General features: G+C 37.7%; 2 protein-coding genes across 2 annotated transcripts; both read right to left on the reverse strand.

The window, feature by feature from the left end:
* Positions 1 to 22,310: 22,310 nt before the first annotated feature.
* LOC131223997 (LOB domain-containing protein 13-like) lies at positions 22,311 to 23,978 on the reverse strand. The gene is made up of 3 exons (XM_058219587.1): positions 23,093 to 23,978; positions 22,783 to 22,943; positions 22,311 to 22,440 (listed from the first exon to the last, which is right to left on the reverse strand). Exons 1-3 carry the CDS (start codon positions 23,789 to 23,791, stop codon positions 22,311 to 22,313), a joined length of 990 nt encoding a protein of 329 aa, XP_058075570.1. The 5' UTR covers positions 23,792 to 23,978.
* Positions 23,979 to 35,151: 11,173 nt separating this feature from the next.
* Positions 35,152 to 50,861, reverse strand: LOC131222759 (chaperonin CPN60-like 2, mitochondrial). Its single transcript, XM_058217945.1, has 18 exons — positions 50,717 to 50,861; positions 50,540 to 50,561; positions 50,250 to 50,381; positions 47,200 to 47,359; positions 46,167 to 46,342; positions 45,839 to 45,934; positions 45,637 to 45,741; positions 43,117 to 43,203; positions 42,892 to 42,981; positions 39,667 to 39,747; positions 39,521 to 39,589; positions 39,378 to 39,455; positions 38,597 to 38,692; positions 38,422 to 38,521; positions 36,762 to 36,865; positions 36,566 to 36,671; positions 35,640 to 35,718; positions 35,152 to 35,570 (listed from the first exon to the last, which is right to left on the reverse strand). The coding sequence occupies exons 1-18, from the start codon at positions 50,752 to 50,754 to the stop codon at positions 35,462 to 35,464; spliced, it is 1,728 nt and encodes a 575-aa protein (XP_058073928.1). The 5' UTR covers positions 50,755 to 50,861; the 3' UTR covers positions 35,152 to 35,461.
* Positions 50,862 to 59,304: the final 8,443 nt, after the last annotated feature.

Genomic DNA, 59,304 nt, shown 5'->3' on the forward strand with positions numbered 1-59,304 from the left:
GAATCAAATAAGATCGTTCATCAACCAAGCATACATCCCACTCAAACATCAAATGAGAATCAAATAAGATTGTTTATCAACCAAGTATACATCCCACCCAAACATTAAATAAGAATTAAATAAGATCGTTCATCAACCAAGCATACATCCTACCCAAACATCAAATAAGATCATTCATCGACCAAGCATACATTCCACCCAAACATCAAATAAGAATTAAATAAGACCATTCATCAACCAAACATACATACCACCCAAACATCAAACAAGAATCAAATAAGATCCTTCATCAACCAAGCATATATTCCATTGTATCATCCATCATATGCATATGCATAGACTCGAATAAATGCATCAACATGCTGCTCACAATCTAAAGTAGTTTGCCTAATTTGTACCGTTTGTAAATCCTTGTGTATCATCCATCACACTACTAAAGTATCAAAGTTCTTGGTATGAATATGTATATAAGCATACGGACTTATAATCCTCGTTACAAATACTTGTCTACTATATAGTATACAGTAGGGAAACAAGCCAGGCTGGGCTATTCATCATTGGCCCTAGCTCAGCCAGCCCAAACGTTGGGCCTGGATTTTAATCCATGGCCCAGCCATCATGACAAGTTGAGCAATCCAAGCCCTAGTCCTTCAAGGCCTAGGCACTTGGGATGAACTGGGCAGCCCTCCCTATTGCCACACTTATATAGGACACAATTCAGATAGGCTGGGTTTGGGGGCCAGGATAAAAACTGATTGGCCCATACAGAGTAGGCCCAAACCCGTCCACTGAAAAGCTAATAGGTCCAAGCCCTGTCCCAACCGAGCCAGGGGTCTAGGCCGAGTGCCCGTGCCATTCCTAGTCAATCTTGAACCTATATAGCCCAATAAACGAATTTCTACTTGTATCCTAGTGATATCACTGGTACGCAATACATATATAAAACTCAAATACACGACTATTATCAGGGAAAAATACTGGCCAGACCCTTGCCGCTGGCTGATTACTTGCCTGGCCTGAGCTTTAAGTCCCAACATGGTCTGATGGGCCTAGAATCTGGGCCCGTATGTGACGGGCCAGGCCCAAAAGCCTGAAGCTGGCCCAACCTATTGAAATACTAATGCATGCATTTTCTTAACAATTTTTGTGATCGAAAAGAATTCCATGATCTGTACAAAACTATCTTAGCCGTCCATTTCTTTCGTACATTGACCTGAGGGGTGAAACGGCCTGATTTTAAGGTCAGAAGATCTAAAGCTCGGATCTCGCGCACGTGTGTGTGAGCTTTTGCAAACTTTAGCTAGCTACTCTTCTTCGTGGATGCGGGCAAGGCTAGGCTGCCAATGATCCAAGGGTGGTGGTGTAGTATTATTTTTCAAAGGCTGTTGTGGTGAATTGATAGTTTCAGGTGGACCATCTCCTTCTTTGATCTTCTTCCCTGGAATCAGGCACATGAGGCAGCTATCCTCCGTTAGATTTCCTTCTTTCTGCATCTCCTCCGTCGTTCTCGATCCATTCATATCATCATCCGATTTCTTCAAACAGCCGTGAAATAACTTGGGAGTGTTCTTGCTTGTGAAGAACCTAGCGAACACGCCGTCCACTTCGTCGTTATCATGCTTCATCTGTTGATATCCAGGAGTCTGGCTGGCATGAACTTTCCATGGAGCCGATGAAGATCGTAGCCTGTGACCCCGTTGAAGCTTCCTAAGGGTACTGATGGGGACCACATAGAATTTCTGGCCCAACAAGAGAACAGTGTCTGGGGTAACGACGGCCCATGGCTGTCGGAACACATTTGGGTGTGTCACACAACATCTGGGGTACTGCAACATGATCTCTGCGGCCAAGATGGGCCGATCATGCAGCTCGACACGGCCCCCTGGATGGACGATCTTGAGGAGCATGTTCTTGGTGTTGTTGGCGCATAGCCAGTTAGATAAGGCCATGCTCCTGACGAAGTGGTTCTTGAAGGAGAAATGGGAAGACCTACTTATTCTTCCATCACAAGGTGTATTGCACCAATCTTCTTCTAGTTTCGTCTCTTTCTCATCTTCATCATAGATAATATCTTCATGTTGCTCTCATACAATGCAAACAAACAGTAAGACTTGTGGTTTGAACATCGATGTTCGCTATGCAGTCATCCAACCCGGACGTGAATTCCCTATAAAAACGTTTGTAGGGAGACCATGCAACAACAAAAATCTGTAGGGTCCACCCTGATTCTTGCGTGTGAAATCCGCTCCATCTATCATTTGTGGCAACTCATGCTAAGGCGTGAGGTGAAAAATCACATCGATCCGAAACTCAAGTGGGCCACACCGCAGGTAAAAGTGGGGATGGGGTGAGTTCTACAGGATGGAGTGAAGAACCAAATATCAGCTTGATCCAAAACTTGGGTGGGCCCAGGAGGCTTCAATGGTACGCATCCCAATTCACACTGTCGTGGCCCACTCGCCATAACATGAGACGGTGAAATGATGGGAGAAGTGCATGACACATACACATCACGGTGGGCCCTACAAAACTTTTTGATACACGGGCTTAATATATAAATTCGTGTCCACTCCATCCTACGTACGCTCTTTAACGGGCCAATGTGACACGTGGGTGAGATCCGGGTTCTCCATTTATGGGCCCACCTGTAGCGCTTATATGTCATGGCCAAAAATATCAGCCAAGTCTGGTTGTCGGGTGGGACGCAGCATGCGTGAAAATGTACGGATGAAATATTGACTGATGTGGCATGCAATCTGGCACTCACACGTAGGCATCACGCGAATGTAGTGGGGCCCACATCGATGTATATTTTTTTTATCCACTCCGTTCATCAGTTTTTTCAGATCATTTTAGGCCATTATTCCAAAAAAGAACTGGATCCAATTATCAAGTGGACCATACCATAGGAAGCAGTGGTGATTGACCATTAATGGGTCACAAAAGTTTTGGATTTGTTGTTTTCCCTTAATCCAGGTTCATGTGACCTTATCAACAGATTGGATGGCTAATAAATACTGCGGAAACATTAATGTCCATCCTAAGAAGTTTTTAATGGTTGGGCGTTGAATCATCATTGTTTCTTAGACTATGGTGTGCCTGAGATTTAGATCTTCTATTTTGCAAAAATGCCCTAAAATGATCCGGAAAAACCTATGAACGGCATAGATACAAAACACATACACTAAGGTGAGCCACACCGTCTTGGATGAGCCCAGGGTCTCACGTAATCCGCTCACCAGGCAAATGCCATTGCACTCCCACCTAAGGGTGTTCATGGAGCTGAACCGAGTCAAGTTGGCCTCAGCTCGCCTCGGCTTGGCCACTAGCTGACCTCAACTCGAACTCGGCTCGGCTTGGTTAGCAACTCGAGCCAGCTCGAGCCGAGTTCAAGCCGAGTTCGTCATTGAGGCATTTTCACAAACACCTGGACTGCACCTTCAAAATGTCATTGTATTTGAGATAGCGGCAATGGTTTTACAAGTATCTTTTCAAACACCTTCTAAGCAACATAAAAATTAAGAAAAAAAGAGTGTTGGTTTCATATACATACTTTCCTTGCCACAAGCCACACTTCTTTGAGTCATTTCATCAAACACTTGGTAAGCGACATCAATATCAAAGTAACCGAGTGAGCGAAATGGTTCGATCCGAGTTCGATTCGAGCTAGGTTCGATCCGAGTCGAGTCAAGCTGGGGCTAGCTCAAACTCGGCTCAAACTCATTTTCGAGCTAAAAAAATCGCTCGACTCGGCTTGAACTCAACTTCAAAACCGAGTCGAATCGAGCTTTTTCGAGTCGAGCCGAGTGAGCTAACCGAGCTAGCTCAGTTTATGTACACCCCTACTCCCACCCCAAGGGGAGGGAACAGGATTAGGTGCAGCCTCACCCAGGAAGGTGAGGCTCTTATTATGGCCTACCTTGATGTATGCATTCTAAGTCCACGCATCCATCCATTTAATTAGATCATTTTATGGCATGAGTCTAAGAACAAAGCAGATCCAAATCTCACGTAAACAATTCTATAGAAAAAATGGTGATTGAATGCTACACTATTAAAAACTTCCAAAGCCCACTACAATGTTTATCTAACGTTTATTTTCCATCCAACCTGTTGATAAGGTCACACAAACACGGATGAAGGGTAAAAACAAATATAAGCTTGATCTAAAACTTTTGTAACCCAATCACCAATGTTTCTTACGTTAATTTCCACCCGAGATTTGGATCTGCTTCATTTTTTGGAATAATGATCGCCTAAAATGATATGAAAAAACGGATGGACGGTGGGGATATGTAATAAATACATCAATGTGGGTCCCTCTCCAAAACTTAAAAGTTCCTATCAGGGATAGATTGCACCGTATTTTTCTATGCAATTAGTTGGTTTGCTTTTACAGTCAACTTCAATCTTCCGTGGCAGCCCCACCGGGGTGACAAAACACGTGGGCAACGAGTCAGCGCGTGCCTGCACGTGAGAGAGGGTTGGGAGTGTTGCTGCATGTGTGCGAACATGGAACACGTGTATAAGCGCGCACTCTGAGCCTGCCCTTGTAAAATAATAATAATAATCAGAGGGTCCACCTATCAGGGAGGCCACAAATGTACGTTGGGGATGAGCCCTTGATCATTTTCGCACATGCATGCCAGTGATTTGACGTATCTGACTTCATGCTTATATTTGAGATGAGTTGTTTAGATATCTCGCACATTCGCCTAGTGTACACGTGTGCCCCAAAGCCTCTCAAGAGTGAACAGAATTCATTGCAAAAACTCACCCAGTCGACTCAGTTTATGGCAGCACAAAAACACAAGAGTTGGTATGTTTGTCTTATTAACCCAGATAATCTGTTTGTCTTCTTAGGGTCTTTTGAAATTTAGTACTTTCATAATTTATTTAGCTGGTAGATTCAAGGTAGAGAATATTTTAAATCTCTACCGTTGAATCATACTATGAGGAGTTGCAAGAGACAAAAAAAAAAAAAAAAATAGCTGCAATTAGCTATTTGAGGTTATTAAACTATGCATATATATATATATATATATATATATATCTATATATATATATATGTGTGTGTGTGTGTGTGTGTGTGTGTGTGTGTGTGTGCGCGCGCGCGCGCGTGCTCACACACAATTAGTTGGACCTTTTAAAGGTCGAGCTGTAGGGGCCCCACCATGATGGGTGTCAAACATCAACACCGTGCATTTGATGAGTCCCCTTTAAATTATGGGATATCCCACAAATCAGCCGTATATGGAACTCAGGTGAGCCATACCATCTAAAATCATGTGAAGACACGCCTAAAACATATAAAATCACTTGGTGGGGCCCACCTGAAATTTGGATGCATCTGAAACTTGGTCTGACTCCTCATCCAAGTGGGACACACATAATGGATGGACTGGATTTGTGAAGCACATCTCGGTGGGCCCAACAAATGATCCCCTCTCAACTTTTGTATGTGGTGTGGCTCACACAAGTCAGGGATTGACTTGATTTTTTAGCTTTAGCTCTAAGCCCACCATGGAATTGTACACCTGATTGATGGGGTAGATGTTAGACATGCATCACATTGGGCCCACACAACTCGACCTCATTGGAAGTTCCCATGAGCTCCACTACATAGAACCTTTTCCATATATATATATATATATATATATATATATATATATATATATATATATAGTCATGCTCCCCTGCGCACCTACGCACATGTGCACCTTTGTACACGTGTCATGGGTGTCTAATCTGAGTGGTCCATGTGATGCAGAATCCAATGAAACCTCATGTGACAAATTTTCTCCCTGATCTAAAATTCTGGTGGGCCATAGAAAAGAGAAATACAAATCAAGGGAGGAAACTGTTTTCATTTTTCATGGGCCATCAAAGTTTTAGATCAAAGTAAAACTTGGTTTCAGAGGTTTCACGAGGTTCTAGGTCAACCTCACAGTACCATTTCCAATATATATATATATATATATATATATATATATATATATATATATATATATATATATATATATATATATATATATATAATTTCTTATAGAAAAGGTAACTTATTTGGTGGTATCCAAACATGCCCTTAATACATGACTAAAAAATATTGGTTAACAAAATGGTCCATATTTAAAGAAAAAGATTTACATGATTAAAGTGTTGAAATATTCCTATTTAAGTTTCTTTTTTTTTCATCCCCGTCGACCACCACAAGAACTTCATGAACCCAAATCCAATGACCATAGCCCTAACATATACGGCAATAATAGGCAAAGGGATGTACCCCTCCAAGAATGGGTACATACAATTGATTACAATGTAACGTGTCATGTTGTATCATTTAGGAGCATTTGGATCTTAAGTTATTTAGGATAAGTTACTTATGACTTAAGTACCTTATCTTGATTTCTACTAATTAAACTGAAGTGATTAAGTAACTTTAAATTACACACACACACACACACACACACACTTTAATTGATCATAAACCGAACCTACTTATCTCAAATAAGTTACTTATGCACTCTTGTAAGTAGAAAAAACTAACTTATTTAGTGGTATCCAAACCGGTCCTTAATTTTACATGTTGTGTTCTTTAGATAAATATTAGAAATACCCTTTTATTTTCAAGAAGCTCTTAAGAAAATGAATATTGCTTAGGTTTATCTTGTTACCTATTTGATTAGGTTTATCTTAACTAATATATTTGCTTAGTTTTCTAAATCATTATTCCTTCCTACTCTTTTATTTGCAAGAAGTTTCATTCTTCCTTCCCACTCTTTTATTTGCAAGAAGTTATGATGATCATCCTAAAGATAAAACTAATCAAATATCTTAATATATATATCATTGAAATCTAATTAACGCCATCCCTTCCTAATCAGCCATATCTCTTATTGTAATCTAAGTAACACCATGTCCTTCCTAATCAGCCATATCTCTTAAAGATTTGCTTGATCTTAAGAGGCACTTTTAAAATGGGGAAAAGGTGAAAAAGGGGATTTTTACAGCAAAACTCATACTTTACCAAATAAGCCTCAATGCTTAGAAAGTATCAAAGGGACTTTAAGGGGGTGAAATTAATTACAAAAATGCCCCCATTTAATTGGTTTCTTTAAAAAGTAGAAAAACTAAAGATTTATGGAACACATAGCATGTGTATAACATCCAACCGATTAAACTTATGCACCACACCATGGTGACAACACAAACAAATCATAAGATCAATCAAACCATCAAATGGCTCCACTTGAATTAGGATATTTTGAATGGTGCCATTTTTTTTAATGGATTAGCCCATCTTATGATTGAATCATCGTATTTTTGGTTTGTCAGATATTAATGTTAGTGTGCATTTGTTAGATGGGTTGAATGTGAGACACATGCCACGTAGGCCTGGCTACACAACTTTCTGCTTTCACTTTGTTTCTACTTTTCACTTTGTTGTAAACAAAAAGCAAACAGGATAGTAAATTAATTTTCATCTTATCTTCGAATCAATTTATGCCCATCTTAAAAATAAAAATTTAAATTTAAATTTAAAATAAAATTATATATATATATAAAGCCATAACTTCTCTTAAGAAGCCAGCCTAGAAATGTGAGATAGAGGCACTATTTGGTAAAATCCAATTCCTTTGGAATTTTGTGGTAAAAATCCCGTAAAAAAGCTGAAAAGTGATTTTATAAGCCGGTTGCCCCTCTAATTGGATGCATACGATGTAGCATTATATATAGGATCATTTCTCTCTTGCAATAAGAGGCCTTGCTAGTATTAGGATTACTTTTAGCCAGCTGTTGACATGAGATTTGGACCGTTCAAATGCACAAGATGAACGGTTCTGATAGTTGACATGTGTGCCACACGGCTGCTTGTAAAGGATCCACAAGATCACAATCATCTAAGCTTGGTTTTTCTGCCTGTAAGGAGAAATTTCCCCTTTTTAGGCATATTTTTTGTTAACCTCTAATAACATTGGCAATTGTGTTGCAGTGCCATTTGAAAAATAAAAAATGAATCAAACGTTTTTAATCTTAAATTAGTCAAACTCTTCATTTTTACTACTGAGCATCCAAATGGGGCTTTTAATACTTTCTGTGGTATAGGGCAGATGTGGGTCCCACGTCATGTATACATGACATCCTACCCATTCATCAGCCGAGTAAGATCATGTTAGCTGTAGCTATAGAAAATAAAAACCATCTGGATCCAACAGAGCTCAACCTTGATTTGCACTGAGGCCACTTGAGCTGCGAAACAGCTTGATTTTGGGACAGATCCCTTCATCCAGGCCAGATGAACGGTCTGAATGGCCTGGATTGAACCAGAACGCACTCCCTCTCTTCTTCAGTTCTCTCCCACCTCTGAAAGCTCTTCTTCTCTTCATCCCATATATTTTCTTCAAGGATTTTACTATATTTCATAATTTTAAAGCATTTTTTAAAACTTTATTCAGTAGACCCCTAAATATTGGTTTATCTAATTTTAGTTAACAGTAATTATATATTGGAAATCTTGGAGATCTTCACTCATAAAATGAAGATCTCTCTCTCTCTCTCTCTCTCTCTCTCTCATGAGTTGTATTGCACACGCGCTTGAGCTTAGCAAATCATCTATAGAGATGTGGGTCAGACACGACTTTCCTATAATCCCCTACCTACAGTGCTGTGGGCCCCACTGTAATGACATCAAGACATCCACCTTATTCATCTGCTTTGCCATATCATGTTAGTGTATGACTTTAAAAGTAAGGTGGATCCAAGACTTAATAGGTGGGCCACACCACTGGAAACACAATGATCACCATTGAAACTTTCGTGAGAATGAATTCATGTTAAGAGTAATTGTATCAAGATTTTTGAAATACATAATTACTTTTAATTCAAATGAGATTATCTAATTTTAGGCATCTACCAAACCTGGCCTAAAAGAAGGGAAGAATGCTTAGGATTTAAGTTTTTACAACTGGGTCCATGGTTTCTGTTCTAAACCTTGTTCTGTGGGCCCTACCGTGTGAATGGACCATACCCCAAAATATTCCAGAACATAAGATTCTTGCCACAAATCACGTCTCTTTCTTCATTCAAAAGTGGACCTTTCATGTAATTTTCTTGATAACGCATTATTTGCAACAAATCACAAGGTTAAGATCGATGATGAGAATTTCCGGGACCGTCAACGGTGGGACCCAGCAGAGCAATGAACTAGATCATCCAACTATGGGCCCACTTGTACAAAATCAAACACGACCATAGTGAGTATGGCCCGTCTACTCAACACAACTGTCCAAGATCCAGACCATTCAAACAGTGGGCCCACCGTTGGTTAACCATGGTAAAAGATCCAATTAATTGGTGGTGATCTTAACAAGCTAATCAGTTACTTACAAATGGACCACGCAAAACAAAATTAGCAACAGCCGGCATTGGAAGAGATGATACGATAGAGCGAAAGAAACCCAAATATGCTAGAGCCATATTCGAAATGGTCATCCATTGGATTTGCATCTATATTTAAGTACTTTTGAGAGTGATTTAAAGACAAGTTGGCCATCATCTCCATTGATTGAGTAGATAGACTAGAATGGAAGGTGAAAAATTTTAACGAAAAGAGATCAATTTATAAAGAGATTATTTGAAAATGATTGATGATTGTTTTTACCCACTATTTGATTATCTATGTGCATTTTTACTCATGCATATAGAAATTATAACTGGTACTATTGTGCATATATAGCCATTTTTATGTATATCTATGCCTTCAACATGGGCGTATCTTATTTAGTGTGCTTGTGTACACACACACATGTGCATGCGCATGCACATACATACATAGAGAGAGAGAGATATTGTTGCCTGGGTAACCTTAGGACCTCCTAATTTGCTGCTTGATGTTTATTTGTTTAGTCACACGATAGGGGGGCCTTTTCCTTTTGTTATCGGCCCACCCCGAATCATTGTGCATAAAGCCGTCCATGGCATCTTCTTCATTCAATACAATTTTCTCTTTAAAATTAAAATTAAAATTAAAGAGAGAGAGAGAGAGAGAGAGAGAGAGAGAGAGAGATTTTGTTAGGAAAAAATTATCATGAGAACCATTCGAAAACTCATCTCATGTGATGTGTGCACAAAATCTACACTGTCCACTAAATGAGTCTCCTTATGAAACCCTAGGGCCAAAAAGTCAACTTGATCTAAAATTAGGTGGACCGTAGCAAAGTGGGAGGGAATTCCCACTGTCGATTTTCACCAAGGCCCACCTAAGTTGCAAAATAATGTGATTCTTTGCTCAACCCTTTATCCAAGCCCAATATCACCTGGATTGCATATACACGTCACGTAAACTGAGTTCAGAGAGGGTTCTCATGAGTTCTCATGAAATATGGTTCCTGTGAGAAAATCCCTCTCTCCCTACAACCAAACAAACAAACAAAAAGAAAAAAATAATAATAATAATTCTACTAAGAATGGTTCTCATAGGAACTTCATAAAAACTTTTGACACATGATGTGAGCACAAAATATGAATGAGTTACATCATTAAATCCCCAAGGGCTAACTTTTTTGGCCTGATCCAAAAATCCAATGGGCCATGGCAAAGTGAAAATTCCTGACCCTTGATTTCCCTTTCACTCTGCTATAACCCACCAGATTCTTAGACATTGCCAAAAGGTTAGCATTAGAGTTTCATGAGGTGAGGAGAGAATCTCTCTCTATATATACATGTATGTGTGTGTGCGCATGTCATATATATATATATATATATATATATGTATGTATATATATATATATAGGGAAAAGGTACTATGCACTTGACATCACGTGTCCGTCCCATGAGGTCGAGCTATGTGGGCCCCACCGTGATGCGTTTCAAACATCTACCCCATCAGTCAGATGCACCATTCCATCATTGGCCTAGGTCTTAAAAATCAAGTCAATCCGTGACTTGTGTGGGCCACACCACATACAGAAGTGGAGAGGGGCCGTGCACCATTAAAACATTCATAATCATTTTTTGGGCCCACCAAGATGTGGTTTGCAAATCCAGCCCATCCATTATGTGTGTCCCACTTGGATGAGGGTTCAGACCAAGTTTTAGCAGCATTCAAAACTCAGGTGGGCCCCACCAAGTGCTTTTATATGTTTTAACGGTGTCTTCACATGATTTTAGATGGTATGGCCCACCTGAGTTCCGTATACGGCTGATTTTTGGGATATACCATAATTTAGAGGGGACCCATCAAATGCACGGTGTTGATGGTAGACATGCATCACGGTGGGACCCACATAGCTCGACCTCACGGTAGCTTATCACATAGTACCTTTTCCCTATATATATATATATATATGACATTTACATTTCTTTAACCTAAATTCAACCCTTTTTGAAGGACTAAAATTGTATTAAATGCAAACATTTTCCATACCATATTCTCGTCGGATTGTGCTTTGCTTACTCTATTTGTAACTTCATGAATGTTATTACAGGCATTGTTTATCCTTTACGTCATCCCCATCTAGTGCTCTTCTTATGTGCATGATATGTAGAACGGGTCAATAGACGCGCATGAGACCCACATGGAAGTTTAAGTAGTTTGGGGTACCCATGGATTAGATGAATCCTTGGTGTGGAATTAGAAATCTCAATCATTATGTAATAATCATTTCAAAGGCATTATGTACGCATGAATTTCATTTCTATGGGTCGAATTTAGAGAAAAAATATAAAAATTGTATATTCTTTTCATAATGATCACCTTGTATCTTCTACCAAAAAATTGAAAACTATGAAAAAGGTTAACGATTGATTGGTGAAATTCACCACTTTCTTTTCTATCCAAACAACAACAAAAATCACATTAATGGAAAAAAAATCCAGTTCCCTAGATTTTCATGGTTCTTCTCATATCCAAACACAATAGGAGTGAGACAGGTTCTTCTCATATCTTGTGCCTAGAAAAGGGAAGGGATCGTTATCTTTTTCCTCAACAAGTATTCCTTGAATCCACATGGGTAGAAAATCCTCTAAACGAAAAATAAAAGTAGATGTTTTGTATCAAACAGAATGCATTTTGCAAAGTACATAAGACATTCTTAAATAGTCATCGCCATGCCTAAAATCCTAATGCAACCAGATTGGACAATTTTTCTTTTAAAAGAAAATCCTTAAAAGAGTAAAAATTACAAGGATTCTAAAATCTCAGTCATAATCCCAAAATCAATACGTGACCATCCACGCTAAACACCATAAAATGTGCAAGGAAATGACAAATGTAAACTTACTAAAAATAATAAATTTTAAATTTGGATGCAAATTTAATCTAATAGGACTTTTTTTCATAAAATCAGTCAAGGGCATGTCAAGGCCCCTTTCAAACAATATATTATGGGAAAAAAATAAATATCAAAGCTAAAAGTTACCCTCGTTGGAACTACTAGACAAATTTTCCTTCAAATTTTTCGAACATCCTCCTTTTGATTTAGACTGTCCATTAAGTCCTCCGCTATCTGTTCTACATCAATCCTAAAGTATTGCAATAGATTGCATATGGACTTCAGCCTATTTAGAGTCTTTTTCAATGACCCAAATCTTTTATATGATACACCATATGGTGGACGATGGATGAAGAAAACTCTCATATTAAAATATTTCAACCTTCGATTATTCAAAGTCCATATATGAATGAAAATGTCAAATGAACAAGGGGTAGAAATATTCCAATCTAAGAGCTTTATTTATTTATTATCTCCTATCTAAGGTAAGGTACATCATAAATACTATCGTCATTGAAACACGAGGCCAATGTCTTGGTGTATCCAACAACATTATATAAGGATGTATCCTAGCAAGCCTAGCTAGGAGTTAGTTTCTATTTTACTCGGTACGAGGATTTTGTTTCTATTTTTCTTTGTATGAACTTGGGAGAATAAGTATGGTGAGTGAGACCCTAGTTTCTGGGGATTTTCATTGTGAGTAGGGGCAATTCCAGCAATTGCAATTGAGGCAACATCTTTGAAACTCATATGCAAAGAACCAAGGAGGTTCTTTTTTTTTGGTGGAAACTGTTTTTGTTCTTTTTATGTGATTATTTTCTATATATACAGGAACAGAAGCATTCAAATCCCAAGTATTTAGGAGTACAAATGGATCGGGTTGAGACGACAAGTGATTGGACTTCACCAATCAATAAGTGGGTCTGGGTCCAAATTTTAGACCCACAGAGTAGATCTGGTTTAAAAGTTTGACCTGCATCACTAGATGGGTCAAGTCTGTAACCCCTCAAAATCAACTGATTTCACTTTACCTGAATGCAACCCTGAGCCATAGAAAGTATTTCATTAATAAAAGTATTATTAGCATAAAGGTTTCGTTAATTAATTAATATTGCCCGGGCCAAGTGAAAGATAAGGCACCCTTCGATGAGATCTGAGGGCCAAAAATAAACGTAGCATCATTTAAAAGATCAAATAAGCATTTCGAGCTTTGGACGAAATTACATTGGAACATTATTTGTTTGAAACACACTTGTAATTTTTATACCTGACCTAGACCCCGCCTGTGAGATAAATAAGTTGGATTAGGTCCTACAATACCCTAACCTAACCTATTAAATAAATGGATTGTTTTTTCTAATTGGACCTGACCAGAATTTTAATGAGTTGGTTTTAGGGCCAAAATTCTGACCCAATCACTAGAAAATGAATCGAATCGGAGAACTCCCTTAATCCGATTCATGCCAATGCATTTGCAATATCCCTATTAGTATTAAGTAGAAACTCCTTGTCGCATTAAATGTCATACTATTTATCGCTCTGTTCCAACCTTAAAAAGAACCATATTGATTGGGGAAAAGAAGCATCCCGTCGGCGGACTTTTTTGGGGCATCCAAATGCAGCCTTTAAAATCATTTGTATTTAATGATCCAATAATTGTATGATTCACAACTTTAAGGACTTGTTTAGAATTCTAGAGTCTTGCCTATAAAAGTGGAACCCATGGATCAATAATCTAGGTCGTTTATGTGATTGGCCCCAACATGGGTTGGAGTGGGGTGGGTGGGTTAATTCCTAATACACTGGCTGTTACCTCCTGCAACCTTACAAAATGCCTCCTTTTCACATCCTCTTTTTGGGCATTTGGAAATCCTTATGACATTTCTAACCAATGTTTCTCTTTTTAATTTTTCGTTTTACCTTCTACGACATAGTAAGCTTTTTTACATGACAAGGCCTTTTCTTTTCATAGCATTTTTAGAAAATTTTGAGCAATTAAATTTTGAACTTTTTTTCTTCCCCGCTACACAAAATTACCTAAAACCCGTTTTAAGGATATAGCATAAACAAAATGAATGAAAATATATTAAAGCCATAATTTTTTGTCCAGGTGGTAAATTTGTTTATCAATTAGGTTCATTCATTATTAATTTATTGATCTTTGGCATGGGATGGCATACTTATAAAGGACTACCCCTAAAACCTCATTTACATCACTCTAGTCCCTACTAAGCATGATCATTCAATACCTACCTTGTGACGTCATTAAATTCCATCAAAATTATACAAATTTAAAGCAACAATGGACACAGTCTCTCACTAATCAAGTTTCTAAACAAATAACCTTTTTTTCCCATGACCACTATGAAAGTTTCCAAGCTTCCCTTCCCTTTCTAAGATTTTGAAAGAAATATTATTTATTGTCAACAACATCCTAAATAAATATTGGTTTGACCTTCTTTTGTCTCATCGATTGACCATTCAAATGGCCCACTGACATAGGCCCACAAAATCTTATACATCCCACTACCAGTTTCAAAGCCGTTGCACGAGTTGGTGCTTACATTTTTTAGCTGCTTTATCCTGAGAAAACATTTCTCAAGATTAGTATAGTTCAAATTCCTCGTGTGAAGGGGGGAGTGACTTATTTAGCTGACCCTTGTGTACCATTATATGAGCCACATCACATTAGCTTAAGCTTCATTTCTAATAATTGTTATCTTGAGAATTTTGGTATTAATTATAAGAAATATACTATGGTCTAGGTGTTACCGCTTGCATGCAATTTTGTCCTTGATTTCATTTCTATAGAATCTCATTTTATTAAAAAGAATATCGAATAGAAAAGAAGTAACTTACTAAGGACCAGGAAAAAAATGTGACATAAATTAAGGTTAAGAACATGTTTGGTTGCACCAATGTCTTAAATAGCTACACTAACGTAGCTTAACATTAATGCTATGTAACTCATGAAAATAGTTTAAGCCACTTAAGTCTACACTACATGATAATTCGCTACGTTATATGATTACGCTATACTACATAGCTCACTTACAAGTTATTTTTCACTACAACATCAAAACAATTAATGTTTTTGACGATTTATTATATTTTTATATTTTCAATAAAATTAGTAAATTTTTCAATGCTTTTACTAAAATAATCTCGGTAACAATATTAAATCAACTTCATTACTCTTTCTTACCTCTATACTTAATCATTCAAAAATTTTATTGCTTTAATTTGTGTATGGTTTGCACTGAATATTATGAAAATTAGCATCATGAAATTTTGTTAAATTTCATTATTAATCGGTCTAATTTGGTGTAGAAGTTCACACACTATGTAGCTTACGTCTCACACTTTGGAGGGGTGAACGCTACGCTACATGTTATTTGCTATTTAAAACACTATGTTGCACCAAATATCATAAAATTTCATAATATTTTTCATCAAATTAGACTGTTTAATCATAAATATCACCGAATTTCAACGTATTTGGTGCAACCAAATGTAGGCAGTAATGTAATCAATAGAAGGTGGAAAATTGAAGAAATAGATATTCAAATTTCCTTTAAAAAATAAGAGAGAAGGATCAAGTTGGCACTCTGACATGGTTTAATTCATTGGAATTGCTTCACGATAAGGGTAGAGTTTGAGCAAAAAATGGATAACCGAGCATGAAGGTACCCTTAAAAAGAGCAACAACTTTCAAGCAAGCATTTTTTTCCCTAATAGCATTTACTTAGGTCTCAACCTCTTAAAAATACAATATAGAACCAATAAAATTGATAAGTCTAGAACCTTTAATGGTAGTAGGTTCCAAATTCTAATGCTCCAGTCATTTAGGTGGTTTTAATCCAATCCAAAAAATATGGATCTAGAAATTTTTATAATGGTGTTTGGATGGGTTGATTTTGAAAATTTTTGGTGCCTTTGATTGATTAGAAAATCTCGAAAACCAAAATCTATATAGCGAATGATCTCAATGAGTGCAACTTCAAATATATCAGTCTTCACATTCGCAGCAACCCATAGTTTGTTGACGATGAAACATGTTTTATGATTAAACAAGTTTTTAGGAAGAAAAAAAAAAAAATTTAAAAATATAATATAAAAAAAAAAAACTAGTCATCCTTGAATGCGATTTTCATGGAACCGAAAAAGGCATTTTTTAACGCCGTCTTGGAATTTTGTACCTGTGTATACAGGCATCCTCGAAAGCTTTATAAAAATAGAAAATGTGTTTAAATTCCATGTTTCTCGCTTTATCCAAAGGCTACCTAAAATGTAGATATTTATGCTAATATTGGAGTAAATCATTAAATATGAGAGTTGGAAACATATCCATTTTTAACTTAGCAAAGGCTAAAACTACAAAGCCAATTCATGGTATTATTCACTTTTATTTGAAAATTAGCTCAAACCACCAAACCCGCCATGTAGCATGCTATATTATTAATTATCCTGAATACTACATTTAACGAAGAATTTCATCAATTTTATTAATTTCATAAGATAAAAAGAACTATAAATGGCAAATACTAGTACATCTTCTCCTAATCAATATAGATTAAACTTATCTTATAATGTTTTATGATTAAACAAGTTTTAGGTAGGAAAAAAAAAATTCTAGTCATCCTAGCATGCGATTTTCATGGAACCAAAAAAGGCATTTTTTAACGCCTTCTTGGAATTTTGTACCTATGTTTACAGACATCCTCGAAAGCTTTATAAAAATAGAAAGTGTGTTTAAATTCCATGTTCTCGCTTTATGCAAAGGCTACCTAAAATGTAGATATTTATGCTAATATTGGAGTAAATCATTAAATGTGAGAGTAAGGAACAGATCCATTGTTAGCTTAGCAAGGGCTAAAACTACAAAGCCAATTCATGGTATTCTTCACATTTATTTGAAAATTAGCTCAAACCACCAAACCCGCCGTGTAGCATGCTATATTATTAATGATCATGAATACTACACTTAACAAAGAATTTCATAAATTTTATTAATTTCATAAGATAAAAAGAACCATAAATGGTAAATATTGGTACATCTTCTCCTAATCAATATAGATTAAAATTATCTTGTGATGTTTTATGATTAAACAAGTTTTAGAAAGCGAAAAAAAAAAAAAAAATCTAGTCATCCTTGCATGTGATTTTCATGGAACCAAAAAAGGTATTTTTTAATGCCTTCTTGGAATTTTGTAACTGTGCATATAGACATCCTCAAAAGCTTTTTAAAATAGAAAGTGTGTTTAAATTCCATGTTTCTCGCTTTATCCAAAGGCTACCTAAAATGTAGATACTTTTGCTAATATTGAAGTAAATCATTAAATATGAGAGTAAGGAACAGATCTGTTGTTAGCTTAGCAAAGGCTAAAACTACAAAGCCAATTCATGGTATTATTGACTTTTATTTGAAAATTAGCTCAAACCACCAAACCCGCCGTATAGCATGTTATATTATTAATGATCATGAATACTATATTTAACGAAGAATTTCTTAAATTTTATTAATTTCATAAGATAAAAAGAACTATAAATGGTAAAGACTAGTACATCTTCTCCTAATCAATATAGATTAAAATTATCTTGTGATGTTTTATGATTAAACAAGTTTTAGGAAGCAAAAAAAAAAAAAAAAAATCTGGTCATCCTTGCATGCGATTTTCATGAAACCAAAAAAGCCGTTTTTTAACGCCTTCTTGGAATTTTGTACTTTTGTATACAGACATTTTTGAAAGCTTTATAAAAATAGAAAGTGTATTTAAATTCCATGTTTCTCGCTTTATCCAAAGGCTACCTAAAATGTAGATATTTATGCTAATATCGGAGTAAATCATCAAATATGAGAACTAGGAACAGATCCGTTGTTAGCTTAGCAAAGGCTAAAACTACAAAGCCAATTCATGATATTATTCACTTTTATTTGAAAATTAGCTCAAACCACCAAACCCGCCGTATAGCATGCTATATTATTAATGATCATGAATACTACATTTAACGAAGAATTTTATAAATTTTATAAATTTTATTAATTTCATAAAATAAAAAGAACTATAAATGGTAAATACTAATACATCTTCTCCTAATCAATATACATTAAAATTATCTTGTGATGTTTTATGATTAAACAAGTTTTAGGAAGTGAAAAAAAAAAAAATCTAGTCATCCTTGCATGCGATTTTCATGGAACCAAAAAAGGTGTTTTTTAATGCCTTCTTGGAATTTTGTACTTGTGTATACAGACATTGTTGAAAGCTTTATAAAAATAGAAAGTGTGTTTAAATTCCATGTCTCTCGCTTTATCCAAAGGCTACTTAAAATGTAGATATTTATGCTAATATCGGAGTAAATCATTAAATATGAGAGCTAGGAACAGATCCATTGTTAGCTTAGCAAGGGCTAAAACTACAAAGCCAATTCATGGTATTATTCTCTTTTATTTGAAAATTAGCTCAAACCACCAAACCCAAGCATGCTATATTATTAATGATCATAAATACTATATTTAACGTTGGAGCGCGGCTAGAGATCACATTTTCCCTCAATCAAACAGTGGAGGATAGGGTGCAGCAATGGTGGATAGCCTCTGCAAATTTGAGAGTCCCGCCATCTATTCGCAAATCCCTCCCTAGTCTTATTTTTTGGGAAATTTGGAATCAAGATATGCCACCAAGCAAGAAAATCAGAAGGTTCGTTTCGTCGCCTGCCTCGCCCGTATCCAGTTCTGGTTGAAGGAGCTGTCCGCTTCAGATTCAAAGTCCAAGGCTCCGTCTTATGGGAGGTCCCTCATCTAGGAAAGCTTTGGCTTGCCGGCCCCGCTGCATAGCGGATCTCGTGTGGAAATCATTCGATGAGTTAGGCCTCCCAGCTCCTGGGTTAAGCTCAACATCGACGACTCCGCCAGGAACAACCCAGGGATGTCAGGTGGAGGAGGCTTGGTTAGGAATGATAAGGGGAGGTTCCTGGTTGGTTTTTTTTCTGGCTACGGGAGGGGATCTAACAATAGAGCGGAGTTGAGAGCAGCTTATGACGGGCTTTTCTTGTCTCTCATCAGAAGGTACTGGCAGATAGTGCTTGAATTGGACTCCAAGCTGGTCATTGATCTTCTGGTGGGCAGATCCTCTCCTTCGTGGCAAGGGAGACCCTGGGTTGCTAGGATTCAGAAAATCATGACCACAGGTATCATCTCCCTCAGTTTCATCTACCGTGAAGGCAACAGCCCGGCTGATGGGCTTGCTTGCTGGGGTAGCGAGGTACAAGAGTCTCAGGTTATTGAGTGTGCTGCTGATCTCCCAGAGACCATTAAGGGGTTGATTTTCCTTGATAGGGTGGGTCTGAGTGCAGTGAGAGAGTTTTTTTGATTTTGTGTAGGTCCTTGTATAAGGGTTTGAGTTTTTGTCCCGTCCATATCTCATGATAGGTGGTCCTGCCCTTTTTGTTGGGCCTTCCCGAAGCTCTGTAATCTCTTGTGAAGCAATGGAATCTTGGCTTTTGCATTTTATTTTTTTTTTAAAAAAAAGAATACTATATTTAACAAAGAATTTCATCAATTTTATTAATTTCATAAGATAAAAAGAACTATAAATGATAAATACTAATACATCTTCTCCTAATCAATATAGATAAAAAATAATTATCTTGTGATGTTTTATGATTAAACAAGTTTTAGGAAGCGGTCATCCTTGCATGCGATTTTCATGGAACCAAAAAAGGTGTTTTTCAATGCCTTCCTGGAATTTTGCACCTGTGTATATAGACATCCTCGAAAGCTTTATAAAAATAGAAAGTGTGTTTAAATTCCATGTTTCTCGCTTTATCCAAAGGCTACCTAAAATGTAGATATTTATGCTAATATCGGAGTAAATCATTAAATATGAGAGTAAGGAACAGATCCATTGTTAGCTTAGCAAGGGCTAAAACTACAAAGCCAATTCATGGTATTATTCACTTTTATTTGAAAATTAGCTCAAACCACCAAACCCACCGTGTAGCATGCTATATTATTAATGATCATGAATACTACATTTAACGAAGAATTTCATAAATTTTATTAATTTCATAAGATGAAAAGAACTATAAATGGTAAATATTAGTACATCTTCTCCTAATCAATATAGATTAAAATTATCTTATGATGTTTTATGATTAAACAAGTTTTAGAAAGCGAAAAAAAAAATCTAGTCATCCTTGCATGCAATTTTCATGGAACCAAAAAAGGCATTTTTCAATGTCTTTCTGGAATTTTGCACCTGTGTATATAGACATCCTCGAAAGCTTTATAAAAATAGAAAGTGTGTTTAAATTCCATGTTTCTCGCTTTATCCAAAGGCTACCTAAAATGTAGATATTTATGCTAATATCGGAGTAAATCATTAAATATGAGAGTAAGGAACAGATCCATTTTTAGCTTAGCAAGGGCTAAAACTACAAAGCCAATTCATGGTATTATTCACTTTTATTTGAAAATTAGCTCAAACCACCAAACCCGCCGTGAAATGCTATATTATTAATGATCATGAATACTACATTTAACAAAAAATTTCATAAATTTTATTAATTTAATAAGATAAAAAGAACTACAAATGGTAAATACCAGTACATCTTCTCCTAATCAATATAGATTAAAATTATCTTGTGCATGTACATAGCTTAGCATTAACTTTCCATTACCTATACTTAGGTGAAATTCCATCTCTCTTTTGTTGCCACAATGAAATGACTGAATTTTGCTGAAATATCTTGATCGAATTATAGTATGAAACGATTGACATGAATTAATCGAAAAAATAAAAGATGGAGGCAGTAAAAAAATGAAATGACTGAATTTTGCAGGAATATCTTGATCGAATTGTAGTATGAAATGATCGAGACGAATGAATCAAAAAAATGAAAGATAGAAGCAGTAAAAAAATGAAATGGTGACCACTTAAGACTTATAATTATAATTGTTTGGTATTAGAAAATTGTGTTGTCTCATAATATCATGCAAAATAGTCGGAAATGTAAAAAGTATACCGTATACATCAATCTCTTTCCATTAGTAGCTACCAATGAAGTAATCATATAGAGCATGCCCATCAGGATTACTGGGAATGTGGGTGTGATACAAGAAACGCACGATACAAGAGCACGCATGCTTTATGCTACTTTCTCCAGCATGCGGAACACTGGGATCGTTTGGGCACTCCAGTGCATCGGAGGATGCGTATTATAATTACATTCAAATAATCGTATTGTAATTTAAATATGAAACGATGAACAAAAAATCGTTTTGTAATTTAAATATGAAACGATGAACGTTATTAGTACAAATATTGCATGCATGAAATCACATTATGCCTACTAATGCATCAATCTGTAAGAATATTTACAGATTAAAAATATAAACTTTACTACAACTTAATCAACTAGAGTTGGCTGAAAATAGCAATTGGGATCACAAATCGTCCGTGAAACAGACCTAGCAACCTGTATACAAGAACCTATGGTGGTAATTGGCAGCATTAATACTCAAAACCGGGAAACTATGGTTGAACTTACATCGATCAATGTATATGGAAAGCATTGTCAAAGGAAAGATAAGTAATGACTATGATCAATTGGATGTATTGTTAGTTGGGTTTAGGAATTGCATTTCTTGGTGGCCTTGTATTAATTCCATTTTCATTTAATCCCCATATTGAAATTTTTCAAAAGAGAGAATGAATTCGACTATGGAAGAAAAAAAAAAAAAATCATGGCACAATTATGGATGTAATTTTGTTAACTAAACAACGGATTGAGGTCTTGTTAGTTTTTTCTAGTCACCTGAACTCACAATCCAAAAAATTTCAAAACTATATCCTTTATTTCATTATGGTTTATAAGAAACTACTACAAGATTAAAGCACACAAGCAAGAACAGGAGGATATGTAAATCCAAGAGCTACAACTTTTCCCATTTTTTAAATTGGGGTTTTCCTTATACCTTTCATCTTCTATCTCGTAAATGATACATGATTCTACCTCAGTAGTCAACATGGCACCTCAGTTGTCAACACGGCGTTTTCCTTTTCTGCGATTTGCATCAGTGAGGCTAAATTCTCCAACTTCATTCTTCATTTTGTTGTCCGTAAAATGATTGAGCGGTTGTGGTTCTCTAATAGCCGATTCCGCACTGTAATGTGATTGGAGAGAGATTAATCAACCTCTTAAATCATGCAATTTGTAAGACCTATCTACATATTCTACTCAAACCAAAAAATAAAACCAGATCTCCAATAATTTTCACTTTTCACAAAAAAGAAAGTGAAGATGAAAAAGCATATCACATAGCCCTAAGTCTCTCTCTCTCTCTCTCTCTCTCTCTCTCTCTCTCTCTCTCTCTCTCTCTCTCTCTCTCTCTCTCTTTTTCTTTTTTTTTAAAGATTTAGTCATTATTTCTTCTTTTTTGTGATAAAATGAAATTACTATCAAACAACTATCTATTTTTTCATCTTATAAAGATGAATATTTTTACCTGGATTCTTCACCATCATTGAGAGCTTGTTTATTGTGATATGCATCAGGAAGCATCCGTTCAAAGGGCTTAATGTCCTCATATTCTTGAGGAGGTGGGAGATAAGCACTTTCCAGATTCAAATTCTTCATCTGTCCAATATTATACACTTCATCAGCTGCCTGTTCAACGTGCAAATCACCAAAATCAACATTCCTAAGTATTTTAAGAACCACATTTTCTTTTTCTTTTTTTCTTTTTTAATAAATAATGAGGAGAAATCCATAAACCCTAATATGTATATCTTCATGAAAAATGTAATAGTCCGCACCGGATCGACTGCGCCAGGCTGAGGTGGGTAATAATACCCACCGAATGGCGGCATTGGTGGTATCAACTGTGATGGCTCAAACATATTATACAGTTGTTGTTGTTGGTGGTGCTGCATTTGTTGATCTCTCTGCCGGGAATAGTACAACTGATCATTAACCATGGCGAGCTCTTTCGTGCTTGCATCTACCTGCTTCATGAGATTGCGGATCATACCCAGACACCCTTCCACGGGTTTCTTCTTCCGCATGTCCGCTTCAAACTGTATTGTCTCTATGGCTTGAGGCCATAGATGCGGCTCTATGGAATTCAATATCTTCATCACATTGCTAACACCAAACAGCCTGTGCACGTTCTGAAACTGCTCAGTCTTATTTGGAGGAAAGTACGGTGCGAGGGGACAGTTTGCATTGCATTTCCGCCTTTGATGCCGGCATACAGCACAAGCATGATTATTATTGTTGTTGCCGCTGAAACTCCTGCTTCCACCACTTCCTCCTTGTCCAATCATGCCACTTATATCCATGCCGCTGGAACTCCCTCCACCTTTTCCAACTATGCTACTGGAACTGCCATCTCCTTTACTATCCATTCCTCTTCTTGGAGATAGTAAAAAGAGCCAAGATAGCAGAAATGAGAGCAAGTGATGAAAGAAGGAAAGGGGAAAGAGGGTTATAGGGATGGCGGAGAACATCCGCATGCAGAAAATCTACACAGATTTGATATGGAAAGGGTGTATTGAATAGGGGTAGTGGTGATTTAGGCTACATTCACTATATTTGGCGGAGTTGGAATCCACTATCAACCATTCGTCTCACTCATACCCTTCCCACCTCACACCTTGCACCTTGAAATGAAACGCTTCAGAGATTTTTTTTTTATTTTTTATTTTTTATTTTTTATTTTTTCATTCTTCTTCTACGTGTTGCCGACGTCAGCCCTAATGCATGTCTTTTTAACGGCAGGGTGACTTAGAGCCGTTATGGGCACGTTTGCTTGCGGTAATCTCTAGAGACACCACCGTGCTTCCTTTCTCCTCCCACTCTCCTCCTCGTGGCTTTGTTTTTGGGTCCATCGCGAGTTGGTTTAGTTTTCATGTGTCGCATCATTGGGGCCCACATGATAGGATGATCCGATGATCGGAACCGTTCTCTTTCTCCGTAGTGTAGTATTTAGGCCACCAACTTGTTTGTGGGTTTCGAACATTGATCGAAAATTCTCATTCCGTTCCTATAGTAAAAGATGGTGATCATCATTGGAGAGCTATTATTTGAGCACAACATGTTTATGGTAGTTAAGAGAAGATGGACGGTTCAGATCATTGGATCATCTCAGCATGTGGGGCCAGTTTGGCAACACATGGTGGAAAATCCTTTGTCGCTACATACACCACGCGAACACCTTACCTTTACCTTGTTATCAGTCTGACTAATTAATAAGGTAAATAAGAAAGTTACCGTTCTTAAATGGGAAATGATGGTGGATATCCACTGTCCACCTTGTAGTATCTATCGTAATATTATGGAGCTATCTTCTGCTGTACACGTGGCAGTGATAGGGTCCATCTGACCGTCCAACTATTAGGCGCTGACTTAGCCTATGGTTCAAAATCAAGTAGGAAAATCTTAGCCATCACCTCTTTTTGAGTTTCACCGTCCATCTGAAAACCACCAACTGGCGCATTAGATCAATCTTTTTGTAAGACTTCGTAATGGTGGGAGGTGGCAACTCGATACTTAGCTCTCACTTAGGTATATTCTAAGGTGCACACGGTTCGGTTCAATCCGGTTACGGGTGAAATCGGAACCGAACGGTTCCAACGATGTCAGGAAAACTAGAACCGGACCTGAACACTGTAAAAAACCAGTTCGGGTCCTGTTCGCTTTTTATAATCCAACCCAATTGCATGAGTTTTTTTTTTTTATATACAACGCAGCCCAAGATCTCTCTACCGAAAATTATCACATAGAGTTATTTGTCATAGTCTGTTTTTATTACCCTTTTGTTCCCAAAATGATTTTGCTGTGGATGTTTAATCGTGTTGTGATCCATTCGATGAATGATTTAGTTTTTCATGTTTAAAAAAAAAAAAAAAAAAAGTAATATTTATTTACCAAGGGGTCCGGTTCCAAGTTCGGTGGTCCGGATCAGTTCTACATAATCCCAAATTGAGAACTGAACTGAATTAATCGGTTCTTTGATTTTCAGAACAGGAACGAAATTGATGCACTTCATAACCGGCCAAACCGTGCCGTCTGATCAGTTCCCGTCTAGTTTACCAGTTCTAGCCATTCCGGATGCACCCATAGGTATACTGTCACCATCCACCGTTTATCAGGCAACGGGTACCATGGAAGCGGGCGACATATAGTATGACGATCTGCGCGACATAGAGGGGAAGCGGATTAGGCCTTTTTTAAAAATAAAAAAATAAAAATAAAAATAAATAAAAATTAAACCTACGGTTATTTAACACTTCCCACCCCCACCAGGGAATCGATGCCAAAAGACCTCGGTGTTGAAAGGAAGTATCTTTCACTCAGTCTACCACCCTTACCCAGTTAACACTTTAGTGGGTGTTACCCTTGCCATGAGCTCACCTTGATGATATACGTTGTATATCCATGCCGTACATCTGTTTCTCAGGCCAATTTTAGAATGTGATTCAAAAAATTAAGCATACACAAATCTCAAGTGGACCACGTCATAGGAAATGATGGTGATTGAATGCTTACCATTAAAAATTACCATGGCCCACTGTAAGAATATCAGTAATGTTTATTTACCATCCAACTCCTTTATAAGGTCAACAAGACCGGGATGAAGGGAAAATAAAAATATCAGCTTGATCCAAAACTTTTGTGGCCTATGAAAAAGCTTTTGATGGTAATTAATCACTTTTTCCATGGTCCGTAGAAGATATCGATCTGATTAGGTTTTGGAAACGTCATAAAATGAACTGAAGAAACGGATGTACAGCGTGGATATAAAAAAATAAAAAAAAATTTTAAAAAGTCATCAAGGTGGGCCCCACACCGTAAGGGTAACCAAAATCAGGCCAGTCCGGTCCACTCGTCAGGTGGGCCATATTTTTGCTTGTGTTTTTTCTTTCAATATCGAATTTTACTTATACACGTGTATATGCCACAACCAGCGACGAGCGGCCCTGATCTCGCACAAGCTTTCCACGCTATCACGTGTGCCGCAACTCACTATACAATGAATTTGAGGAAATGTGTAGATGGCAACTCAGAATAATTAATGAAATATCCCGTTTTCATTTATTTACACAAAAACCAAGGTTACTAAATAATCGCTATCCCAACTCCTCCCCACACGTGACAACGCCACGTGTGAGTTCGAGATCGAGGCCGTTCATTAGGTGGACTCCTTTTTTATGTCTAGTGGCCGAATATCAGAACAGTCCATGAATCAGGTCGCACATGCCCAACTTTGCAACCGTCCAATTTTATTATTCCATGGATATGCTCGCGAGTAACCATTTCATTTCTGCACGAAGATACGTTGTATTGGAAAACGGATTGGCTACTGACGCTGCCACTAGCCAATGGCTATTGGTCGGTGCTCTGTGGGCCCCACCATGATGTATGTATATCATCCATGCCGTCCACCCATTCTTTCAGATCATTTTATGGTATGGTCCCAAAAATGAGGTTGATCCAAATCTCAAGTGGACCGCACAGTGTTGATTGAAAGCCCACCATTAAAAACTTCTCGGGGGCACAAAAGTTTCGGATGAAGCTGATATATATTTTTTCCCTTCATCCAAATCTGTATGACCTAATCAAAAGGTTATATGTCAGATAGCCATTACAGTGGGCCGTAGGAGGTTTTTAATGATGGAGATTCAATCACAACTGTTTTCCATGGTGTGGTTCACCTAATTTTTAGATATAACTCATTTTTGGAATAAATCCCTAACATTATCTTTCAAAATGTATGGACGGCGTGGATAAAACACATATATCATGGTGGGGTCCCCATAGCACAGACCACTAGCCGCCTGCTGGTGGCAGCTGGCCAAACCGCGTCCATTGTATTGTTGGATGTATACGTGGATAGAAACATTGAGATTTGCTAGGATACATCCCCACGTATTTACAATAGTATATGTTGGGACTTAGCCGTTGGATCTGGGGTCGTATTCAGATCCAAACGGTTGATATGCAAGATTTAAAGCCTAGAATTTCAAATTAATGGCCCACAAAACAAAGGGCAACAAGACGGTCCATATTCAATGGAAAAAAAAAAGTCAAAACAATCTAAGTGCTAAAGTATTCCAATCTAAGAGTTTCATATTCCTCCATTGACGGTGAAGGTCATCTCGTGGACACTCACGTCAATACGCATACTCCATGTTGGCCACCGCGGGATCGATACCAAGACCTCAAGTATTGAAACGAGGTATCGCCACCCAGTCTGCCAGTTGAGCTCTGGATCTGGGTGTCCTTTCCATCAAACCTAAAATTAATCCCAGTCGTTGAAATCATGTAACCATCGCAGAAATTTGTGCGCTCCAATGTTGACACGTGGCGGAGACACATTGGTAGTTGCCTTCCGAGATTTTGCCGAATCATATCAACCTGTTGAAATCAATGTAGATTGCTTATTTAGGATATTTTATTGACTCTATGTTAGTCCCGTATTTAGGATTCAGACGCTTCCATTTATTTCATTTCTATGTACGTGTGACCAACGATACGCACGCGTTTAGAAATTACTTCAACATTGGGCGGAATAAATTCAAATTAAACTGTTCACATTGTGGCTTTCGGTTTCGATGTATCATGAACTAAAAATTAAGATTATTTGATTATTGGATTGGGGGACGTTTATTGGACGGTTAAAAATGAAAGGTATCCAATTGTCCTATTTCAACAAGCAAGTTTCATCGAATCATCGGTTAGAATTATCCGTTTTCCACAGTCTACTCGGTTTAATTTGAGTTAACCTATGCCACGTGTACAATTTATGAGTGACTGTGTATCAAGACTCATATGCTACCAGAGTATAAGTAATTCTTGTGCACGTGTATAAAAATGTGGAGCATTGATACTCTGGCAGATGGATTATACGGAGGTATACATAAACTGTACACGTGTCATATTAAATAGTTGACCATGGGTTCATGTATGATAAACTAAAAACTACTCTGATATGATTTTGCTACTGCTAGGTTGTGGACATTTATCGGACGGTTGAAATGAAAATTAACCAGCGGTCCCATTTCAGTAGATAAGTGTCAATGAACAAGAAGTTATGGTTGTTCAACTGACCTGATTTTGAGAATGTGATTTAGTTATTATATTATTGCACTCAAATTCATGAGTGAGTGCGTATCAAACATCGTACCGGCCGGAGTATCAAATAAGTCAAAGATAATTTACAACTGTACTCTTGAAGTAAGTACAATACTACTATGTTAGTTTTATACCGCTAAAGAAATGGTGGTGACTCTTCAAATGTATACGTGGCATAGTTGTACGGAAATCAAGACCATCCAAATCCTTGACACAAGGGGATGGAGCATAATTTAAAATTTCCAATTAGAAGATAATATTAACCATCTGATTTTACCCTTCAAAATTGGACCACTCACTATTTACTATTAACCATCCATATATGGCCATTATTTTGATGGTTAGGATTTCTTGATCAGTGTGGTTTTAAATATATGATCCATCCATGATGGGATCCACAATTTGGATGGTCTAGATAGCTGCAGTACATCAATGTCACTGGGAGGACGAGGACGATAAGTCACCACCAAATTTATTGATGGTGCAGAACTAACATAGGTACCTAACCCGCTAATGTAGTCATCATGTCACGCTGATGATGAATACAAACTGAGGTTTGCTGATACGGAACGTGTTGTAACATGGTATCTATCGGACGCGGATTGCGTCCTACCCCGCCCGGACGGAAATCCGTCCGGGCTGGGCTCTGTGAGGCCACCGTGATGTAAATGTTTTATCCACGCCGTTCATCGCTTTTCTCAAATCATTTTAAGATATTATGCTAAAAATGAAGCAGGTCCACAGCTACAGTGGACCACACCAAAGGAAGCTGCAGTGATAATGACACCCACCATTGAAACCTTTCTAAGGGCCATCATGATGTTTTTTTATTACCCAACCTATTCATAACCTATTCATAAGGTCATGTAGACGTGGATGAAGTGAAAAAACAAATATCAGCTTGATCCAGAACTTCTCCAGCTCCAAAGATGTTTTTAATGGTGGACGTTCAATCCCCACTTTGTGGTCCATTTAAGCCCTATGCCTGCCTAATTTTCCATGTTATACCTTAAAATGATCTGATAAAAACGATGAACGGCTTAGATAAAATACTTACATCACGGTGGGCCCCACAAAGCCCTGCCCGGATGGATTACCGTCCCGCCGGGGTAGGTCGCATATCTATCAAAGCCATTAATCTGATCAGACGCATAGCTGATAGTGGCTGACTTGAAAATCTCAAAGATCGAAAGATCTTAAGCCCACGAAACAAACGTTAAGTAGATGGACCACATACAAAGGAAAAGAGTTAACTGATCAAAGGGCAGAAAGTATTGCAATCTGAGAGTTTTTTATACCGTCTATCCATAGATCCAACGGCTGTTGTCCCTAGGTATCATGGGACAATTCGTCCGGCGTATTGCGGCAAATGTTGACTACTGTTTGGTTGTTTGATACTCTGGCGGAGTGTGATGACCCACGATCCATATGCATCTGTACGTTACTCCATTTAAAGTTTAAACCGTCCGAGTCATGGGACCAACTTTCGATCAGTCATAGGCAAAAAATCACACGGAACCAACGGTCCTAACTGGCTGATTGGTGGACATCTAGGGACGGTTATCATGAAAAATTGCTAATGGTATCAATACATAGGTTTCAAGTATTCGAAGGAGTTCATCTAATCAATCTGATTTTTGGGCAATGACTGACGGATTCCACTATTTACGTGGTTTGGATTTAGGTACACACGTGCCATGCTGAGAGCATGCGTATGGCTGCCATACTCTTTGAGTGTATGAAACAAAGTAGTTGGAGAAGGAACGGGCGTGAGTTCATGCAGTGTGGCCTGGTGGGACTCTCGTGCAGAGATGGTCCGATGGTCAAAACCGTCCATATTTTGGATATTGCGGGTGATGAAAGCCTCAAAATCTAGGCAAAAGGATGACAACGAATTTTAGTACCAATTTTGGATACCTCAGACATTTTAAATGTCTACGTTGAGTTACTTAAATATTTAAGGCTTACTTACTTTGCCATTTATCATGATAATGTAAAGGAAATGTGTCATTTTTATGATTTCATTGCTCCAAACAAGATATGAGAATTGTCATTCAAACACATTTGTGTCGAGTAGAGCGGTAAAGAAATTTATGATCACTACACTTTTTCATGACATTATTCTAAAAAATTCAAATTCAAACATATTAATATATTTTGAAGATGATTTGACATTAAAGTAATAAAAAATTTTCATTATTATGATTTTACCGCCCATCATCAAATGCAAACGCTGTCTCTAGGAACCGGTAAAATAACTTGTCATTGTACATTTCCCTTATGGTGTTGTGGTCGAAACGAAAAGGCCTAGTGAGTATTATGGGGTTTCTTGTTATGGTGTTATGTTTTGAAGGGTGATCTGGAAATTATATATTTGGTATCAAGAAATAGACTAATGGAGGGCTAGGATTAAATATTACTTGGTTGAATATAAATATTTTGAGAGAGGGGTTTAGAAAGATTGCTAGAATTATGTTCCTTATTTCATGTTCTTTTTGTTCTTTCACAGCCTTGTAGCTCTCTTGGAGGGTATTTTCAATTGAATCTTTCAGCTAGGAATCCTCGTCTCTGCTAGGCCCTAGCACAAATGAGTAATGTTTCAAACCTCAAACCTACTAGACAATCCTACCATCACTTCTTTTAAATCTACTCCATCAAATATTTGACATTTTAACTGCTTTCATTTTCTACCATCGCTTTTTTAGTCACCAATGAAGATGGATGATATGTCTAACAAGCATTACTTTGATAAATAAGCCTTCCTTCCTATTCTGAGGCTTAATATATAGATGAACACAATTGATACATCACCCTGCCATGTGTACTATGGAAATATGGTTCTACCATATTCTGATTCTTCCCTCTCTAGCGTGTCATCGCGGCCGCCGATGAAAGGCGAAGACAGTTTCTTCTGGCAGGGAAATGACCTTGTATGTTAATTGCTTAAATGCCCTTTCAATTAATTAAGACCTTTATATCCTTTTATATTGCATGGTTTAGCAATCTTAAATGACTAATTGCCCATATTTTCTGCCCTCCATTTCTTGTCATATACAATAGAGATGGCGAAATGATCATAGAGAATCCGTGAAAACTTTTTGAAACGTGATGTGGGCACAAAATTCAAAAGGTCCACTAGATGATTCACCTCATGAAAGCCCCATGGCCCAAAAGTTAGCTCGATCGAAGAATATGGTAGGCCATAGCAAAGTGAGAGACAAATCAAGGGTCAGAATTCCCTCTCACTTTGCAATGGCCCACCAGATTTTTGGATCAGGCTAACTTTTATGTACTGGGGTTTCACAAGGTAATTCATCTAGTGGACCGTTCGAATTTTATGCCCACATCACATGTCAAAAAGTTTTCACGAGTTCCAATGAGAACCAGTTCTCATGTGAGCATTTCCCATGATCATATACAGTGTTGTGTTAACTTACCATACAACATGTTTAGTTCCCATTCATGTGTCACTTCAATGGAACATCTAATGGCGGACCATACCATGAAGATCATACATGGAATGAAAATTGGAACAATCCACTCATCAAGTGGACCACACACATACCTTGCGTAAGACGCACCAGTTATTATTGATTTCAGCTGTGTAGCGCATGCCTGGTGAATGAACCATCCTGGTTTTAGTCCAAGGTGATCTTTATGATGCATCCTATCGTTGCACATGTTGCATACTATACACAAGTGACACAATCAGCAGAAAAAAACAAAAAAACAAAAAAACAACAACGGTGTATATTAAGCAAATATGCAATGCTGCATGCGATTAAAAGAACTGTGCATTCTAATGGACGACTTCAATGCAATCTTCTAAAACTTGGGCAAGAAATACAGAGGGCAAACAGCTGCTGTAAAATAACAGTAAATTCGCATATCCATGCAATTCAACAAGGCTCATATGCCTAACAGTGAATTGTGGTGATTGCCGGTGCGAGACTAATCAAGTAACACAAGGTAAAAACTAGCCTGCTTGCTTGAATGCCATAACCATTGTCCCCATCGAGGTCTCCATTTATAGGCTCCTCATCATACCTTATAAGATCCATAATGAATTTAAGAGATGTATCTAGGATTTGAATGTATCCGATATCACAGGAGGAGAGAACAGCTTTCCATGATCAGCGATTGCATTCATAACAATAACATTAGTATCTATAGGAGACATGTTCTGTATTGGGTGCTCCTGCCAGTATGACTATCGTTTAAGGTTTCTTTATAAATCCCTAATATATACACACAAACAGTAGAAGGAATCTTCAACATAGATCAGGGGTCTTTAGGGTGGTTTTTAAAATTGTAGGTTGCATACAACAGACGGCCGGGATTTATACCCACTTCCTGTGACAAATGGTAGCCCTATTTATGTGACTACCCACACCCTCCTCTCCCTTCCCTGTGTATAGTTTGCACCTTAGTACCTACTAACTTTCCCTCCCTCACTCTCCCTTACAACTATAGGCTATTTATGCAACTACCCACACCCTCTCCCTTCGCTGTGTGCAGCCTGCACCTCCCTCTATCCCTGCAATACCCCCTAGGAAACTCTTTGATCTTTTTTCCCACCATCCTTTGTTGGGATCTAATATCAAATATCCTGAGGATCACCTAATCCTAAATTTTAATACATGGAAAACCATGAGAGATTAAGGTCTTATGACTACACTTGCCTTTTTTTTTTTCTTTTTTTCTGTGTGTGTGTGTGTGGGGGGGGGGGGGGTGGGGGGGGGGAGGATTAATATCTATAGATGACCATGTAGGGTATGTTTGGACAAGAAAAACTCTTACTCACAAATTCTCTCTCAAAGATAACCTAGTTATGGGATCAGGAGAGGGTTTTAATATTGCTTTTTTGGCTACGGGATCAGGGGGGATTAATATCTATAGATGACCATGTAGGGTATGTTTGGACAAGAAAAACTCTAACTCACAAATTCTCTCTCAAAGATAACCTAGTTATGGGATCAGAAGCGGGTTTTAATATTGCTTTTTTTGGCTATGGAGAGTCCTAAGCGAATGATTGTACTTTACCAATGCCACATGTAGAGAATGAATGCTCTAGTCAGCAGTGTGAAGGTAAACCCGCAACAATGAGCATGAGACCCCTGACTCTTTGGCCTCTTCAAGATTTCGTTTTTATTTCTTGATCTACAAGACGGCCTATTTATAGATCCAAAGGGAACCAACTCTAACAGTAGGGAGATTTACTCCGCGCCCATTTTCATAGGATCTTCAGTTGAGGTACACTAGCAAAGAAAATGAAAACCCCCAGAGGAAACAAATCTGTCTCTCCAGTTAGCATAAATGGATTTTTAATGCCATAATCCTGACAGACAGAATGTCATACCAGTAAAAGTAAATATTGGGGAAGTTATATTATATTAATCTTGTATGAGTAAAATCAAACTTGGCTAAGGAAAAGTTCTAATTTAAAAATTGGGACTGAGAAGCGAAATTAATAATGTGGATATCTCATTATCTAATAATTTTTGTCTCAAGGGCTATTGAGTCCTAAAAATTTACAACCTAATACTCCATTTTAAAGCATTCTCCACACCCAAATCAAATGACGGAAAGTGAGACAGTTACCAGGAAAATAAATAATAATAATAATAACGATGGAAGGTTTGAGGCACTGTTTGAAAACTCAGTAAGTCGACTTGGGAATCAGTCAAGTCAACTCAGATCGGCACTTATGGTGCCGAGTTCACATATATTAATCGGGTCAGTACAAGGCCCACCTGGTTCCCCCTGAACTTGCCGAAGTTTTCACTAACTCAGCCGACTGGTGAGTTTTGTGGAGTAAGGTTAGCTAAAAATGCATAATGGAGACTTTAACCCACCACCCCAACTATACACCTAGTACTCTTACCAATGAAGCAACTCAGTTGTAATATGAACAATACTTAACCAGGATCGTTGATCTGGTCGCTGTTTTATGTCTAAAAATCACATAAAGTGAATGTTTGCCATTGCATCAGTGACATGCAATAAACAGTTAAAAGAATGGTTGAGCTAAAAACAAGCAGTGATCCATGTTTGGTAAGTGAAATTTGCGATGATTGAAGGGCTAGGATTTTTTGACAATTGTTTAGGTTGTTTTCATAACGACGTGATAATCAGCTAAACTAGTGTCTTAATGTGCCAATCTGTGCAGGATGAGTCCATTTTTGGTCATCTAGATCGTTTACCTAATGAAATCCATCATGGGTGCGTGATACCAAAAATTTCTCCCAGGTTGGAAGATCCTGGCGCTTCATGAGCGGCCCAAAATAAATAGTCATGCCCAAAGGTTGGATATCTAGTAGCTTAGCATTTGGAAGACTTCAGAACAATATAATTTCTAATTGATGCAGTCCACTAGTCTCTAGCACATGCATCTTTTTTCATCAAGATTATAATTATTTTGTACAATTTTAATTTTTCAATATCTTAATTTACAATAATTTTACTCAGTAAGAGATTCTTTTCCCTTTCATATTTTTGCATTTTATTAATTTTCTGGTTAAACCTGGTAAAAAAAAAAAATGAGACTAGGGTGGGTCACCAGATTGACTAGTTTGAGTCTTGAATCATTGGTCCACTGAGTCAAATCCGAGTTCCTGGTTTTTGAACAATGGTTGGAGGACAACAGAAAGGTGCTATTCGATGAAAACAGGAAGAAAGAGTGAAAGAGTTCTGTAATAGAAGGTTGGGAGAGAGCAAATTCCGCAAGTATTAACTCACATTCCCAAAAAGGCTATATTAAATTACCATCCCAAGAACAGCTTACAAAAATGTTATCATTACAATTCCAGATCCAGTCCTCTCAATTTCCAAATAAACAGACCAAATAACAGCATCATCAACTCTCTCATTCGAATTTGATAAATCAAACAGAATTACCCTGAAAGCCTCAATTCTGGAAAACCGACTCAAATAAGCTGCCACTGAATACACAGCTAAACCAAAAGAAACCCTAACAACATATACCAGTATTGAAGCTTCTGAACTATTATATCCTTTGTCAATTGACCTGTAGTATATGTGAATTGCACTCAGTAGTTCATATCATCCATCCCTGGCATGCGACCCATTGGTGGGCCAGTCTTTGCCTCTGCAACCTCAACGACCGCTGCTTCAGTTGTCGTCAACAGCAAAGAGACACTGCAAGCCAACACCATAAGTAACACACAAACTACGGGATTGTACAAAATCATAAAGGTGGAGGCACACCTGGCAGCATCTACTAGGGCAGTTCTGACGACTTTAAGAGGATCTATAATCCCAGCCTTCACCATGTCTACATACACACCTGTTTCAGCACAGCTAGGGTATTGATTTCTGGATGCCTATTAAATTTCCAAGAATAGCAAAAGAAAACAGGATATATTATATGAGGTTTGTTAATCCTGCACATGTGGATCTGAACCCCTCTGCATGTAGCTACATGTGTCAACACGGTTTATGTGAGCTCCAAGTACATCAGGTAGGCTCCATTGTGTACATGGCCAGGCACAAAAATCATATGCGTCCACTCATTAGGTCAAACACATTCATATGTTGAATGTGGAACCTTCGCCAACTCCTTTCCTAAACATCCATTTTTCTTGTACCGTTGTATGGCTGATTTGATGAGACTCCCATTATTTTTAGGGCCCATGCACATACATGACCCCATTGCATATGTGCCCAGGCACAAATAATCATCTGGGTCCACTCATTGGGTGGGAAACATTTATGTTGAATGTGGATCATAGGCCAACTTTTTTGTAGACATTCATTTTCCTTTGTGGCTGATTTGATGAGACCGCCTGATTCTTTTGGCCCATCCACCAAGGACCCACCTGATGGACGGTTTGGATCTTGCACGCCACATTGGTATGTGTTGCCACATGCAGAAGAGATAGGATCTAAACACAAAGTAACAAACTTCAAATATAAGAAGACTACTAGATGCATAGGCACTCAAATTGGAACACAATTCCCTTTGCATTAAAACAAAATCATACACCATAGAATCAGTCAGTTGGAAATTTGTCAACTTTGATTTGTAAAGCATTAGAACACAAAAGTCTGAAGGCTTGAAAGTTCAAACCACGATCATGTTCACATTTGAATTATAAAAATGATGTGCCGCTGTGCTAGCTAAATTAACAAACCTTTGGCAGCATCGTAACCCAGATTAAGATCCTCTTGTTCTAATAGTCTGCCAAGAACTACTGCACCATCAACACCAGCATTTGCAGCAATTGTACATGTGGGTGACTACAAGAAACTTAATTCCATCAATCAAACACATCTACAGAAAAAAAAAAAAGGGAAAAAAAATGAAGAAAGCATCAGAAAAATTGACACCTTTAAAGCATTCTGAATTATTTGGACTCCTATCTTCTGGTCACTGTTTGCAGTTTGAAGCTTATCCAGTTCTTTTGTAGCATACAAGAGAGCAACACCACCACCTGCATAAACCAATCATGTATGTATAGACGTAAAGATACGGAAGTGTGTCTACTGGAAATTTTTCAGCAAAGCCTTTCTTTGAAGAAATAACAGAAGTTCCCTCTAATCGCTCCCCGGAGAGCATTTGAAACACAGCAGTGACCTCTAAAAGTACAGCCCTCATCTGGACCCTATGGTAAAAGGAAAAATTCTAACTCAAGATCAGCTGCATAGGAGAGGTTATAGCTTCCCAAACAGATGCATTTCATGCAGGAAGTATGAAGAATCAACGTCTCATTTATTTCTGCTTTGCCCTTTTCATATTTGGTCCAAAGTTCTGGATTCCTTTGGAATGGCATGGGTCTTTAAAGACAGCCTCCTCGACAAGATGATCAAGTGGACAGGTTGGCAATATCAAGGCAGTGGCAACTGATGCTTCCAAAATCAGTGGTTCGGTGTGAGAAGTGTTTAGAAGGGCTAAGTTGGATGTTATGGGATGGGTCTCATGTATCAAATCATTAGATATTTATAATCTTTCCCATTCACATTGGGCCTTGTTGGTGAAATTTGCCAGTTTTCTCGGCATTTTGTAATAAAGCATCATCTTTCAAAAAAAAAAAATCAAGGCAGTGGTAAGCTTCTCTGGTCCATGGCACCCTTCTCAGACTGATGGGAGATTTAGACCGAAAGAAATAGCGATATATTTGAAGGGCTAGAATCCTTCGCAGATAAATCTTCCAGAGAATTAGTGGCAGTCTGATTTCATGGACAGCAGACCATACTCTCTTTGAGAACATAAGCTCTCTGATATTCAGAAAAAATGGAGGAATTGGCTGGTCAATCAGGGTTACCATAGTTCCATTTCACTTGACAAAAGACTCATCGTTGGTAAAGGTTCAAGATTCCTAGTGGAGGTAGCTCAGGCTTATGGGATGGGGGGCATGCTTCTAGCGGAGGAAGGATAAGTGTCATGTGCTTTCTCAGGCCCTGCCAAAGCCAAATCTAAAAAGAAAGCCATATCCCTGGCAATTAGGGAGTCAGTGCACACTGTGCATAAACACTTCCATCGTATGTACATTGTGGTTGAGGTTCCCTCAACCAGTTCGCCTAATCCCTTACTTTATTATCTTGCATGTTCTAGGGCTTGCCGTTCCTTTCTTTGTATGGGAAATTCTCTCACCCTTCCCTAATGTAATGAACTTCTTTCAGGAAAAAAAAAATGTTTAGGCACATTTAACCTAAAAATTAAACAGAGTTTTGCTAAGCCCAAAGGCACCTCTTCAAGTGAGGCTGGTGTACCGAGCCCGGATTAGGTGGGCTCTGGCCCAAAATATCAGGCCAGTCAACTTGTCAGTAGGGCCGCACATGTACATTGAATGTGGGCAGTTGGCAATTCTTTTTCTTCAACTGCCCATTGCTTTCATATGCAAGCGGCCATCCCAATATATTGATCAGCCTCAATTCCGGGTCATGTCATCTGCACAGAGTGGACCACCTGATGCATGGTTCCACCTGCACCAGGTTGGCATGAGTGGCATGAGGCTTAACAAGGCTCACAGACAACCATAAACTGTACCTGGCACAATACCCTCTTCAACAGCTGCCCTTGTAGCATTTAAAGCATCTCTAACCCTGTCTTTCCTCTCTCCAACTTCTGCCTCACTGGCCCCACCAATCTATAAAGTGTGTGGTCAGTTACAAAAATAAGAGGCCCATTACCCATACATACAGTATAAGGGACATGAATAGACCTTGAGAACAGCAACGCCTCCTGATAGCTTTGATAACCGTTCCTGTGCTTTCTCCTTGTCGAACATGGCAGTACTTTTCTCAATGGATGTCCTCAGCTGTCAGAGATTTACCAAGTCAGTCTTTCTCATCTAAGGAAAAAATAAATTGAAATGAACTTTTCCTCACAAGTCACAGCCTATTCTCATCAAACATGCCACTAGTTCTCTATTCTACTGAGCATAGAAACAATTTTTCTCATCTAAGGAAAACGTGGCTGGAACTCAGCTTTTCTTCACAAGTCACAGCCTATTCTCATCAAACATGCCACTAGTTCTCTATTCTACTAAAGCATGGAAGAACTCAAAGCATTCAAAAATATTTCTGTATGTCCTGGTGCCAGACCATGTGGATATTCAGACATGCCTGCCTAAGAAGCCCACTTCCCATCTTGTTTCTGTTTCTCACATTTCTTTGAAACCAAATTCCCACTGAACACAATCGCTATCTTTCCAAAATGACCCTACGCGCTTGTTTCATCTAACAGAAGAACCCAGCTCACTTGCCATTTCAAACCAGATTTACACAGAAAGAACATTCTGTGCAATATGGAATGTGTTTTCCACCCTTTCCAAACAGCACCTTCTGAAGAAATCAATCGTCTTTAAACACTTTTCCAAATGCAGGGAAAAAAAAAAAGCTTCTCCATTGAAGCCATTTTATTTTACTTAATAGACAATAATGACTCTGGTAAACCAGCCATGGTAAGCATTGGCATCACCATCAGAAAAGAAGCTGACAGACCTGCTCGCATCTTTCTTCAATTAGCTTCTTGTCACCACCACCATGTAGAACAATGGTATCATCAAGGGAAACAGTAACCTGTTATAAAGAAAATCAGTAGAGTCCCAGAGCACATTCAAGTACATCTAAATAATATTACAGACCTTTTTTGCAGTACCAAGCATTTCAATTTGAACTTTATCAAGGTTCATGCCATGATCTTCAGAGATAACCTGCACATAAAATGTGGCATTGTATTTCCTGAGATGTCTAATGCAACAGAATTCAGGCATAAAGAGTTGCATCTCACCTCTCCTCCCGTAAGAATGGCTAGATCTTCCAAGTTTGCTCTCCTGTTTTCTCCAAAACCAGGAGCTTTGATGGCACAAACCTACAATTACAACCAGTGTTTTAAATATCGACGATATCGGTCGATATATCCCACGATATATCTTGTATCCCACCTGTGCGATACAAAACACACGGGTAGTGCGATATATCCCACATGTTCGATCTGGTGAGTATTTTCAAATTCCAATTCTTTTATTTTCTGTAAATCATGTTAAATTAGTGTCAAATTCATACAAATCCATGATCTTTCATGTTTTGCAAGAAAAATCATGGACTAGGAGTTTCGATTTCGAGATTTGGAAGAGATGCAGAGTTGCGAAAAATTGAAAAAATCAAAATTTCCCAATTTCTCACAAATCATTTGCAATCTTTGTGTCCAAACATAAAATAAAGCATGTATGTAACCTAATCTAGTGATTCTTCTTTTGCTTGTGCATGTATTGTTTGTGTTTCCACACGTTTTCTTACATTTATAAATTATATGAATAGATATTGAATATAGTTGCATCAATTCAATTAGACAACGCAAAATTAGGACCCCATACAAAGAAAACCTATTATGTGTACTTGTTTTTTGTAAGGTTTTGATTTATAAGTTTGTATTGATGTCTTTTTTAACAATCACTGAAGTTTTATTAAAAAATTCAACCAAATTCTCAATGTTTCCGCATGTTTCCAACAACAACGATACATTACATGATACAACCGATACATCCTATGCGATAACCAATACATATCCGTATCCCAAGAATGCGATACGTAATGTGATACCGATATTTCGAACACTAATTACAACTAACTTGGTAATATAGAATGGAAGAAAAAAAATGCATCACATATGATCTACTAATGCATGGGCATTTTCACACCGGGCTCAAGTGGGGTAGCCCGTGGGATGCAGGGACACACACAGGGTGGGCGGCCCGTGTGAGGCGGGCCCCACCCATGTGAGGCGGGTGGCTCATGTGAGGCGGTACCCATTTGATGTGGAGCCCACAAGGGGGGTTCGGCCAAGGTCGGGCGTGGGCTATGAGATAAAGGGATTAATTCACCATGCTCTATCAGTTCGAGCTTTTAGAGCAAGTGGTTAATTGTCTCGCATCAAAGTGGTATCAGAGCGGGAGGTCTCGTGTTCTAGACTCCTCACCAGGGGTAATTAATACAAGGGCATTTTCACACCAGACTCGAGTGGGGTAGCCTGTGGGATGTGGGGACACACTCGGGGGTAGGTGGCACATGTGAGGCGGGTGGCTCGTGTGAGGCGGTACCCATGTGATGTGGGGCCCACGACAAGCAAAAAATCTTCTCCAAGAAAAATATCACAAGAAAGGAGTGAATAGTACTATGAAAAGGACTCTTCAAAAATATATATATATATAGTACTATGATATGAATAAGCCTCTTTTTGCAAGGTATATAAACCCCCAAGGTAAGCAAATCAAACCCTACTTGACATCAACCCTTTTTTGTTTTTATTTTTTTTTAAAACATGGTAAATTTCGTAACGATCAATGGATCAAAGCCGAAAGAATTACAAATCTGCACGAGAGACAAAAAGAAAATCTCTCCTAAAATATTTAAAGCTAGACCCCAATCCATTACACTCAATTTAGCCCTATTGAAATAATTTGAAGCCCGCCCACTTCATTCCTAAAGTAGCACTTGTTCCTTTCCTGCCATAAGAACCAGATTCCAACCAGCAAAGGTAGCCTCCGAATGGGCCTTCCTCGTTTACATGTCCCTCCCCCATACCAAGTCATAAAAAGATTCCCCGTCGAATTCAGCATTACCCACGATACACTAAACAAGGTGACGAAACTATCCCAAAACACCTTCGCAAAAGGACAGTGAGTAAAGAGATGGTCAATTGTCTATTCATTTCTTGTGCACATCATACATGAATTTGGTAGCACCATCTTCCTTCGACGAAGATTATCCAATGTTAACACCATGTTGTTTCCCACTAGCCAAGCCAACACCACAAACTTGGGTGGGGGCCCCATATCACCAAACAAAGTTGTATGGTGAATCTACTTTCCATAGTAGACCTAATGAATAATCTACACAGATTTCGCGGAACATTGACCCTACTTCTCCTTAATCCACTCCATCACATCTCTTTCTTCAGCCATTGGTCTCACAAAGCATAACATCTCTAAAAGATTGGTGAACTCCAATTATCATCTGTCATATTCCTGCAACATGGCAGACCCCAAACCATCTCCTCTACTATTAATGAAACACATCACACAATCGAAATGTTCTCCTTTGCCGAAATTCTTGCTAACCTTGGAAAAACATATCCTTTGAGATCATCCCTCGGTTGCAGATTAGGGGAATGATTTTTAAAACAAGAGATCATCCCTTGGTTGTAGATTAGGAGAATGATTTTTAAAACACATCCTCTAAATCTTCAAAAATGAAAAAAATAAAAATTGTTTTAAATTCTAAAAAAATCACATTAAACTATAAAAAATTAAAAAGCTATAACAAAAGGACAATTTTTACTTATTGGAATTGATAAATCATGAGCATAGCAAAAGAACTCCTCTAAGAAAAAATCCAACAAAACTATATAAATAGTACCACAAATAAGGTCTCTTTACAAGCTATAAAAACCTCCCAAGGTACAGAAAGCAAACCCTACTTAATCTCACTTCTTGATTGTTGTTCAATCTTGGCCATTGATTATCCTGTAAAAGGTCCTATGTAAGTCCTTATTCCTTTAATTAAAATGCTTTTTAAAAAATGCCCTAAATAATCTTGAGTTAACCCCTAAGCAACTTTGCAAAAGTAGCATGTAACTGTAGTACATTCATTTTTTTCCCAGATGCATCCCTAATCACTCTCGCGGTTGGTTTATGGACTCTTGGTGCATTACCTGCGATTAGCATTTGGGAGACATCAGCACTATGTGGCATCCTATTGCCACCTGGCATGCATTTAATGTTTAAAATGTGAAGGAAAAAAATATGAAAAAAGAGCCATATGTCGCATTTGCATAATTGTTTTGGTGGACACTTCTATAATATGCCTTGGGACCTGGAAACAAAATTTTTAAATGATGAAAAAGGAGTGAATATCACAAAGTTAGCATGGCAATGGCCTGCACCAGGCCATGCAATGCATTATTCAAAACGTAGCATGCACCCAAATACAGGAAGAACATAGGTCCATGCATTACCTTAACTCCAGCACGATGCTTGTTGAGAATGAGCATCGCCAAAGCATCACTATCCAAATCCTCAGCCACAATTAGCAGAGCTCTGTTTTTCTATGTGATGGAAAAAAAAGGAAAAAAGAAGGAAGTGTCATTGGAAGCTTGAGAAGCTTCTTTACGAGTTTTAAAAAACATTATAATTTCCACGCAATGAAGGCATTTCATCCAAGAGTCCAAATGGGACCTTACCTTTAAAGCCAGCTCTAATATTCTCACAAGAGAATCCAAGTTTGAGATTTTCTTATCATGAATAAGGATCAGGGGATTTTTTAGTTCCTGCAAGCATGCAATTACAATAATGTACATGGCAGAAAAATGTCAGTCACAAGTTCATATAGAGATCATTCAAAAAAACCAAACATTGAGGGGTAATAAAAGTTGTTATTGCAGGTCAAGTGGAATCTCACAGTACCACAAATTGACCGAAAATAACCAATTCAGCCAACTTCAGCCCTCATAGAAGTAGGTTTCATCAGAGATATAGTCAATTTTAAGCAGCGCATTTAAGCAAAACCATAACAATAAAGCAGGTCAAGAGGGTAAAAAGCAAAAGTTCTAGAACTGGTTAGCAAGGTATTCAATAATGGTAGTGGCCGGCCACCGCTGTTACCGTCATAATAAGGGCCTTAACGGCCGTTACAGCCTTCTTCTTTTTTTCTTTTTTTCTCCCCCCTCTTTCTTGAAAACAACCAATATCGGCCTGCAATGGGCTGTTATGGACATTTTTCCATAACAGCCGTTACGGCCCCATAATGATATCCACTGTTACTGTTAGGTAACAACAGCCAATATGTAACCATTTTTGCAGACCTTGCCAGTTAGACATGCCCAGTAACTAAGTAGCGAAAAAGGAAACCACTTTGGCAGATTAAGCAGCACAAACTTTTAAGTTTTTAGGCTTCAATGCAGGATATTATAGATTGGTTCAATCAAGTAAGAAATATCGCATGACTTTAACAAGACGGATGACCATGGAAGAGGTGGAGTGGATGTTGGGTGTTGGATGTTTGCATGCCATGGAAGAGGTAGAGTAGATGGCTGAGATTTTGGGGTGCTGCACAGGGACTTTTCCTTCGACCTATCTTGGCATTCCTCTATGCATCGCTAAACTGGCAAAGCACCTATGAGATATAGTAGTGGAAAGAATTGAAAGGAAACTGTCAAGATGGAAGAGAGGGTACCCATAACACTAATTAAAGCAGCGTTGTCTAAAATGCCGTTGTACTTCATGTCCTTTTTCAAGTTCCTGAAGTCTATTTTGGTAAGGTGGATAGGCTAAGATGCAACTTATTGTGGTAGGGTACTGCAAGAAAAGAAAAAATTACATTTGCTAACTTGGGAAGAGGTGTATAAACCATATGAAGGTGGGGCAGCATTAGGGACTTGGAGAAGATGAATATAGTGCTGATGGGAAAATGGTTATGGAAGTTTGGATCAGAAGAAGGATCATTATGGAGGAAGGTTATTGCAAACAAGTATGGGTGTCAGGATGGTGGGTAAAGGACTCACTATACAAAGCGTCAAGGATAGGGAAGGCGGTCTCTAGTTTGAAGCCCAAGTTTAAAGAGGGATTGGTTTTTCCATTCGCAATGGAGAGACGGTTCATTTTTGGGAGGATATGTTGATTGGTGAGGCTCCGCTTTAGGATGAGTTTCCGAGACTAGCACGTCTTTCTCTGAAAAGCAATATTCTAGTTTTCTGATGCTTTTCTTTCAGTGGTGATGTAGTGGTGTGGCCCCCCTCGCAGCAATAGGAATTTGCTTGATGAAGAGGTGGAGGAATTTGTGAGGCACTGGGGTCGCCGCCAAAATTGTTATCTGTCATTAGGGGAGCAAGATAGGATGGTGTGGATGATGCTTCTCAGTCCATTCACTTTACAAGATGCTTTGGTCTTCGTCGGAGGGTGCAAGATATGTCCATACATGGTACATTTGGTTCTATGGGGCTCCCCTAAAAGCTGTTGCTTTTATTTGGTTAGCCAAGAGAAAGAGTTTTGACTACTGAGTATTGAAAACCTTCACTGCCCTTTCACTCAAAAGGTGAGAGTTAGCTTCCTAAGTCTGTTTAATGTGCCATGGGCGAGGCCAGGTTCAATTGGTGACCTCCTCTTGGTTTAGCATAGTCTTGGGCTTGGAAAGAAATGAAGGTTGTTTGGAGATTGGTCTTGATGGTGGTTCTATGAGTGCTTTTTAGGGTAAAAGGAATGGCGGATGCTTTCGGGACAGTAGTAGTTTGGTGGTGGAGGTTATATCATCATCAAGTCTAAGGTGTTCCAAAACGGTAACGGTGGCCGTAACGGCCATCACCGTTACTGTTATGATACGGGCCGTAACGGCCATTACAGCCCCTGTATCGGCCGTTACGGCCGTTTTTTATTTTTTGAAAAAACTGTCACTGGACCGTTATGGGGCCATTACGGTCCGTTGCGGGGCCATTATGGTCGTTTGGACCCCGTAACGCGTAGCAGTTATGACTGTTAACATTACATAACGGCTGTTACGTAACCAATTTTGAATGCCTTGTCAGCAACACAAAGCTTTTTGTAGTGGAATGTGAATATTGTACAAAAGCTTTAAAGGATTGTAATTTCTTTTTCTTTTTCATGAATAGTAGCCTTTTGCACCATCTCAGCGCTTTCTTTTAACAAAAGTCATCACCAAAAAATAAAAAATAAAAAATAAAAAAGACAGATGGCCTATCCAAACTCACGCATTTTTGGGTCTTCTCATCTGTAACAAAATAGGGAGAAATATATCCCCTGGCTAGTTTCATTCCTTCCACCACTTCCAACTCATTATACAAAGTATTCCCATCCTGCAAATTTATAAAAATAGAAATAAAAAGCATCAAATGACATGCCTAAGCTATGGCAAGATATATCTACCATAATATGTCCAAAGAATGTACTTACTTCAACAGTTATGACTCCTTCCTTCCCAACTTTCTCCATTGCTCTTGCTATCAATTCCCCAATCTCCCGTTCACCATTTGCAGAGATAGTTGCTACCTTTTTCAAAGTACGGGCATTTTGGACGAAACAAAAAATTAGGATATGTACGAGAATGCAACAACCACTGGTTCCTCATGTGCTATATCAGAGGAGAAACAAGAATAAAGAATATAGATAAATAAAAATAAAAATTAAAGGCTGGAACTGAAAGGGGAAGGCATTGAAGATCATCAACAAGGCATTAGTTCATCCTTTTTCATTTCCATTTTTTATAAACAGAACTATTTACCTGGGTAATTTCTTCCGGTGTGCTGATCATCCAAGCTTTGCTTTTCAAGTGAGAGATGACAGCATCAATAGCCATATTAATACCATGACGCAAGTCCATGACATTTACACCAGCTGCCACCGACTTACATCCTTCAGTAAGTATTGCCTGAGTAAGGACAGTTGCGCAAGTGGTACCTGTAGCCCAAACAAATCTCTTCTGTGACGAAAACTTCCTATCATAATTCAATGACAATGTATCAAACAAAAATCAATACAGAAAAACAAAAAAGTCACATCACAAGAAATGTCTGTCATAATTCAAGGACCAAATAAATCTATTAACAGAAATTAGAGGAGCTTACACAATTAAATGGAAAATTAAAGGAGCAAATATGAGTGTGATGCATAGGCATGAAGAGCCATGAAAAAACAATAAAGGACAGCAAAGTTCTCCTCCTATTATTTATTCTAGTTTGTTGGACATTTGGTCCAAGTTCAACTTCAATGGCCTTCACCAAATCATCTTCCCATCCCTTATCACAGCCAAGGATCATCATAATGGACAATAACAAATTACAAAAAGATTAGATTTATATTTAGAAAAATAAATACAGAATGTCCTTGGAAAATTCCCCAACTTCACAAACAACAAAAAATGATAAAATACATGCAAGACCCTTAAGACACCAACGGTTTTGCACATTACTCGTTTTTCAATGGCAAATAGCATATTTCACCAAACTTCCTATTGAATCAATAATATTTGTGATGACCAAATCCATTTCAATCCTTCAGAGAGATCCGCATTGGCTTCAAAGTAAGTTTAAGCATTGGCTTCAACGTAACTTGTTCTAAACAATTTTAGGAACTAATCTGACTATATACATCAAACAACAGTGTATACACTCGTTCAAAAAAAAAAAAAAAAAAGTGTATAGCTAAGTATATTGATGTCGACTACTATTATCAAGTTTGACTTTATCTATCAATTCTCATGAATGATGAAGGAATGATGGACAATACAATTAAAAAATAAAAAGAGAAGATACTACCATCTCCTGCAGCAGTATTAGTGGCATCAGCAACCTGCTTTACAAGATTTGCGCCAATATTCTTAGCTCTGTCCTTGAATTCGATGCTTTTGGCAACAGTGACACCATCCTTTGTGACCTTAGGATCCCCACGGCTTTTCTCGATAATTACATTACGACCCTGTGTAAAAACAGATCAGATATAACATCCACCAATACTTGCATACTTCTATTAGAAGAATGCTACTGTTATGCACAAACTTCACGAGTTCCATGAAGTGCCAATCAAAACTTTTAGGCTGTACACATATGGTGATCATGACCATTTTATTTGGTGGGCCATAATGGTGGGCCATCATGTGGAAGGTTCATAGACCAAAAATCAAGGCCATTAGATTTAGACTACATTGGCCAGCAGATGGCAGAAAGCAATTGGAAAAAAATGTTGAGCAAAAAATGAGCAACGATTCATATTCATTGTGAGAAACTCGGTGATCTGATTATCAGGAGCATCAAATGGAATGATTTTTGAGCTATAAATGACCACTAGATCAACAGTCCTAATAGCCATAAACATCTGCCATCTGTACGGTGGGGTCCACACTTCGAGGAACTTCAATGAAGAATGCATCATAATACCATTTATTGTTTACTACATGATCCAGTCATATTGGGGAGCTTTCAATATCCATTTGAATTGAATTTTGACAATCCAACTCAATAAGGAGTCATATGGAACTGAGGAATTTTAAAGGGCCTAAAGAATTTGTTCCCGAGAAATAAATTCCCTGAGAAAGAGATTATGTTTGTCATGTTTGGGTATTGGGAATGCAACTCCTACCAAGGAATTTCATGACACTACTTTTAGGGTATGTTTGTTTAGTGTTGAGACTCAAATATTGCATAATTTTCCTCATTTATATCTTGATTTTATGAACATAAATCATCTTAATATTCTATTTTACTCATGTATGTGTTGCAAGGTGAATTTAAGAGCTTGGATTGAAAAAGGGTGTTAAAAAGTAAGAATTTGATGCTCAAAAATCACCAAGGTAAGGGATGGATCTTAGGAGATCAAGATTGAAGAATTCACATGCCAAAGATCCAAGAAAACCAAGCGAGGAATGAAGAGAATCGAAGATTTGAAGTGAAGAATCCTGAAATCGTCCTAAAAAAGTATATTCTGAAGCTGTGAAGTTTATTTTGAAAAACTGCGCAGCAGGAAGTCTGTTTTAAACGAACTATGCAGCGAAAAGTCTATTTTAGGAAAATATGTATATTTGGGGCGTTTTCTAAGGTTTTCAACTTTGTACGAAAATTGGAGTTCCCTACTTATAAATAGGGCCTCCTAGGGCATTCTTAAACATTATTAGAAGCATTCAAGAGCAATATTTAGGATTTTTTTAAGAGTTTTTAATTTTATTAAAGCTTTATAAGTTGTTTCTTTCCTTTTAGATCTTTTCCATTTGCAATTTTTCTTCTTTCTTTCTTGTTGCTTTTTATTTCTGCAATTTAATTATGTTTTTCTAAGTTCCCTCTAGCCCAAGCTAGAAGGGAAGCACATGGGTTTAATATTTCTTTAAGTTATGATGATTGATTGTTTTAATGATGAGAAGAATGGTGTATGCATGTTATCTATTATTTAGGTTTTGTTTTTTATCCTTTTGTAAGATCCATATGTTTCCATCATATGAGATCCACATTGATGGATAGGCTTACCCTAGATTAATCAGATTTCCTAGATAGGAGATGTTCTCAACCTGTTATATTTCTTTGATATTCATTATCCTATAGATATTGAATACTTAAAATCACTGGCGCTTGAGAATATATGTCAATGGTGCAAATCCATTATTTTCTAATCTTTTATATCATTTATTAAAATATTTAAAGTGTTTTATTTTCCGATTATTTAGCCAATTACCCTAGTAATTGAAAGGAAAAGTGTCATCATTACGATTTTATCACTGCCAAACCAATCACAGGAATCGGCGGTCAAATGCAATAGTATTCAGGAGACAATATTCGAGAGATGGGAAGGAATTTGTAACCATTGCACTATTTCATGGCATTACCGTGAAAATCTCAAATCCAAACAGCAACGTCAATGTATTTTAGTGATGATTTGACATTAATGTAAAAATGTCATCATTACGATTTTACCGCCGAAAAACCAAAAACATGAATTGATAATCAAATGCAGATGTTGTCAGGAGACAGGTAGAGTAATTTGTATTCATTGCACATTTCATTACGTTACCATGGTAATTAGTGAAACAAACAGGCCCTTAGAGGAAATGGGTTCCAACGGGAAACCCATTGCCATAACTTCCAGATGCCCAAATTCAAGAATTTGCATGTACTTATGAATCCCATTTCCAAAGAAACTAATTTCCAAATGTCCAAACAAACCCTAAATAACCATGATTAAAGAGTTGACAACTCGAACCAACTCGTCAGGTTTCAATCCAAGTTGCAACTCACCTAAGTCCGGGGTGAATTGGCCCAACATGACCAAGATGAGGGTGACTCATCTGCGTGATTCATGGTGTTGAACCAGATTGGGTCTGACCGATTCTGACCTGACCCGAACGAGTCGCACAGGACTTGCCCGGGTCTTAAAACAATGTAAATGATAAAAGTGGCCCTAGCGCCACTCTGTTCAAAATAAAGAACTAGCCCCAATGTTGCAACCTCACTCAGCTTCCTTCGTAAAATGGAATGGTGGTGGAACATGATTCATGTAGCCGACCCCATTTAGTTGGGATAAGAGTTAGATACCGATGAGGACTGCCATTGTGATCATTTCACATCCAACTTGAAACACTAAATTACCAATCGTCATGAACTAAACAGACGCTGACCCATTTTGACCATTCCCTCTATAACGAAATGTGTGGCTTGCAACTCAGTTCAATCCACAATCCAACAGAACTCCTCGCACAACTGATTAAATCAATGAATGCTTATATTTTTCTCAGCATTCCAGTCTTGATGATCCAACCCATTTTATTCCTTCCCCACAACTACAACAAAACAAAAAATGAGAACACAGATACAATTTTATTTACCTTTGGTCCCATTGTCACTTTCACAACTCCAGCGAGCTCATTAACGCCCTGAAGCATTGCTGCGCGCGCCCCAATGCCAAAATTGATGTTTTTCGCACCATAGTTTCGTGCCACAAGAATCCGACTACATATCTTTTGAATCCAAGTAAAAATAAAAAATAAAAATAAGAAGGAAATCAAATGTTACTCTTATTTAGAACTTGAGAGGTGCAAGACAGAGACAGACAGAGACTGGGGGAGAGAGAGAGAGAGAGAGAGAGAGAGAGAGAGAGAGAGACTTGAATACGTACATGTTTCTTGGAAGCAGCGGAACTGAAAGAACGAACGGGAAAAGTAGAAATACATGAGAAATTATTCATGGTAGAAGTTTAAAAAAAAAAATTTTAAAAAAAAAAAAACTTCCTTTTTTTTTGGTTTTTTGGAAGAAAATGATAGAAAGAAGAGGAAGTGATTTTCGAGTAACTCACCCGATCGTCGAAGCAATGGCAGCAGCTGCTCGGTACATGGCGGGAGTACGGAGAGAGAGAGAGAGAGAGAGAGAGAGAGAGAGTGTGTGTGTTTTGTTCTTCGAACCAGTGTGGAACAGAGCTTAGCTGTTTCGGAATTTTGTTTTCCCCGCTGGGGGTTTTCTCAGCTAGGGTTTTAGGTTTGAAGGCTACTCGCGCGAGTATGATCGGGATATTGGCGAGCACGAGTGCGGTATGTGTGGGGATCTAAACGATCGTGCGGGATACACGGGTGCACTGGATCGCAATGGCCCGGGTAGCCTCCAGGCTCCAACGGACAAGCATGACCCAATTGGGCTCGGGCCTTATGTTTTGGACTAGCCTGGCTCGACATAAACCCAAGTTTGCCATCCCTATCAGGTGGACAGCAATACATTGCATGTGGCCTGCTGGATACTTTTCCAGACCTACATCTAACATTGGCCCACTTGATAAGAGACTAGCCTACTTTTTTGGACGTCAATAAATAGAGACAGAGGAAGACCTGATGAACGGTCAGAGTCTGTCACAAATGTGTTCTGATGGCACTTTTTTCCCACAAGCGTGACTAATCCTTCTCTCACCACTAGCATCGTGTGGCGTATTGCGAGTCGTGTTTCAATGGTCAGAATCGTTTAGATGATAGGCCTCACCTTAGATCGGATAAGCTAATAAATAATAGTTCTTGGATTGAAATATTTCAGCCTGTAGATCATATGACTTTTTTTTTGTGGAATGTGGGTCTACTTAATCATTGAATAGTTGGTGTTAAAATATTTCAGTAAGAGAGTTCTTTCAAATTAGGGCTCCCAGACATGAGGTACTCGATGGAAGCCACCAAATTCTAATGAACCATGGTTAGTTTTTTTTTTTTGTCTCGTCGAGTGATTGGTTTGGGTTCGGGTTCGGGTTTCACTATTTTTTGGACCCAAGTGTAAATTAGGTTTAATCGGGTTTAAATTGGGTCCAAGTTGACCCAGATAACATCAGGTCAACCAGGCTGGGTTCAATTAATACATAGAGCTTCCTAGCATCTCCTCTTCATCGGTATCTTAGCAATGTCCCCAAATTTTACTAATGACATGTGAGACAATTAATTATTAATTTGAACCATCTACTCTTTCATGCGATTAGGGATAAGTCATGGCGTAAATATCGCACTTATGGATGTTCCTAAGCATCTGATCAATAACATAGAAAATACACAGTCAAGATTGAGCAGATAAACAAAATAAGTCCCAATTGTCATCTTGAATTATCTAGGATAGATCCTTACTACACATTGCTTATGATTCCAAAGTAGCATTTTGGTTTGATGATTATAATCATGTGATTTATGACTCTTACAAAATAAATAATTATAACAAATTGGACTCATTCAGAGTTTTAGATCATCAAGTCGGCGTGATCCTTGCACCTTGGCTTGCTCCCCGTGGCACGAATTGAGTAAATGGTTCTAATTGATGATTAGGCATCCCACGTGCATGTTCTTAATATTCCCGTAACATCAGGAGGTTAGCAAAACCATGCATGTGTGTGGGTGGAAGGAGATTACTATGAAGTAAGGTCTATGGCCCGGCCATGATGTGTATTGGAGATTCATCCTATCAATCAAATGCACCCTTCCATGGTGTCCATGGGTATAAAAATAAGCCAAACCATGACTTAGGTAGGACCACATCACAAACAACAGCCAAGAACAAATGCCCACCCATTAAAACCTTCTTTATTGTTTATAGCGTCAAGTGAGTTGTGGTTCAAACATCCAACCCAACCAGCATGTGTGTTCCACTTGGAGTAGGGGTTACATCAAATTTCAAACCATTCCAAAACCATTGGGCCCCACGAAGTTCTTTTGCACGTTTTTCACATGGTGTCAGATGGTATGGCCCACCTAAGTTCTAGATATATTGATTTTTTAGACATCTCATAACTTAGAGGGGATCCACCAAATGCACATTGTGGATGTCCGACACACATCACAATAGGGCCCATGGAGCTCGACCACACTTACTCGAAATAGGATACACAATGGATGGGCCCACCGCTGAAACCATGCTTTAAAAATATCTAAGAGCACTTGGTGGGACCCACCTAAGTTTTTTAATAGTCTGAAATTTGGTGTGACTCCTCATCGAAGTGGAACACACGTGATGGATGGATCGGATGCCTGAACCTCTTCTTAATGGGACTCATAAACAACCAAAAAGGTTTCAACGGGTGTTTGCTCTCACTGTTGTCAACGGTGCGGCCCACTGAAGTGATGGATTGGCCTTATTTTTAAGTATATGGATCACCATGGAATGGTGCACCTAATTGATGGGTGAATATTCAACAGACATCACGGTAGAGCCCATAGAGCTCAACCTCATAGTACATTTTTCATATATAAGTGTGTGCGCACGTGCGCAAAAACATAAGCATTTATATGTATGAATGTATGTATATACACGGAGAGATGTCCACAATTAGTTTTACATCTAAGTAGTTGGCACATGGGGCCCACTTTAGTGTTTGTATGACATCTCTCCATCTAGCAAGGTTATTCCAATATGTAAATGGAATATCCTAAAAGTTAGGTTGATCCAACCATTATATGCGCCTCATGTGAGTGTATAGTTTTTGGATGATTGTTCGTTATTTTTTATGATATGCCCTACTAGATGGTTCCAACAACTTAAATTTTGGTGCATCCCAGTTTCATGGTGGACAGCTAAATCAACATGATGTCATACAAGTACAACGGTGGGCCTGCACGCCTATTAGTTATGTGTGGGCATTTCTCACACATGCATATGTTGTTTGTTAACCTACTCATCTTTGTCCGACATTAGCAATGGCCTCAAACCTTTTAAATGACACATGGAATGCCCAATTGTGGATTTGAACTATTTATTCCTTCACGCAGCTAGGAGTAGGCCATTTTACAAAATCAAGCTAATTAAACGATCCAATTGTTGTTTGATCATCTTCTCAAAGTATTTATTTGATAAACATCATTCTGTATTATTTATGATTTCAAAGCATTGCTGTTGTTTGATGATTTTGACCATGTGATCATGGCTCATTAATAATAAATAAATGTAACAAATTGACCACATTCAAAGGTTATGATCATCTAACCATCATGATTCTTGCAGCATGGCTTGCTCCATATGGGACTATTGGATGAACCATTCCATTGGATAATTTGCCATACCATGTTGAACAAAGTGTTAAGCCACGTGCACACATAAAATGTCATTTATGTACCATGCATATCTTAGATAAAAGCTAAAAAATGAGAGTTAGAGAGATGGCAAAAATACTAGTGCCAAAACATCAAAAGGACTTTGTTGATAAGTAATCAAATTAGTTGAAAATAAATTAATGTTATAAAGATAAAGTCTACCATGCTCTTTATGTAGTTCAATCTTTTTTTCTTTTTTTTTTTTTGGAGAGGGCGGGAGAGTAAGATCTTGAAAAATACAAATTTCAAGAAATAAAAAGTAACAACACAATTTAAAACATTTATAATTTTGTTGATCAATTAAATATTAAAGTGAACTCAAGAACACGAATAGCATTTTTTTTAATGCAAAAGAAGAACAAAAAAAAACATTTCATTTATGATTGAGAGTAACAAAGATTCCATTAGATGGTTGAATAGGTTTATTGGCATGGCAGGAGAAATATGGCTCAAGCAATGTAGTGTGTAGGTGATATAATATGACGCACTAGTGTCAATGATCTGTAAAGAAGAAGATAGAGAAGCACATAAATTAGAAACACCCATTAGACTGGTCATGAGCTAAGGGGTATTAGCGTTGAATGGAAATGAGCAGTTGACATTGTTCACTGGTGAGTTTCTTAATTGCTCGGGCTAATATAGGCGTTGATAAAACCTTTTTTTCATTATTATTGTGATGATGATCAATAGAGATATCGCCCTTGATATTAGTCAGTGCAGCAACAACCAATTGAATCGAGTTAACAACATGTAAAGCTTGTTTACTAATTTTTAAAAAAAAAAATTTTAAGGCCTATAGCATCAGTTCAAAACCATAGTTAAAAAGTTAAAAATCGAGCTCAAAGTCTTTAATGTTAGTTATCGAAAACAACGCTGGCACGCTACAACCCATGGTTGAAAGCTTTAGCCTCGGTTTTGACAAGCAATGTTAAAAAGCCTTTTAACCTCGATTATTTGAACGAGGCTAAAAGAACCTTAAATTTAAAATTAGCTCTGGTTGCTTTCAATCGAGGCTAAATTCAAATTTTTACCTCGATTCTTAACAACTAATGCTGAAGCCTTTAACTACAAAGTTGCAGCCATCAGTTTGGATGAATGAGATAAAATCAAGGCTAAACATGAATTTAGCTTCCACGGGCATTAACTAAGGCTAAATTCAATTTTAAAGTTTAGTTCTTAACAACCAAGATTAAATCCAATTTTTAACCTTGATTGATGCCAACATACTCTAAATCCAAATTTTAACCTCAATTGATGCCAACATAATCTAAATCCAAAATTTAGCCTTAATTTCAATCAGCAAAGGCAAACAATATATTTCAATCGTAGTTTAAAATCGCACTTAAATGTGTTTAATTTTTTTAATATTTGTTCGAATAAATCCATTCATATTTCACATATTCAACCTATATAATCATTCATTCAATGCAATCATTCATCGAGACATAAATATAATTATAAAAGTACAATTTACTAAATATATTAATCAGGGTGAATCACTATAAAAAATTGAAATCTCATATATAAATATCACTATACAATTATGAGAAGAAAATAAAAATAAAAAGAAACTAACTATTAATTCTTCCATCTTTTTAGTTATGTTCCCTCGGCCTCGGTATATCTCTATAAGTTGATACAAAGACAGCCTATGTACATGGTGTTATTGATTAACGTAAAATAGCCTTTACATTGAGGACATTGCCTAAAGTTAGAGCAATTGCCAATGAGTTCACAGTGCTTCTCACCCTCATCGTCGTCTATTGCTCCAAATGCTCAGTCATCCGCTTCATCATTCACTCCTCCACTCACTGATTCATCTCCCACCGTAACTCCTTAATCTCCGTCCACAATTCGACAATGGTGCCTTAAGAACATAATAAAATTATATAAATTACATGCTTAAATTTCATTTCGCTTAAATTATTCTCTCTCTCTCTCTTTCCCTCTCTCTATATGTGTGTGTGTGTGTGTCTATATGTGTGTGGAGTTAGCATAAAACTCTCCGAATTCAGCCTGACATGGTTGTGTTAAGTCGAATGTTGGTGGTTGTAGTTGCACAACCATTCGACAATAACCATGTAGACTTCGAGGCCAACATCTCATCTTATTTGAGCAAATTAAGTGTGGCAAGACAAACATTGATACGACAGCTCATACCATCACAATAACGTTCCCAGCAGTTAAATTATAGAAAACTAAAAAAAAATAAAATTCCATTTCAATGCTAAAAGTAACATGTGTAAAAGAGGAGAGATCTACCACATAACAAATAGTCTAACTTTACAGGCATACAGGTTTACATAAATTAGGTAGACATAAAAACATAAACTAAGTATTAAAAAAAACATGAATAAATATACTTTTTGTTGAAATTTAAAATCAGGCATTCTAATAAACACTTTAAATTATTTTATCCATGCTTGTATGGTACAAATTACATGTGTCATGTTAAAGTATTAAGAGCCTGACACTAATAAATTGTTTTTACAGTAAACATGCAATGCACTCATTACATACAATCAACTGAAATATATATACATTCAACTTAAAACATCCATCAAAGTAAATGGATCACGCAACAGAAAGGAAAAAAAATTATGAGGAAAAAAAATATGCTATAAAACTATTATAATCACAAATAAGCTTACTAAAACATTAGCAATATTTTTCCATAATCTTTTTTGAGATTCAGGAACTCAAATATATCAACATGCCATGGCTCCAAACACACAACAAGTGCACTTGCAAGGAGCATATAAACAACAATTTTCAATGATAAATCACCTAGATAAATAAAAGGAATAAGAACTGACATGAATTAGATGTACACAAAATCAAAGAAGCATTGCCAAGGACTACTGACCAATAATAGTGGAAGGGTTTGGTTAGTTGAGATGTATGTACTAGACAAGTATACAAATATCTTTCACAGTAATATATATATATATGTTACACAGGGCAGTGAAATACCATCTCTGACAACATTATCTCATTATACTTAAGATCAAATTTTATAAAGGAGAAAAAGAGAGCTTAGATATCCATTCAATTTTAATTGACCAATCATTATATATATATATACATATATATATATATATATGTGTGTGTGTGTGTGTGTGTGTGTATACACACACACACACACACACACACACATATATATGAGGAAAACATAGCTAGATATAAAAAACAATCATAGTTAATTAATTAAAATTGAATTTTTTAGAGCCATTTACTCTACTCCGTTTATAAAATTCGACCATTAATGCTTAGCATTGTCATTCATCCCTTAGTTTACATGTATCAAATATACATATACACACACACATGCGCATACGATAATTGCCACAATTAATCATATTCCTGTTCAAAGGTGTTTGAAAAGTGTTGCGTGGAATGTCTTGGATAATGTAGGTTTTAAAAGATGGATCAATGCACCGTTAGCTCGATTGACAGTGGGGTTGGTCCTACCGACATGCTCCAGATCGATTGCATGGTTTTGAAAAAATTAGAGTATTTAAGCCTAATTGTGATTATGTCTTAATATTTACGAGCGTTCTCTCTGAAGGTAACAGTTTTGTAAGATGAGGAGGTTTTCTATCCTCGTGAGGGCTAAAAAATGGATTTTCTCAATGGACTTGGATTTTATTATGTGCGCATCATAAGGGAAGATTGGACGATCCTATAATCAGAGAAAGTACGTGGTGTAAGCTCTATGACTTTCAATTACTGTGGATATCTCTGTCGGTTTGTACCGTGGTTTTTTTTTTTTTTCCTGCAATGATTTTTCATACAAAATATATATTGTGTTCTTTGTTTGCTTGTTTGATTATTTTGATTATTTTAGTTATTATGACTGTTTCATCTTTATTAAACATGCTTCCGAAGAGCACATGAATTGGCATTAGTACTAGATTTAATTTTCTAATACTAGGGTTGATTCAATTTTGTTATTACTCAGAATAATGGCAGAAAACAATAATGAAATAATTAGTCATAAATAACATGTCCATGACTAGTTGGGCATGACAAGATGACATGGATAGATGGTCTTGCACAACTTTGCCTGAATTAAAATAAGCATTTGAGTGCCCGAGTACAAAGCATCACATGCTGCGAAATATCAAATTACTCCTTTGCCCATTTTGATAACATCAGACATGTAAAATCATGGACAAAATAATCATGAAATGTGGACCGTCCGTAAATATCCTTTTACCTTTTTCAACTAGCAAGGATTGCAAAGTTAGACAACCAGTGATTGAATCCTAAATGGTGTCATTAGCAGCTCAACTAACGAGCCAGATACTACACCAACCATTAGGTGGAAGCCAGTAGTTATGGTTCACCCAAGGGAAGAAGGAACAAAAGCCATGCAGAGCATAGGATCATAACCTTCCATTGGTATTTGAAGCCACTGATTGAATGGTTACCTACCGTCATCTAATCAAGTGGCCTTCGAATCCGTGTGCCGTTTGAAGCTAAATGTATTTAATTAATAATTCACCTTGAGAATTGGGCCCTTTGGTAAGGGCCGCATTGGCTTTAGTGATTATGTGGTCTCACCTAATCCACCCATTGAGAATTGGACCTTTTTGTCGAAAATGATACAAACCACCGATGTTCCATGACTCTAATCATCCTTGCGGTGAATGATGTGAACGACGTATGTTGAACTCAGTCAAGCAGGGATTATGTGTTTTATCCACATTGTCCATCTAAAGGAAGGGTTGGCTACACCAAAAGAAGCTGAGGTGATAACGAAGCCACCCTTGAAACTTCCTAGAGACTATCATGATGTTTATTTGCCATCTAACCTATTTATAAGGTAGCATATTATCAGGATATCACAGATATCAGCTTGATAAAAAAAAAACTTTTGGCTCCCTAGGAAATATTCAATGGTTGGTATTCAATTCTAGCTGGTCCATGTGGTGTAGTTTGCTCAAGCTTTGGATCTGCTTCGGTTTTTGAAATCATATTCTAAAATGACATGGCAAAGTGGATGGACAGTGTGGATAAAACACATACATTACAGTGGGCCCACAGAGCTTCGGCAGGTCCAGGCATGGTTAGGATGCAATCCGCGTCCGCCCATGTTCTATGACTCTGATCATAAGTAAAAACTCCTCTGACCGACTTCAATTTAAGTGGTATCATTTAAAGGGGACTAAAAATTTAATGGACGGTGTAGATTGATGATTCACTGTCCGTATATCTAAAAGCACGCGGCATATTTTATAGGCAGGACAAAAATTAAAAAAGTGCCATTTTATCGAGAGGGCCACTGACTTCGACGTTGGTACCGCCATACTTTCGGCAGCTGAGCTGCATATTTCAG

The sequence above is a fragment of the Magnolia sinica genome, chromosome 13, assembly GCF_029962835.1.
Source record: "Magnolia sinica isolate HGM2019 chromosome 13, MsV1, whole genome shotgun sequence".
NCBI classification, from domain to species: Eukaryota; Viridiplantae; Streptophyta; class Magnoliopsida; order Magnoliales; family Magnoliaceae; genus Magnolia; species Magnolia sinica.

Coding starts and splice junctions, on each gene's coding strand:
- LOC131222759 (XM_058217945.1), bottom strand. CDS start 50,754: ATGTACCGAGCAGCTGCTGCCATTGCTTCGACGATCGG. Junction 50,562..50,716: donor GCCATTGCTTCGACGATCGG/GTGAGTTACTCG, acceptor TCGTTCTTTCAG/TTCCGCTGCTTCCAAGAAAC. Junction 47,360..50,249: donor AAGTGACAATGGGACCAAAG/GTAAATAAAATT, acceptor GTTTTTACACAG/GGTCGTAATGTAATTATCGA.
- LOC131223997 (XM_058219587.1), bottom strand. CDS start 23,791: ATGCGGATGTTCTCCGCCATCCCTATAACCCTCTTTCCCCTTTCCTTC. Junction 22,944..23,092: donor AGCCTGGCGCAGTCGATCCG/GTGCGGACTATT, acceptor CACGTTGAACAG/GCAGCTGATGAAGTGTATAA. Junction 22,441..22,782: donor AATGATGGTGAAGAATCCAG/GTAAAAATATTC, acceptor ATCACATTACAG/TGCGGAATCGGCTATTAGAG.